Raw genomic sequence first — 72,089 nt, 5'->3', positions numbered from 1 at the left:
TAACAAATTAAGAAATTTCTAAGAAGTTACAAACTTTCCCTCATTTACCTGTCTTTTTTGAGCCCCCCAAACTATTCCAACCTCTGCCTGTTACCCAGTTCCAAAGCTGCTTCCACATTTTCAATATCTTTAGAACTATACCTCACTCCTCAGTACCAATTATTTGTATTACTCCATTCTCTCATTGATATAAATAAATGCCTTAGATCTGGTAATTTATGTATAAAAGGATTTAGTTGGCTCATGGTTCTGCAGGCTGTACAGGAATCATAGCAGCTTACAATCATGGTGAAGGCAAATGAGAGTCAAGACATTTCACATGGCCAGAGCAGGAGGAAGAAAGAGAGCAGGCAGTGCTACACACTTTTAAAAAATCAGATCTCATGATAATTTACTCACTCACTATCATGAGAATAGCGACAAGGGGATAGCTCTAATCCTTCCATGAGAACTCTGCCCCTTGATCCAATTACCTTCTACCCAGTCCTACCTCCAACATTGGAGATTACAACTGAACATGAGTGGGAACAGAGATCCAAACTATATTAGTGTCCATTGATGGATGAATGGATAAAGAAATTGTGAAATATACATATACATATACAATGGATCTACCACTCCAGAGTCTGAAGGACAGTAGCCCTTTTCTCACTATGCAGTGACCCAGCAGGGATTTGTGTGGGGGTTCCCACCCCACATTTCCCCTTCTCACTGCCTTAGTAGAAGTTCTCTGTGAGGGCTCCACCTCTGTAATAGGGTTCTGCCTGGAGATCCAGGCTTTTCCAGGATATATACACCAAAAACTAGTGTGTGTGTGTGTGGTGTGTGTGTGTGTGTGTGTGTGTGTGTACATATATATAAAAAAATCATATAATATATATATCTCTCTCTCACACAAACTCACACAGTGGGATGTTATTAAACCTTACTGAAGAATGAAATTCTGTCATTTGTGACAACATAGGTAAAGCTAGGAGATATTATACTAAGTGAAATATGCCAACCACTGAAAGACAAATACTGCATGACCTCACTTACATGTGGAATTTAGTAGTGTTGAACTTATAGAATAAGAGAATAGAAAGGTAATTTCCAAGTGTTGAAGTGGGGATATGAGCTGAACGACAGCTGGGAATGACTGATCAAAGAACACAGGGTTTCAGTGAGACAGGATGAATATAGTCTGAAGATCTATTTTAGAGTATGGTGACTATAGTTAATAATAGTATATCATATTTAAAAAGTGTTAATATATGAGACTTGAATTCTAGCATTCATGGCAATGTGTGTATGTGCCTACAGCAAATAGAAAACATAAACTCTATTATTTAAAAGCAATTACCTTTATTTTATTTTATTTCTCTCCTCCACTTCCTCTTCCTTCTCCTCCTCTTTCTCCTCCTAACTCTTATATATTTTAATTATGTCATTTTTCCATATGTTAAAAAATAAATGAAGCAATGTGTTATTTTTCTACACACAAAAATTAAAATTTTCATTCTAAAGCACTGAAATTACATCCAGATAATACCTTTTATCATTAAGGGTATACAAATGTGATATTATATTGATTATATTTTACCTGTATGTTTTTACATTGAATGAAAATGGTATTTCATTGGATCAATTTTAATTATTTCCAATAAAAAGTAAAGTTCCAAATCTCATGATTTTACTTATAGCACAAAGTAAAAATAAAAGGATTTTTGCATATCACCTTAACATTTGAATGTACTTTATTCTAATAAGGTTCTAATTCATTACTCAAGGTTTTGTTTTATAAAGTACCAAATGTATTATTGTACTCTTAATAAAATTAGTGATTGTTGTTTGTAATAGTTTATTCATGACACTAAATTTGGTAACTTTATTTAGGCAATTATATTAACCTGTTTTAAATTGTGTCTTTTTACCTTTTAACTCAAGTTCTGAATTTCTTAAGATATAGTAATAAAAGAGAACCAATGAGTATGGGTTTTTCAAGACTCTTTTATCTTTTAATCCAGAATGTGCCTCTTATTAGTGATCTTGTATCAGTTACTTTTATGTTCTGCAATCATATTCTCCCTTTCCCACACATGTTCAAAATTGCAAAATCATTGATAGCTACATAATTTTCAAGGGCTTGGTACATATATACAGTGGTCTCTCAGTATCCATCTGGGATGGGTTCTAGAAGTTTCTGCAGATACCCAAATCCAGGAATGCTAAAGTCCCTGATATAAAATGGTGTCATATTTACATATACCCTATGGACATCCTCTTGCACACTTTAAATCATTTTTAGATCACTTATAATATCTCATACACTCTAAGTGGTATGTAAATAGTTGTTACACTGTATTTTTTAGGGAATAATGACAAGGGGAAAACGTCTGCACATGTTCAATATAGATGTGTTTTGTAGAAACATTTTCTATCTGCTGTTCGTTGAATCAATGGATATAGAACCCATGGATATAGGAAATTGACTACTTGAGATTAGACAGCCTCTCCCCAGTATTCAAGAGACAAGATGGAGAAAGACAATTAATGTCAAGATCAGAACCTTGATTAGCTTGAGAAGTATTCTTAAAGTACACCAAAATTAAAGCCTGGTCTATTTTAACAAATCAGTCATTTAAAACCAAGGTTAGAGATCATGGTGGGGTCAGGTTGAAATTCTTGAAACAAGCACATTTTAAAAAAGGAGGAAAAGCTGTGAGATTCGCCACTGAAGTTAAAATGCTAGAAAAAGAGGGTGGAAATATAATTCCACATATATGTACATATTTATTAAAAACCTGTCATTCACAATGGTTTTACAGATTCCATGGGAACACATGGTTCTTCATTATAAGGAGCTTTAACCATATGGTGAATGAAAGGCTGAATCAAGTTCTTCAGCCTAGGGTATGAGAGATTAAGCAGCAGCCACTGAAACAGGCTATTTAAATGTCAAGCAAGATAAGACTTGGGTAAATGACTGGAATAATAGACAGGGGACAGCAGTGAACAAATGGAGCATCACATTTAGCCAACTGCTCTCCTGACCATGTCTGTGAGTTGTAAGTTAGTGATACTTCAGGGTAAGTAAAGTGTGAGTTGGTTAGATAAAAGACAGTATTTTTTGTCCAAGAAAGGAACTGCTCATAATATTTTCCTTTTAGTTTCTGGCACACATATTAACATTGATATACATATGTTATAACCAATGAATATGAATTTTTCAAGATGCTTTTGGCTTTTAATCCAGAACCTGTCTCTGGATTTTAGCTTATGTATGGCTAAAATCCTCAAATATATTGGATCATTTATTCTAACTTAGATGTCAAAAGAGGTACTTTTTATTTCTCCCCCATCCACCTTTGGGATTTTGTTAAAACAAGTTGGAGGACAAAAGTGTGTGCTTGGTTAACATTTTTTATGCTCTGTGTTTATATGCCTTTTTTCCAAAATTAGATTACCAAATTGAATTAAATGTATAACTATGCAATCAGCTTCTTCTAGTTATCCTTGCACATTCCCCCATGATCCAAATTTTCCTACATCTGCATTTCTCCATTGATGTAATTCCACTCTGAAAATGAAAGCTGTATACCCTAAATGAAAACATGGTTCAACTGAAATAAAATAAAAATAAAATTCAAGTTAATAAGTGTAATATTGTTTTCATTTCAAAAAAGTAAATACTTCTCTTTTATTTAATCTACCAATTTTTTAAGAAAAATAAAAATATTTAATATGTTGTATAAATTATATACTTTTAAATATTTTTTCTGCTTCATCATGGTAATAAGCATTGGTTAAACATGTATATATATGATGAGAAAATAATAAAATTTAAAAACTGTTGGAATCACAATAATCACTTTAAGCTTTGAGAAACATGTTACTGCAATCTGTGTCACATGTAGTTAAAATTTCTATTCTCAGATTATAGATTAAGTTGTTTTCTAATTTGTTTTGTTCTGTACAATGACTAGAGGGAATTAAAGGAAGTCAAGGACAAAAACCTCCCATCTTCTTAGTTGGTAACCCTTGTTATAGATTAGCTTTCCCTTTGTTATTTTACTTAGCTTAGACCAGATAACAGAAAACATATGACTATTACACCTTCTGTTAAATAGGTTAAATGTACCCTTCCCAAAAAGAAACACTGCCTGTAACTAATCAAATTGCTATACGTATGTTCCAACCTTGTATGAGTAATGTAGCCCTGCTGAAAACTCTTGTTTCTGACTAAATTTCAACTTTTCTACTTTGAAACACTGATTCTTGGAGTAGTGTTTCCAGCTGATCCATTCTCACACTTCACTTGAATAAACTCTCTTTGAATTAGATTCTGCTTCTTTTGATTATTTTAGGTTGACATTACACACACACACACACACACCACACACACACACACACACACATATTTTAACCTTGCTTCAGAATAGTGTCCTTTGACATCCACAGGGGATTGGTTCCAGGAATCCTCATGCATACCAAAATTCATGGATGCTCATGCCCTTACATACATAAAATAGTATGATATATGCATATAACTCATGCACATTCTCTCATACACTTTAAATCAACACTATTATTACTTATCATACCTAATACAATACAAATGCTATGTTAGTATTTATACTGTGCTGGTTTTTAAATTTGAGTTATTTTTAATTATTTTCTCTTATATATATACATATATATTATACTTTAAGTTCTGGGGTACATTTGCAGAATGTGCAGTTTTGATACATAGTTATACACATGCCATCATGGTTTTCTGCACTCTTCAACCTGACATCAACTATCCCTCCCGAGCCCCTCAAACTCAAATAGGCCCTAGTGTGAGATGTTCCTCTCCCTGTGTCCATGTGTTCTCATTGTTCAAGTCCCACTTAATGAGTGAGAGCATGAGGTGTTTGGTTTTCTGTTTCTGTGTTAGTTTGCTGAGAATGATGGCTTCCAGCATCATCCATGTCTCTGCAAAGGACACAAACTCATCCTTTTTTATGACTGCATAGGATTCCATGATGTATATGTGTCACATTTTCTTTATCCATTCTATCATTGATGGACATTTGGGTTGGTTCCAAGTCTTTGCTATTGTGAACAGTGCTGCAATAAACATAATATGTGCATGTGTCCTATAGTAGAATGATTTATAGTCCTTTGGGTATATACCCAGTAATGGGATTGCTGGGTCAAATGGTATTTCTAGTTCTAGATCCTTGAAGAATCTCCACACTGTGTTCCACAATGGTTGAACTAATTTACACTCCCAGTGTAAAAGCATTCCTATTTCTCCACATCTTCTCCAGCGTTTGTTGTTTCCTGACTTGTTAACAATTGCCATTCTAACTAATGGTATCTCATTGTGGTTTGGATTTGCATTTCTCTAATGACCAGTGATGATGAGCATTTTTTCATACATTTGTTGGCCACATAATTGTCCTCTTTTGAGAAATGTCTGCTCATATCTTTTGCCCACTTTTTGATTTTTTTTTCTCTTTTACATTTGTAAATTCTTTGTAGATTCTGGATATTAGCCCTTTGTCAGATACATAGATAGCAAAAATTTTCTCCCATTTTGTAGGTTGCCTGTTTACTCTGATGACAGTTTCTTTTGTTGTGCAGATGCTCTTTAGTTTAATTAGGTCCCATATATCAATTTTGGCTTTTGTTGCCATTGCTTTTGGTGTTTTAGACATGAAGCCGTTGCCCATGCATATATCCTGAATGGTATTGCTTAGGTTTTCTTTTGGGATTTTTTATGGTTTTATGTCTTACATTTAAGTCTTTAATCCATCTTGAATTAGTTTTTGTATAAGATGTAAGGAATGGATCCAGTTTCAGTTTTCTGCATATGGCTAGCCAGTTTTCCCACCCATTTATTAAACAGGGAATCCTTTACCCATTGCTTATTTGTGTCAGCTTTGTCAAAGATAAGATGGTTGTAGATGTGTGGTGTTATTCCTGAGGTCTCTGTTCTGTTCCATTTAGTCTATATATCTGTTTTGGTATGAATATCATGCTGTTCTGGTTACTGTAGCTTTGTAGTATAGTTTGAAGTAAGGTAGCGTGATGCCTCCAGCTTTGTTCTTTTTGCTTAGGATTCTCTTGGTTATGCAGACTATTTTCTGGTTCCATATGAAGTTTAAAGTAGATTTTCCTATTCTTTGAAGAAAGTCAATGGTAACTTGACGGGGATAGCATTTAATCTATAAACTGCTTTGGGAAGTATGGCCATTTTCAGAGCATTGATTCTTCCTATCCACGAACATGGAATGTTTTTCCATTTGTTTGTGTTCTCTCTTATTTCCTTGAGCAGTGGTTTGTAGTTCTCCTTGAAGAATTCTTCACATCCTGAGTAAGTTGTATTCCTAGGTATTTTATTCTCTTCGTAGCAATTCTGCATGGGAATTTACTCATGATTTGGCTCTCTGTTTGTCTGTTATTGGTTTATATTATTTTTGTACATTGATTTTGTATCCTGAGACTTTGTTGAAGTTGCTTATCAGCTTAAGGAGATTTGGGGCTAAGACTATGGGGTTTTCTAAATATACAATCATGTCATCTGCAAACAGGGACAATTTGACTTCCTCTTTTCCTATTTGAATACTCTTTATTTCTTTCCCTTGCCTGATTGCCCTGGCCAAAACTTCCAATACTATGTTGAATAAGAGTGGTGAGGGAGGGCATCCTTTTCTTGTGCTGGGGGAGTGCTTCCAGTTTTTGCCCATTCAGTAGGATATTGGCTGTGGGTTTGTCAGAAATATCTCTTATTATTTTGAGCTACGTTCCATCGATACCTAGATTATTGAGAGTTTTTACCATGAAGGGGTATTGAATTTTGTCAAAGGCCTTTTCTACATCTATTGAGATATTCATGTGGTTTTTGTCATTGGTTCTGTTTATTTGATGGATTATGTTTATTGATTTGCATGTGTTGATCCAGACTTGCATCCCTGGGATAAAGCCAACTTGTTCATGTTGGATAAGCTTTTTGGTATGCTGCTGGATTTGGTTTGCCAGAAATTTTTTGAGGATTTTCGCATAGATGTTCATCAGTGATGTTGGCCTGAAATTTTCTTTGTTCTCTCTCTGCAAGGTTTTGGTGTCAGGATGATGCTGGCCTCATAAACTGAGTTAGGGAGGATTCCCTCTTTTTCTATTGTTTGGAATCATTTCAGAAGGAATGGTACCAGCTCCTCTTTGTACCTCTCATAGAATTCAGCTGTGAACTTTTCTGGTCCTGGAGATTTTTTGGTTGGTAGGCTATTAATTACTGCCTCAATTTCAGATCTTGTTATTTGTCTATTTAAGGATTTGATTTCTTCCTGGTTTAGATTTGGGAGGGTGCATGTGTCCAGGAATTTATCCTTTTCTTCTAGATTTTCTAGTTTATTTGCATAGAGGTGTTTATAGCATTCTCTGATGGTAGCTTTTATTTCTGTGGGATCAGTGGTGATACCCTCCATATCATTTTTTATTACATCTATTTGATTCTTTTCTCTTTTCTTCTTTATTCTTCTGGTTATCAGTTTACCTATTTTGTTGATTTTTCCCCCCCAGAAAACCAGCTCCTGGATTCATTGATTTTTTTGAACTATTTTTCATGTCTCTATCTCCTTCAGTTCTGCTCTGATCTTAGTTATTTGTTGTCTTCTGCGAGCTTTTGAATTTGTTTGCTCTTGCTTCTCTAGTTCTTTTAATTTTGAGGTTAGGGTGTCGATTTTAGATCTTTCCTGCTTTCTTTTGTGGGGATTTAGTGCTATAAATTTCCCTCTAGAGACTGCTTTAAATGTGTCCCAGAGAATCTGGTATGTTGTATCTTTGTTCTCACTGGTTTCAAAGAACATCTTTATTTCGGCTTTCATTTCATTATTTACCAAGTAGTCATTCAGTTATCCGTAATTGTTTTACTCTACAGATATGGATCCTGTGGATGAAGAGAACCAAATGTACCTACTATTTGTTTCCCTGTCCCACACACAAGGTAGCTAGTTGCCTACTTTTTCCTAATTATCACATTCTGAATGTATTATCTTATGAGCCTTTCAATCAAACAAAGGCCTTTTATTTGTCTTACAATTTTCCAAAGGCAGAGTTTAAAAATAATTTAAAATCTCACTTAGAATTTCTTTCAGCTACAAATCTATGGCTTTTAAAATGAAACATACATAGAAAATCATACTAGGAAGTACTGATCAGCTCTGCTAACTTTAAGACTGTGGTGAACTTATGTCTAACTACGAAACCAAGCCTTCTGGTATAGTATCTGTCAGTGTGAAAGGAATTTATTTTAGATATTTTTCTACATTATACTTTATATTATAAATAAAACAAATAAATGCCTAATCCTAACTATCCAACTTTGGTATAAACTATTTTCTTTTTTTATAAATTATTTTCTACATTATGCTGATATATATGTTAAATACACAGACTCTAACTAGGCTTTAAAATAATAAATGATATATGATATAGATGACTCAGCCATGAATTAATTTTACTTTTTAAATCAATTTTGAGTTCACTTTAAGTTTCATTTACATAAGTAGACATATACCTAGTTTTCAAGGTAAATACAAATATGCCAATTTTATACATGAATAGTGTGGGCACATTTCTGCTACAGTAAATATTTTATATAATTAGTAATATGTATTCCATGGGTATATTTCAAGCATTTTATCCAAATTTATATTCCCTTGGTCATCACTAATTTTTATACCATATGCTTGTAACAAAAACGCTGATCAACTGGATCCTTTTTCACAGAAGAAAGCTTCACGAGAAATTAGCATATGTTAGAAGAAGAAAAACAGAGAAAATACAATGAGGAACATTTTGTTTGTGAGGAAGATTGTAATTTAATTCTTCAAAACTGTCAGAGCCTCTATTCCATGGTAGCTTTTGGAATACAATTCAATTTTTCATTTATTTTAACAATTTTTCTACTCTCCTGAGAAAGACAACTATTTATATTTTTATAATCGACTAATATATATTTCACAGACGTCATTTCTTTTTTTTTTTTTTTTTTCATTTTATTTTTTGAGAGGAGTCTCACTGTGTCACCCAGGCTGGAGTGCAATGGTGCGATCTCGGCTCACTACAAGCTCCGCCTTCTGGGTTCACGCCATTCTCCTGCCTCAGCCTCCCAAGTAGCTGGGATTACAGGCCCCCGCCACCACGCCTGGCTTTTTTGTATTTTTAGTAGAGATGGGGTTTCACCCTGTTAGCCAGGATGGTCTCGATCTCCTCATCTTGTGATCCGCCCGCCTCGGCCTCCCAAAGTGCTGGGATTACAGGCGTGAGCCACCACCCCTGGCCCACAGACGTAATTTCTTTGAGGCTCTTCACGATGTTGTGAGTCAGGAAGCTTAACATTTTTGGCTATGTTTAAGTGGTATACTGAAATTAACTTGTGTACTGACCTATGAACACAAGCTAAAGGTAAATAAAGCAGGACCTAGAATTATTATTATTTTATTTTTTGGCATAAGTGTTGAGTGATCTTTTCGTTTTTTAGCGTTGTAGTGGAGAGTCAAGAATATAAACCACTAGCATAATGCATCTCTTGCATGATTTCAGGTACAAATAAGTAAAGTACGTTGACTTTCTTTCTCCACTTCCCTTTTTAATCTTGCCTCCCAAATGGCTGTTAGGGCTACATATTTCATCCCCAATTCCACTTATCTTGTTCCATCATCATATTTACATTGCTGTAATATCTTGCTAACTGTACTGATAGTGTTTTCCTCTCTCCTTCTTTAGTCCATTCTTCACATTTCAGAAACAATAATTTTTTCTCACATTTCAATTCAGTAGATGTTCATATTTGGTATAATAAAATCCAACCATTCCTCCGAAATCTGAAAATACGTCTGTTGTGTCCTTTAAAACAGCTTGAATGTCAAGCAGAATATATCTATACAAACACACACACACAAGATATATAATATATATACTGCCTCCTCTAATATCAGTAGTGCTATGATTCTTTTCATGAAATGCTTCTTTTTTTCCAACACGTTTTAATGGACAAGCCATATACCTAAAGTTAATTCAAACTGTTTATTTTATGTGACTTAGAAAAAATAGTTTAGTAAAAACAGAAAACTAAAATTTTATATTAAATATTAGATAAATCAGCATTGAATAAAAACACCACATAGTTATTGGTGTAATTGTAATTACTTGTTACATTACATTATTCAGATTTAGATAAAATACATTTATACCTCCTGTGCTATGCCAAATATAAACAAGAATTTAAAAGAATTTAAAAGACAATAATGAATATCAGATTTATTGTGCAATGTCTTTTCTTGCACACACAGTTGCAATAGCAATGATACATTGGTAAATTTCTAAAGCAATTGAATTTACTATACACAAAATAATATTTGAATATTTTAGAAAACCTAGAACAGACTATAATGACCAGTAAAATAGTTCCAACCACTAAAGAAAGAAAATACATTTTTTGTTGAATTATACAGTGCAAGGCATTTTGCATTATTTTCCTTTAGAGACTCATGTCTAAGTTGTATAGATGAATAATAAACTTCTGTAGCATCTGTCTGTTAGGGGCAAATATTCTACTATAATTTTTAATTTCTGAAACAACACAGTAGGCCAAAAATGTAGACTAGGTAAAAATTAAGAATAAGATAATCTATTCATTCCTCTTACCCTTGATAGAATGAAATTGCAAATACATACATAAGCAAATGAATAGTTATAAATGTAAGATTGACTTTGTAAAAGATGAATATTTCTTCTGAAATCTATCCAAAATAAATATTGTTTTTAGTTTAGTCTCTGGAATAAAAATGTGTCAACAATTTTAAGATTTAGACAAAGCCATCTGGGCTCTTCTCCTACCCTTTTTTTTTTCTCCAGGATGCCCTGCTACATAAACTTCTGTAGTGGACAACATGAGGTAACACCCAGATTGAAATTCAGGAGTGGTACACCCAGGTTCTACAAGGACAGCTCTCAGCTGCTAGCCTCTCCTTCAAATATAGATGAAGAAAGACACCTTGCCCAAGGTGATGATTTCTTCATGAGATGGCTTTCTTCCAATGAGTGATTAATAGTGAGATATAAAAGCCCAACCTTCTTACTTCAACTTGAGACAGCTTTGAAGTATCATCCCAGCATCAGAGCTACCAATAAGCACAGCTGAGGCCCTTGTATGAGTGGGCTGCAGCCCATACTGAGTCCTGCTTTCTCCGATCCCTTCCACAAGTATTTATACCTAGAACACTCTCTAATAAACTGCCTGCATACTAACATCCATGTCCTAGGTTGTTTCCCAAGAAGTCAAACAAAAAACTCACCAGTTTTTGTACATTCCTTCACATAGTCTTAGTAAGCATAATTCGAAGAATATATATTTTAGAGTAAGCTAGTCCTTTAGAGTGCAAGCTCTGTAGGGCCTGCAGTAACATGCAGTTGCCCCAGAAATACTAAACGAATGAAGTAGTTTTTTCCAAAATGTATGGAAACTGACCAATAAAGCAATAGTTTTATTATTATAATAAGTATTATTCTCTAATATGGGACATCTGTTGCTAAGTACTTGAAAATCAATGTATTAGCTATTTAATACTCTGCTGAAATTAATTACTAGGATTCGTGAAGTACTGAGAAAACAACCAAAATCGGTTTTGTTTCTGTTTCTTTGAGACAGAGTCTCACTGTCGTCCAGTCTGGAGTGCAGTGGTAGTGATCCCAGCTCACTGCAACCTCCGCCTCTCTGGTGATAGTTATGCGTCAGCCACCAGAGTAGCTAGGATTACAAACTAGAGATGTGTATTTGTCATGTTGCCCAGTCTGGTCTTGAATTCCTGGCCTTAAGTGATCTGCCAGCCATGGCCTCCCAAAGTGCTGGGATTGACAGGTGTGAGCGACCGCTCCCGGCCCAAAAGAGGATTTTAATTGTGAGTTTGTTACTAACTAAATATGTCGCCTTGGGCAGCCACTTAATTTCTCTAGATTTCAGTCTTCTCTTTAATAAAATGAGTGTTTAAATCAAAATAGTATGTCTCCTTTCAAGAAAGGTCTGGCAAGAGAAGGATAATCCATAATAAGAGATGAATACAAAAAAAATACATCCACATGTTCAGACAAATGATAGTTTGTTGATTCTAAATATCATAAAAAGAAAGCTTTGATTATGGTTAGAAACAGTGAAAATTTCCATGTGAGCACTGTGGTTGATATTCTATAGTATAGAACTATCACTCAAAAGTAAAATACCCAGTTCCAGGATCAAATTCTCCAGTCTCCTGGTATCGAGGTTAGCTGTGAAAGTAAATTTCCTTTGAGGAAAAGTGAAATATTATATTTGTGGAACCAGATTTTAAGTATATGTTGCACTTTCTCCAAATTTTCTCTTCTCTTCTGGATAGATGAAGAGATTGACAAGGCCTTAAGGAAAGCTGGACTACACAATGAAAGGAGCTGGGATCCTGGATCATCGTGTGGATAAAGGCAGCCTGCCAACAAGACACTGATATTGTATTGTTAACTATGAAGTAGACTTTTCTTGTTACTAAACTACTGCCATTTTGTTTTGTGATAGTGATTATTCTAGCAACAGTCATTACCAGAATGAAGTTTAATATTATTTATTTCAAAATGTTTCCCCTTCAATCCCTACTTCCCTTTAGATTATACATGCCCTGAGATAGTTCATTACATAAAATAAAATTCAGCTGGCAATTATCTGTAAACTGCCAAAATATAACATTATTCTATTATTTTATATGCATGACAAGCACTGGCACCTTCTTGATGTAGTTATATCACTTATTAAACATTAGTGCCATATACCATTTTGTAGCATTTTAAAATTTAAATTATTACAATCTATCAATACACAAAAACTATACCATAATAAAATATGCACACTTTTCCATTCTGTAAATTTGTTAGTTTCCTTCTGAGATGTACATATTAAAAAGAATGTGATGAATTAGCAGAAATACAAGAAAATCTGCCAATAATATAACAGTTTTGAAATAAAACCAATCAGAAAATGCTTAAATAATTAAATTTTGTTCCAACTCATTGGGGAAAAATTGGCTTGAGAGAAAATTTAACATAATATTAAATTACATAACAGATTTGATGAACATGATTGTTTATAAAGTAGTTGATGATTTAAATGGAAATCATGAGAAATTTGATTTGCTGAGTATTCTGCATTTAAAAATAAAAACAGTTGAACTTAGTGTTAACTAGCCTTTAGGTTTTAGAAATCATTAATTTCTTCTTTCAGCAATTAGTATTTGCTATGTATCAAACACTATGCTTATCAGTTGGAGAACAAAAATTATTAGACTTGGCCCCTGTCATAAACAGCTCTCATTCTAAGAAGAAATAAAATAATGTCTATAAAATAGAAACAGGGGCTAAAGGTAGTTGAAAAGCATCAGGCAGTATCTCTTCTCTCTACCTTCCTGCCATTCCTGCATAACCCACGTTATTCTTCAGAATGTTATTTTTAAAAGTTAATCACTTTATTTCATGCCCTGAATTACATCCCCTAATAATTAGTACCTAATTGTTTCTCTTTGGGCTTAAACCAGTTTCAACACTGCTTTCTCTCTCCTGACAGCCTTATGAGATTGCTTCTGCCTAAGTTCCCTCCTGATCTAACACTATTCTCCCTCTTACCCTCTAGATACTTTAAGTTTCTTTCTGTTTTCACATACATCAAATATACCTTATGCTCTTAGGAATTGCTGTTTCCTCTGCCTGGGCTTTCCATGTCTCAAATCTTTGTATGGCCAATTGGTCCTTTAACTCTAAACATTAAGATGTCAGTTCTAATGATGCTGCACAGAACTATTGTATAGACCATCCTCTCCAAAGTTTATCAGTTTTCTAATGACCTTTATATTTTACTATTTTTAGATCTTTGTAGTTTTTGTTACTCTGTAAAATTATATTTATATACATTTATTTACTTCTTTGTGACTTGACCCTCTCTATTAAAATTTAATTTTTATGATTTTGGTATCTATGTCTTACTGCCTTATCTTCAACAATGAGAATAATTCTTGGTGTATATATTAACTGCTTTAAAAATTGTTGAATTTTAAATGAATGAGTGAGGAAAAAATTATAAACCAGATTGGGCATGGGTTGAGTCTCAAAGGGCGAGTAGAATCTAACCAAAAATAGATTCCTCCTTAGTAAATAATAATAATGGATCAATATTATTTTATTAAATGTTACAAATGCATTATACTGATGTATAATGTTAATGACAAGGTGAAACTGGGTATGGGACATACAGATACTCTGAGTTTATTGTATATGTACAACTGTTCTAAAAAGTAACACCTACTTACAGGACAGTGTCACATAAAAATGCAAAAATGATGTGTCACCGTCAGGATCCAGCCAAGCTGAGGACCGAGGGGAGTAGGTGGATGAGCAGGTGCAACTGAAAAACACTCAAGGAATCCTAGGGAGTTTTGACATGGCTTTACTCTTTTTTTCCCCCCCCCTACTCTTTTTTTAGCTCACTTTTTTCTCTGCATGTAAGTCCAGGAAAAGCGTGAAGACCCGTGTCAAAACTCCTTACGATTCCTCGAGTATTCTTTGAGCTGCCCACCACTCATCCACCCACTCCCCTCAGTCCTCAGCTTGAGCTGGAACCTGACACTTGGCGTGGCATTTGGCGTAGTTGGCAGGATCCCAAGCTGGGTGAGCCTTCAGTCCCCACTGATTCTGGATTAACCATGTGGCCACAACATGGGTTGTGGCACCCCAGTGGCAGCTGTGTTGCAAGGATGGGTTCTGGTGGAAACCTGGGTGGCAGTAGATGGATCCCGCATGAGCATGGAGAAGGCGCTGAAGCAGCTGGAAGCACAGAGCACTGAGTAGAAGCGAGTTTTTGCCAGTGGAGTATGGTGGGGATTTTTGACTGCCCTATGAGAAATACACACCCAGTCCCTAAGGGATGCAGCAGAGGTAAGGGTCTTCCAGGCACAGGAGGGGTTCCTGGAACCCCAGCTACACAGCTCAGAAAAATAGTTAGAAGCTGCCATGAATGGAGACCTCCAAGTGCAGATGGGGCACCTGGAGGCTAGGCTACAGATCTTGGAAAAAAAAAAAAATAGAGGTTGCTGTGAATGCAGGCCTGGGTCCATTGTCTCTGCTGGAGACCTCCACTCAGTCTGATACTAAGGAAGCCATTGGCGGGAACAAGAGATCCGTGCCATAAAAAGGGAGAAGATACCCCAGCCACAGGGGGGCCCCCATGGGAGAAAATGGTGCCCCAGTAAGTGGCATGCTCACAGACGTGAATAGATTTGATTTTGGCTGGGACTGACTAACAGAAAATCAATAACCAGGCCAATGAAGTTTTCTTAACTTTGTGAAAACTGTTGCCTCTGGAGCAACAATTCCAGAAAAAGCCCAAGGGAGAGAAGAACATTACTGCATGACCCAGTCCCGCCTGGGTACTCCAGCTCAAAGACTAAATGCTGCAGCCAGGCGAGGTTGTAAAGCCTTTTCTGTTTGATAAGGGAACTGGTCAAGGTGCCCAGCTTGGGGGAACACTGGACAACCAGAGGGCACATGTGGAGTTAGCAATCCACTGGTTCATCACCAATGTACAGTAAGTGCTGGCACTGATAGACACCAGCATAGATGCATTCTGGGAGTGGACATTTTACACGACTTGGCAGCTGTGCCGTCTATCACGGACTCGAGAGACGTCTTGATGACAGAATTGGGATGGTACCACTATGTGGTGGACTTGGCTAACACATTTTTTTTTTTTTTCCCACAGAGCTAGGAACAGTTTGTCTTCATGGGAGGGCGACAGTGGACTTTTACAGTGTTGTCACAAGGCTATGTGCATAGCCCCACCATTTTATGGTCTTGTTAATCATATTATCCTAACCTCTGATTCTCTTGCAGATTTAGAAGTGGCAATGTTCCCCTGGCCTAGACTTAAGATAATGTGGCTGAGACTGCCTTCCTGGAAGCCAGATGGTCTATTCAGCAGGCACAAGCCCTACAGGTAGTTGACCAGGGGCACTCATTTGAGGTGGATGTGCATGTGACCACAGACGGTTTCAGCTGGGGTGTGTGGCAGCACACAGAGGGCTTAAGAACACAAGTAGGCTTTTGGTCCCAGCTATGGAAGGGAGCTGAGCTCTGGTATTCATTAAAAGATAAGCAGTTGGTAACTGCATATGCTGCCTTTCAGGCTCATGAGAGCATGGCATGATGGGTTACAGTCACCAAGCGGATGACTTACCCGATACTGGGATGGGTGCATTCATGGAAAACGACCTCCTGGACTGGGAAAGAAGTTAGTAACTGCATATGCTGCCTTTCAGGCTCATGAGAGCATGGCATGATGGGCTACAGTCATCATGCGGATGATTTACCCGATACTGGATGGGTGCATTCATGGATAACGACCCCTTGGACTGGGAAAGCAGTTAGTAACTGCATATGCTGCCCTTCAGACTTATGAGAGCATGGCAGAATGGGCTACGTGGTCATTCATATGACTTACCCATTAGCAGGATGGGGGCGTTCATAGATAATGACCCTGTAGACTAGGGCACCATAGACATCCACTTGGGCAACATAGGTCACCTACTTAGAGCAGTGAAGTACTCTGAATGCAAATCCTTTAGCAACAGAGCTGCAAGAGGTCTTGGGACCTGTAGTCCTAATGCAATTTAAGGCCATGGGGCCTAAGGCCATGGGACCTGAGGCACCCCTAGACCCTGAGCCTTCACCATTTAAGGAAGGGTGTCCTCCCATTCTCCATGGGGCATGGTACACAGATGGGTCCAGCCATGGTGCTACTGCTGCCTGTACCACTGCTGCAGTCCCACTTAGTACTAATTACCAAATGGTTTGAAGCCGGGTGTGGATGAAGTAGCCAATGGGCTGAATTCAGAGCCATATGAATTGTGATCACGAAGGAGGTGACACGTATGTTAATCTGCACCAATAGCTGGGCAGTTTATCGAGGCTTAACCTTGTGCTTAACTACTTAGAAGTTACAAAAGTGGTTAGTCACTGGCCTATATGGGGCGAGGACATGTGGCAAGACCTATGGGAGGAAGGATGACCTCCTTCGACCAGGTATGGGGACAAACAGTAAGCTTTAGTTGCCTGCCCCAACACCCGTAAAGGTAGGGAAACAAGAAATCTGGCTTAATATATAAAGTAACATTGGGGTAAAGTCACCATGGGGTGGTTGCCGACATATGTCTGACCTGTGTGTCTGGGGACTGTGTGTGAAGTTTGTGTATCAGGCCTATGTTCCCAGAGCTTATGTGTCAGGCTTATGTCAAGCCTTGTGTTGGGCTTGTGTGCCCAAAACCTATGTATCAGGCCTCTATGTCAGACTTGCTTGTCCAAGGCCTGTGTCTCCCTTGGCCTAGCGGTTAGAGTGTAAGAAAAATGGAATTACTGTGGGCAGGAATAGGCCACGGCAGGCATGTGGTGCAGCATGACTCAGTGGGTTTGGAGTACAGGCACACAACTCTGCACATTACGTAAGCACAACATGTGGGCACATTATGTAACCACACCACATGAGGTAAATTAGGTGATCACCCATATGAGCTAATGCTTGGTTCAGAGCCACTATTGTTTGTAGAAGGTATAATTACCCTGCCTAAGCTGTACATATGGCTCTCGCTCACGTCCATAGAGAAAGTAAAGTCATGTCGAAACCATCTGTGATTCCTTGAGTGTTTTTCCAGCTACCTGAGACTTGCCCAACAACTCCTCTTGGACCTCAGTTAGAACCTGATAGGGTGGTGGAAACACAGTTTCACAGCAAAAGATAAAATGATGTGAGGATATCTCCAACCACTTTGATACAAAAATCTCATGTTATTGGCTTATGCAGGTAAGAATATAGGCTGTTTACAGTTGGACTCCTCAGGAGTGGATACTGAGATGAAGGTTCATGTGATAGGGAGAGAGTAGGAATTATTTCTAGGATAATTAATAGTAGAATAGAGAAGCAGGACTGGGAAGGAAAGGACATAGAAGGGTGGTGCATCAAGCAAAGTCTCCTGGAAGGTAAGTTTGACTTGATCATGCAGAGAAGATGTGGAAATAATGTGGGCCACCTTTTAGAAGATTCATAGGAAAGGCAGCAGCTGAAGTATTTACATGGCACAGCACTCAGTTACCGCTTTAGCCAGACCTAGGTAAGATCAGGTGCTCTAAATTCCCAAAAATCTTCAACTAGGGTGAGGCAGGCAAGTCCTTGCAGCCTGAGTGCTCCTTCAGAGAAAAACACAGGGGCTGGTTGTTGGAAGTAGAAGCATTCTGAAAGCTGGAGATAGTAAAGGAGTCTAAACAGACCTTTATGGAACACTGACACTGATTTGATTGCTAGAGTCAAATCTCTGTATTAATTACTTTAATCCTGGTTCAGTTCTGGACAATGTATGTTATTTTAGGACTAAGTTTCCTAGTAGTATCTACTTGTTTTGGTCCAGTTGGTTTTGTCCTCTGAATTACCTTAGTTGTACAACTGTAGTAATAAATATTTATTTTTCTGTGTTAACAGTTGTTATATTTTAGAGTGCATCAGCTTGCTGTACTCTATTTCTTGAGTTTCTAATTTAGTAGACTTAGGTTAAGGCCTAGAATTTGTATTTACAATAGTTTGTCAGGTCATGCTTATGCTGCTGATCTGAGACATCACCATTCCTCTTTATATTTGGGAATATATAAATATTCTCAACATATGTTTCATGAGTATTTTTCATATATGAATATAATCATCTTGTATATAGAAGATAATTGGTCTTTGTGAATTATGAAGTCTTAAAATGTTCCATCATATTCAATACTCATTTGATTTTAATCATTGGAATATATTTTATATTTTTAATATACTCAATAAATGATTGCTTATCTTTTTGTTTTATTTTTACAAATATCTTGCCATTATTTAAGAAACATAAGTAAATATAAGAGCTAAATAAATACATTTGTCCTATTGAAAAAATGACAGACACTTGGATTATATTTGTTTGCTCTAATATACACATAACAAAATATAAACCAATAAGAATATACACCACAAGAAAATGAAAGATTAAACAATTTAATTTTTAATTCCTCTGTGAAATTACAGCATCTTGATATATATGAATTTTTGTATTGCTCTATTAGGTAATACATTTTCGATAAATTCTTAGATTAGGAGAGTCAGTGAATTCATGTAGCATTTCATTTGCTCTTGAAATATTGAGTAAAGTTCTGTTTTAGGTCAAAAATAACACAGTAAACTATAATCTGTGTATAAAAAAATTCATAAATCAAAATTCCTAAATATAATTGCCCACTTTAAAATATCCTAGGCTTCAGAGGTGAGATACAGTATTTTGTACAAAAAATGACTTAAGCAATTCTACTTACTTTTAAATGAAAATGACTGTGGTGAGGCCGGGAGAGGAGCAATGGCTCACTCCTGTAATCCCAGCACTTTGGGAGGCCGAGGCGGACAGATCACGAGGTTAGGAGATTGAGACCACTCTGGGTAACATAGTGAAACTCCGTCTCTACTAAACATCCAAAAAAATTAGCCGGGCGTGGTGGCGGGCACCTGTAGTCCCAGCTACTGGGGAGGCTGAGGCAGGATAATGGCGTGAATCCAGGAGTCAGAGCTTATATTGAGCCTAGATCACACCACTGCACTCCAGCCTAGGCGATAAAGCGAGATTCTGTCTCAAAAAAAAAAAAAAAAAAATTGAATGTGGTGAACTCATCAATACATATTTGTATAACAAAGCTGCCGCAGAGCTATATCTTACAGGGAGCTTTCCATGAACTAGGTTGGTTATTTGAGTATTAAGTTATTTTAGGTTAACTATGGAAATTATGTATATTTCATAAAGTAATATTGTTCTTTTATTGGTCTGATTCATTGTAGCATTTTACTCTTCAGCAGTAGTTCTGATTATGTGGTCTACACTTACTTCAGTGGTAGGCTTTAATTCTTTTTTTATTCTCCAAAAGTAACTGAATACTGACATTTATTTAATTCTTTAAGAATTTTATTAATGCTTATAAAACATTAATAAAATATATTATTAGTTCTGGTATATATTATTAGAATATCTTAGAATTGCTATATGATTGCATTTTTCACCACAATTCCCAATATTTAACTGCAACTTTAAGTGGCTACTCTTAATTCTCCATATTATCAAACAGATAGTCATTTATTCTGAGGAGGCACTGATCATCCTTCAATGTTGTTCATAGGCAGAAAGAAACACAATTTTAGTGAAGCACCACATACCACAAAGAATATTAGAAAAATAGAATTAACATAAAAATCATAATCACTATCTAAAAGTCAGTTTAAAATTTCCATTATTTATATATCAATACTTGTGTACTCTTTAGCATTTTAAATGAAGCTAGTAAAACATAAAAACGTAAGGTTTTTGAAGATCCAGGTCTACTGCACTAGAGGTAATCCAAGGAATCTCAGTGACCTAAAACACATTCCCAGCTAAAAGCATCAGCTCACGTTCTTTAGGTATACTGTCAGACCCTGGACCGACATATGGATTGAGAGATTGCAATATGCATCAATCAGCAGGGTATCTTGAGGAAACTGCAGAGTGCATTTAGCTGTTACAGCTGGCAGAACTGACCTGTACAGCTTATTACCACAGGAGAGAAATTTTCTCTGGCCCCACTGCCCTCACTAAGTTTCTAATGACAGGATCCACTTTGTTTCACTGAGAAATGAGGATTTTACCTATAACATACAAATATACACAGTAAATTCCTTCATGAGGAATTACAGAGAAAACCACCTCCATTCCACTTTGGCAATCACACATTTGAACTTTGATTACACATGGAATATTGAATTGCAATGTTCCCTGATAGCCTTCTACCTTCAACACTTTGAAATTTAGACTTTTTTTTTTTTTTCAATAACATACTCTTTTTTTTTTTTTTTTTTTTTTTTTCTTCTGTAACCCATGTCCCCGTTTGGTCTGAATCTCTTCTTAACACTTACTGTCAAATCCTCCCAGTTTTTCCAAGTTACTAATTACTGCTCACCCTTCTGGCTTTTATTTTCAATATGTATGGCTAGCCAAAGTTGCTCCCTCCCACACCCTGGACTACTCTTCTCAGCCCATCCCATTACTCATTAACCAGTTACAAACTGCTTCTCCCTAGCATTATTGATATGATGTAAACTAGATCTAGATAGAAACATAAAAAGATTTTGATCAGGTTGGACAGAAGGATGTGAAGATAGGAGGCTTTCCACAGGCTACTTTGGAGACTGGGCCTGTGAATTTGAGCTAAAAAGAAAAATAAGTGCTTAGAAAGGAACAGAATATATAAAGAAGAAATCAGTGCTTAGTTGAAGGAGCCCACATTGTGTGTTTTAATAATACTTCTTATTTAAAGGGTTGATCAATGGGCAAAAAGCTACAGTTAGGTAGAAAGAATAAGTTCTGGTGTTCTACTGCATAGTAGGATGACTGAAGTTAACAATATTGTATATTTCAAAATGGCTAGAAGGTTTTGAATGTTCTCAACACAAAGAAATGCCAAATGTCTAAGATGCTGGACATGCTAATACTCTGATTTGATCATTGCACAATCTATACATGTATTAAAGCATCATGTTGTACCCTAGAATTATGTACAATTATTATGTAACGTATAAAATTTTAAAAATAATAAGTTTTGAATTATATTCAAGAAGATTTTTTAAAAAGTTAGCCTTGCATGGTAGTATGCCCCTGTGGCCCCAGCTACTTGGGAGGCAGATGTGTGAGGATTGCTTGAGCCCTGGAAATTAATGCTGCTATGAGCTATAATGACACTACTGCACTCCAGTCTGGGTGACAGACGCAGTCTCCAGAAAAAAAAAAAAAAAAAAGGTGAAAAGGTGAAAGGTAGGCCTCTGTTCTCCATAAATAATCATTATTCATAATTTTCCTTGCTGCTTTGAGAAATGTATGGATATAGAAGTCTTTATTCTTTCAACAGGAATGTTGATGAAATTATAACATATATAATGTCAAACTAATTTTTTTATACCCCAAGGGTATTTTTATATTACTATATATACACATATACTGTATTCTATTTAATGGGTAACATGTATTCCATTATAATGTGGTTCATAATTATTTAGCCAGTTACATATTAATAAGTTGTTTCTAGTTTTTTTCTCTTCAATAAAATAAATGCTGTATAGAAGATCCTTGCCCTGAGCATATCCACAGAATAAATTCCTAGAAGCTTATTTGCTGGGACCAAAAATTATGTCTATTGTAAAGGTCTTTATGATAGTTTACATCACTCAGATTTTCTCACAAATGGTCCTGGGCATTGAGTTCTCAGCTTAACATCACCCTCTCAGACCTTTATGGACAACATGGTAATTTTTGGTTCTCTGTTAATATGTTACTCATTGTCTTTTGTGTTTTCTACCACCAGAATGTGGGTCCCATGAGAACAGAGACATTTTCGGATTTCTTTCACCATCAGTAGGTACGCAGTAGGCAGTCCACAAATAGTTGCTACATAAGTAAACATTAATATTAGTATCATGAAAACATTTCATGACATTTTGTTTGCTAACAAAGAAACAGATCTGTGGAGTGTTTTTGAATATTGGTCCTTGGACCTGTTTATTTACTCTGTAAGTGACTTTATGTAGGTCTATTCCTTTAAGTAGCATTTATATGTATGTGACTCCTACAAACATATTTCTAACCCAAATAAAAATGATATCCCTTTAAGAATTCCTAAAGAATTAATTCTGGAATCTATATAACCACTTCTTGTCACTTTCATTACTAATATGCTTGTACAAACTATAATAATTTATCATCTGAGTTACTAAAGAGCCCTTAAATTAGTCTCTCTGATCTACTCTTATTCTTTTAAAATCTGCTCTCGAATCAGCAACCATCAGATTATTTTTAAGCATAGGTCAAATAATATCATTCCTCTTTGAAACATCAAAGTGAACATTATACCAGTAATAACTCATGTTGACATTTCTGTCCCTGGATATGATGCTATGAGAAGGGCACATCAGCTCTCTTATTTTTCCCCAAAATTCATAACCTTGATCTAATAATGAGAAAACACCAGTCAAACCAAAATTGAGTGACATTCTACAAATTATCTTACCAGTACTTACCAAATGTACCACAGTCATAAAAGAAAATTAAAACCAGACAAATTATTACAGCTTGGAGATGACTAAAGACACACAACAACTGAATGCAAGATGATATAATGGATTGCTTCCTGAAACAGAAAATACATATTCATTTAAAGATGGACAAATTGGAATAAAATCTGTATCTTAGTTAGTAGTATTATGCTAATAATAATTTCTTAATTTTGACAAATGTACTATGGCTATTTAACATTAAAAAAGGGTATGTGGAAACGTTCTATCTTTACAATTATTTTGTAAATCTAAATTTATTTCAAAATAATAATATTAAAAATAATTTTGTGTCTTTACTTTTCACTTATAAAAAGAAAATGGAGTCTCATTGCACCTGCAGTTGCTGCCTCACTCCACTTGCCTTTCCCCAGCATCTCTTACCAACCTTTTAATTCATTTCTCCTCACTCGTTTGATCACTGTGCTCAACCAACATCCTTGATTTTTTTTTAATTGAGAAATTCAGGCCTCAGGGCATTTGCACTTGTTTTGAAATCTATTTCCTGTTTTATCCACAAGGTTTTCTTTCTCAGATGCCTGAGCAGGTCTCTGCTGAAAAGTAACCTAAGAGTAAATCTTTCCCTGACTATCTCTCAAAAAGTACCTCTCCCACTCACTCCACTAGCAGTCACAGTTTTACTTACCCTCCTTTATTTTTCTTTATAGCACCAGTCGATATCTAAATAGAAATTGATTTATGTGTGTATTTATTGTTTTTTTCCCACTGTTCTGTGAGACCAATAACTTCGTTTAGTCACTACTATTTATTTTCACCTTTTAGAATTTTCTCTGGTATGTAATAAATAATAAATATTTGTCAAATATATAAGTAAAATAACAAATAAACTAGTTTGGCTGGTAAATTATTGAGAAGAAGACTACATTTAAGATTATAAATAGTTTTTTTTCACTTCAACATTAAGCATTCTAATTTATCTAGTAGATACATAGTTGGAAACATTCATTTTTCCCAAAGAGTTTAAAATATAAAGTTATATTTATGTCATATGCCTAAAGGAACAATTAATATAACTAAAGGATTCAAACTAGTGTCTATAGTATAATGTGCCTTTAATAATTATTTATAGAAAAAAATGAGTGAATTAACAAATAAACGTTCTTTAAAATATTGGTGCAATTTTTCTTTATGAACTCTCAAGAGTATAATTTCTGGTCCATTTATTTATCTTATGTAGAGTTCCAATGGATAGGCAAATTTCAAAATGTAGGAAATAAAGTCAATAGCAACAGTAATTCACGAAAATTATCTCTCATTAACAGCTGTTTTACTGCAGGTAAACATAAGATGTTTTTAAAATAATGTTTTTTAGGATGTCACTCTTAAGAATAATGTTTGCAGTTATAATAAACCAAACAATTTGTTACCAGCTTCTCTAGTTATTATTATATGATCCCAAAGGGAAGTTCTATGTCATCCTGAAAGCCAGTCACTGATCAGGATTTAAATAGTATGACATCACACTGAGGGGTAAAACATATTGTATCCGTAAGAAGTTTTAGTATACTCTAGAGTTACTCCGGGATCACAAAGTAATTAGCCAATAATGTTAAAAAGTTATGGCTAATTTAACTAATGGTTAATAGAGCCTAGTAAAACTGCCAGAGTTGATGAGCCCAGAGAGACTTTGTGCAGAAACACACATTAAAATGAGGGTCTTTTATCTCCTTCTAGAGTGTAATCGGTATCTGGAATGATGGGTTCTCATTGTAATAATATGTCAAAAATATGGTTTTTAAAATACTTTTAAAAGGTAAGTGTGAATAGTTACTAACAAAGAGACAGAGATTTGTCACTGAGTGTATCATATAGGTCAAAAAACCGTTCTCAGTTAATCCCTAAGAAAGCATCTTTTTCTGTGACTACTAGGGTAAATGGAATACTAATAAATATAAGTAAGATTCTTCTTTCCTCTATAGTTTTAATATAAAGCAATAACTATATTTATGATTCATGGAATAACAATAAAATGTAATTAAATGAACCAATGGTCGAAATGAAATGAAATGAAATGAAATGAAATGAAATGAAATGAAGTGAAAGGGGATATAGAGAAGACAGATTTACAGAAGTAAGTTTTCCAAAAAGGTTAGAAAAAATGGCAATGTCTTCTAAACAACAGTTTTGAAGACCCTATCTAAAAGACAATGCACCATTCTTTATGAGCTTCATGTTTTATTCATTTAATGGTTTGAGCTTATAGAAAAAAAATTTCACAAAGCTAATGTTATAGAATAGATCCTTTACTGCAGGAAAACTCAGCTTCCTACTGTGAGAAATTCACTTGTTTTCAAAATACCAAATGTAAGTAATGTATGAACAAATTGACTTACAGACCAAAGACAAAAGAAAAAACTCTACACAACAGAAAAAGCCTTTAATGCATCAGGCTATCTAAGCAAGTTTGGGATGATTCTAGTTCACCAGGAGAAATTTCTTATTATCCGTATGTGGAATACAACTTGACAAATTTATTATGATTAAAAATATTGAGAGCAATTCACGTAACCAGCACATTTGAAATAATAAAAGGATCTGTTTGGTTCTCTAGTTTCCACCATGAAAATAGGCAATGACAAAACTTCAACTTCATGTATAAAAGGAATGGTATTTTCAATGACATGGCAGGATTCAAATTACAAATGGTAAATAAATCAGAACTTTTTCCAAAGTCATAATACAGTCTTTTAAACTTTAATAGAGTTAGTCAAAAATAATTTTATAAAAAATGTAAAATACAAACAACACATAAATTATTTCCACATGGAAATCATATATTTATGTAGTCGAACTTTGTTGATTATGTACAATTTAAAAAGCTCTATGTCAAGCACTGCGGAGCAGTGGACAGTAATGTTTTTAATTTCCATTGTGAATAAGAAAAATATATATATATTATAAAATTATAATGTAGTCATGTAGATATATGTATGTTTTTACAAATTATACTATAGTAAGTTTAGTATAGGGTCAGCCTGTAAAAAGTACTAATATAGAGCCCAAATTTGCTCTCAGATTACAGTTAAGGAGAGGTTGATTCCAACAGGGAGAAACTGCAAAGCCACTTAAAGTAGGTGGACTTTAAAGTAGATGGGGTAGGATTTTAAAAGTATAATATCATGAGAAAGATATATTAAGTTATTTTAACAATGTCTCATCCACTCATTCATTTAACAAGATAAGTAGGAAATGCCTATTCCAAGGGAGTAGAGTGTACACTAGAGATGCAAAAACGAATTAGAAAAGATATTTACACTTAAGGTAATCATAGTTGAGAGAAAGTGGCAGACAAATCAAAACTAAGCAGTTTGACATTTTCATTTCAATCATAAAATTACATGCAAACTATTACTAGTGGATAGAGGTGAAGATCATAACCAAGCTTCAAGTTGTCTAATTAGATTTTCAGAGGATTAATAGGAGTTAGACAAGTTAAATAAATTAGTTCAAATATGAGGCAGAGGAAACTAAAGACACAGTCAGTTTAACATGATATAGTCAACAATGTAAGAAATCTGATGTTAGTGGAGCAGAGATTATATGTCATGTGGCTTTGAGAAACAAGATGGGAGGGATAGGTGTGAGAAAGACCATCCTGTAGCTTCCTGTAGGTTAGTAGATGTGAGGTGCACAAGGATGCAAGTGCTCATTTAACATGAGAAGGTGTACAGTTTAGTTAGTTAGGTGAAATGTTCCACTTGATGCCAAAGTCAGTGTGATTCTCCAACACCTTCTTTATTCATTAGATGACTATCCTGGCATTGGTTGTCTTTTGTACACTTTAGGGATAAAAATTACAGTATCCACTGTGGTCCTCAATAAATACTTGAGAATAAGTGAATATTAGTATAATAAACGCTGAGATATTAGTTGGAGTTTTTTTTTTTTTCTTTTCTGGCCAACTGCAGATGAATAAACAATTTTAAAATCTCAGTGACCTATAATAAAGCATTATTTCACAATCCTGGGGCTAAACACCAGCTGTGGTCAGTTGATCGTATCAGTCTTGGGTAGACACAGCAGGTTTAAGGTTGGGTTTAAGTTGTGCCCTGTCAATGCAGACAATATTGATCCCAAGAGGATAAAAATTGGTTCTTGGTTTGTGTGTGTAGTATTAGATATTATAATAATTTTTGGTCTTCCAAAAAAACATGATATAGAAACAAAGACATGGTATATCTATTAAAACAAAATTTTATGGTGTGGGGGCAGTGGGAAGGTAATTCAGAATTAAAAAAAAAAAAAAAAGATGTCCAAAATGTCTTCGTTGAGGGGAGTAAATACTGTAAAACAAGGTAGAGAAACACTGGCTTAGGTTTTTCCAAGTAGCCTCATTCTATGATCCAAAGTGAAGGTGCAATGTCTACCCACAGCATGCTTTTCCTTCAGGCAGAGACCAGAAGCACTGAAAAGCCAAGCCAAATTATTCACGCACACTGAAAGCAAGCTTCTGTGTGCTTTGCTTCTGCTCACTCTCCATTACAGAAAACAAATCACAGCCCAAAATTTAATGAAGTATGTTTACCCTACTTGTTCTAGTAGGAGACATTGCAAATTCACAAGGCAAACGCCGTGTGTGTATACTAGTGTTATAACCATGACTAGAGAGGGGATACAATAATCTAATGTAACACAGATGAATTCTGAAGTTGTACAATGAGTATAAACAACCTACAATGGTACCAGTCTTTAGCACAAGTATTTGGGATAACAATAGATCAAAAACTGGGGCTGAAATTTATAAAACAAAGAAGAGTTACTTTGAGCAACTTTCTCTCCTTGAACTTGCATTCTAACTCAGTGAACGAATTGCTTGCTAATTAGCATAGATAGCATTTTGACTTTATTGAGCTTTTATGTAAGATCTGAAACATTTGCAAAATCTCTGTTTTAAGCTGCACTAAATATTTCAGAGATAAATGACATAAACAGAATATAAGAGCTCATGGAGCTTAATTTTATTAGCAGTTTTATTATTTAAAAACATATTATCAGAAAATATCTATGGATAGCATGTTTCTATGGCTGAAATAATCACACCAGTATGGATAAATTACTATGAAATGATATCAGCAATAAAGTTACTGGATAGTTTGCTCTTGTATAATGGCAGTAACATCATCATTAAGTTCTTCATCAATAGGGTGGAAATAAATACCTCATAGTCTATAAACTATAAAAAGCCAGTCAAAATGTATATATTAAAGAAAAGCAGCTGAAAGAAAGATCATTAACTTCACTTATAAAAATGGTGAAGCATTTTCACTGTGGACTTGGAAAAAGTCACTGATTATTAAAGTGAACATTTAAGCTATTCTAAATAAATAATAATAATGATAATAATGGCTACATCTACAATACCAACGTATCTTAGGAATTAAAACAGGATGAAACTAAGAAACAAAAAAACAAACAAACAAAAGTAACTTTTGTTTCCTTCAAATAAACAGCTCTGATGGGGAAATTAACAAAATAAAAATTCTTTGAAATCAGTCAATAGCTGTGAGTTAGAATGTAGTTAATCATGTAGGCTCTAATGTCAGTTGCCTAGGTTTACATCTTAATTCTATTTATTTAGTCATGGAAAACTTCACTTACTTCATCTAACACTGAAGAGAAAGTATTCAACAAGTATTGTTTATTCTTATTTAATTGCTATCCTCAAATCTTCTGGAACAGATTTCAAAAACTGTCTCTGTGAAAAAAAATAAAAATAAAAAAAACATATTAAGTATTTTCAGCTTTGTAGGACACAGAGTCGGTCACAATTACTCGACTCCGTCATTGTAATGTGAAAGCAGTTCAGCCAGCTCCATCTGATGTTATATTTCAACTTCACTGTAAAACACTACCAGCAAATACTATCCTTTTACTCTCAAAATTATTGATTATTTGATTAGCAACTATTCACCCACCAAACTATCTTGTTTAGGTAAGCTTAGTATTGTGCTTCAATTTTCCAAAGGAATAATTATTAAAACTAATTCATTGTATATTCCAGCAAAAAGTTAGCTGTTCTATGAACTATGTGCTCCCTCTTATATAGTGGAGAAAGGTTCCTGGAAAGAAGATTTCTAGTCGGAGTTATTTTTCTTTGCCAAGTTCCATGTGGACATATGATTGCTTTTTAAATCAACAGATTGTGAATTCAATCTATGTGGGCAACTTACAAGGCTGACACATAAAAATTTCCTCATATATTTATTTTGAAAAGTCTAGGTAACACATTCCAAGGTAACCCAAGAAAATACACATGGAGACTGCAGCACCTCCAGAGTCCAAATGACCGGGCAGAGCCTCCCTGCCAAAGAGCAGGAATATTCATATTGGACTACTGGATCAGTCAACAATATACTTTTATATTTTAAAACACCTGAAATTTAAAAGTTTATTTGTTACTACAGCACATATTAAAATAATTATTTGACAATTTACTACTGGGCAGTGAGCCCATTCATAACAAAACATTAATGTATGTAGCATTGGCTTGGAAGTCAGGTGGTAGTACCTGAAAAAGATCAAAAAAAAAATAATGTAAAAGATGAAGTGTCTGCTATGTGAGTAGCTCTAGAAGAAATAACTGAACGCTATAATGTTAGTACACATTAATTACTTCCCATGAATTACAGAAAGACAAGCTAAGGCAAACTATTTGTTAACAGAAATGAAATTAAGTAGATGGACCAGAAATTCTGTTTTAAAAAATGCACTCTAAAAACTAACTGGCGGCCGGGCGCGGTGGCTCAAGCCTGTAATCCCAGCACTTTGGGAGGCCGAGACGGGCGGATCACGAGGTCAGGAGATCGAGACCATCCTGGCTAACACGGTGAAACCCCGTCTCTACTAAAATACAAAAACTAGCCGGGCGAGGTGGCGGGCGCCTGTAGTCCCAGCTACTCGGGAGGCTGAGCAGGAGAATGGCGTAAACCAGGAGGTGGAGCTTGCAGTGAGCTGAGATCCGGCCACTGCACTCCAGTCCGGGCGACAGAGCGAGACTCCGCCTCAAAAAAAAAAAAAAAAAAAAAAAAAAAAAAAAAAAAAACTAACTGGCAAATCATGAGGTGATAAAAGGTGTTGAATTAAAAAAAAATAAAAACACATCCTGTTAATTTTTTTCGGTTGGACGAAATGTTAAATAAATTCCACTTTTTTTTCCCCAAAGTTTATTGTTTCAGATGCTTACAAGGTATCTGCTACTAAGCTACAGGCCTAAAGTAGCAAATAAATAATCATGCTTCAGAATTGTGTCTAGGAAAAGAAAAAAAAAGACATGAAGGATATAGAAACTTAACCCACTTTATTGTTTTCAGTGACTAAGAATCAAGAGATGTTAATTACCACAATTCAGCAATTACTCTTTACATGCATCTTTATTTTAATTACTGGTAAAAAGGATGCCGACATATAGTTTATGATGTTCGGTTGTAATAAAGTGAAGAATTCCATTTTGTGATTATTTAGGAGATGAAGTTATCTGCTGGGTGAAGGAAAACAGAGTGGCTTAGTATATCTGAGAAGAGTAGAAAATACAGACATGACTACTATGTAGAAATGAGACAGTTAAATTGAAATAATAAAAATTTTAGTTCCTTATCATGGAGTGACTGGCTCTGATGTGAGGCTACGGATTTGTGGAGATATCTTTATATTAATGGTGTGTGCTGAGAATCATCAGCCTCTCTGTCAGCACAGAAAAGGAAATCACTGGCTTGTTTTGAATTGGTGCTTTCCCAGGCAAAGACAAGAGAGCAGGGGAGATTCCAATGCTGACATAAAAGTGGATCAAGTGAAATAACCCTGAAGTTGAAATTAGATACGGATGGAAGGGAAGATATGAGTAAATGTATAAGTAAGCAAGACTCAAAGCAGTCATAATTCTGTAAAAAGTAAATCATAATTCTGTAAAAAGTAAACAGTGTATTTGATACAATATAGAAGCTAAACGGAAGGATAAAAGATTATGATCAGAAAATAAGCTTGGCTGATTTCAGATGAGCAACATTTCTTTAATGTTACCGAAGGGTGTAAGTTTATGGATCTGAAAGTGGTTTGAGCAGAAAGAAAGCTGACCCCTTTCTTATATCTCTAGGACATCGAGGCAAGGAAGAATGAGCACCATGAGAGTGACCTGAGCACCCATGCTTTATTATTCTTCATCCCAAGAATCAACTGATTTGACAGCATGGAATTAAAAATGATGATAAACTTACTGTAACAGAAAAATGAGTAAGAGGCATAACGATAGATTAGTGATTCCCAAAATTTACGAAAGACACATATGAAGGATTTTTGCTTAATGGAAAAAGACATGAAAGGTGATTTCATTCACACGAAGGTGCTGTGATTGAGGTGGGAGCCAATCTGACTAAGAGCTCATGTAAACTCAGTAGTTACGTGTTTGTTCTCTTCTTTGCCCACTCCCCTCCTCAACACTTCAATGCAGAGTGAAAGGCAGCCTGGCATTTGCATTTAACCCAGTCAAAACCCCGAAGGTATTAATAATTTGAAAGCACTGCCAAAAGAGAACTGGTGTTTCTGATAAAAAGTAGGTACTCCAGCAAACGAAGACTATCTTCCCATCAAAACACTTGAAAAAGAGCTGAGATTAAATGATCTTACCAATATGCAAGACAGCCCTAGCTAGCCTTCTCTTCAGTAAGAGATGTATGGTGGGGAAAGACAAAAATACACAAAAGAAAAGGAAATCTGTAAGATTTAGCCACAATACTCAGCATAGTCTGTCATTATTTAATACATTAGCAAAGAAAATAACATCTAAGAGAAAATAAAGATCATTTATTAAAAATAACCTGTAGAAAACCAAATTAAATTTTACAAGATATTGCTTTCAAAAAATCGGGAGATTAACAAGAAAAAGAATAATTTAATCAGAGGGCAAGAAAAAGCTCTTAAAATTAAAAATGTTTACTGAAAACATCAATATATGAGTTAAATAATAGTCATTTCACAATGAAAATGTACCTAGCTAATGAAGTAGAAATAAAGAAGGCATGCTACATCTTAAAAATCCTGCTTTTTTATAGTGAGAAGCAATAGATATTTTTAAATTTTAAGTTACAGTGGAAATAGAAATAAGTAAAAATGGAATTTTTAAAAAATAGTATATCAAGTAAATCTAAAGAACAGAAGGGTGGGTTTGAAGACTATCCATATCTATTATAAATATTTTTGTATCATTTAATAGAAACAGAATGGCATAGAGGACCTCTGTTGTCACACGTTTTTTTTTCTGAGGCCCTAAAGCTGAAGACAATGAGTGGTAAGTACCCATTCATATTCAAATTTTCATGAGATTGTTTAGTGATGCATAGGATCTATTGGATAGTTATCTGATTCTTAGCCCATCACCCACTTTCTGGTTAGGAGAAAAAGAAGATGAAAATAAAAAGCAATTCAAAAGTAAGGAGACTATTAACGTTCTTGTTGGACAGATGCATACTTTGCAAATATTTTCTCCCATTCTGTAAGCTGTCTTTTCACTGTGTTTATTATTTCCTTTCCTGTGCAGAAGCTTTTTAGTTGGATGTAATTTAATTTTTTCTGTATTTTGCTTTTGTTGCTCATGCTTTTGAGGTCTAATTCAAAACATCCTTCTCCATGTTACGTATTATTTCCCCTATGTTTTCTTCTAGTAGTTTTTTTTTTTTTTTTTTTTTCTCATTCAGGTCTTACATTTAAATATTGAATTTATTTTGAGTTGATTTTTGTATATGGTGAGAAATAGGAGTCTAACTTCATTCTTCCACATGTGGATATTACATTTTCCCAATACCATTTATTGAAGAGATCATCTTTTCTCTATAGTACATTGTTGGCACCTCTGTTGAAAGTCAGTTAGTTGTGGATATGATTCAGGGCAAGCAAGCCCCCAAACTGGGACTTAGTTCAGATTTCTTGCCTTCTCCCAGGAAAGAATTCAAGGGCGAGCTGGTGGCGGTGTTAAACAGCAACTTTCACTGAAGCGTCACTGTAAGCAGAGTTACTGCTCCTTGTGGAGCACGGCTACCCCGTAGGCTGTGTGCCCACAGTAGCACTTCAGAGGCAGTTCTGCGGTGATGTTTATACCCACTTTTAATTACATAAAAATTAAAGGGTGGTTTGTGCAGAAATGTCTAGGAAAAAAGGTAGTAATTTTCAGGTTGTTGGGTCATTGCCATGGAAAGGGATGGGGACTTCTGGATATTGGCATGACAATGGCAAATTGATATGGCACACTGTTGGGCATGCCTTATGGGGAGGTGGTTCTGCTCTGGACCTGTTACAGCTAGTCCTCAGTTTGATCCAATGTCAGAACCCTACCTTTGAGTGGAGTCCTGCCTCCTACCTCAGATGTATTTCTGTGTTCTCTATCCTATTGCATTGGTCTATGTGTCTATTTTTATGCCAGTACCATCCTATTTTGATTACTGTAGCTTTGTAGTATTCTTTGAAGTCAGGTAGTGTGATGCCTCCAGCTTTGTTTATTTTGCTCAAGATTGCTTTTGCTATTCACAATCTTTTGGGTTGTCACCCAAGGAAAGAGAATCAGTATGTCAAAGAGATCTCTGCACTCCCATTTCTATTGCAGCACTATTTACAATAAGCAAGATATGGAATCAACCTAAGTGTCCATCAATATATGAATGTTATAGAAAAGGTGGTTATATATACCACATTTCCACATATAACAAAATACTTTTATCCATAAAAAAGGAGAAAATGTTGTCATTTGCAGCAACATGGATGAAACCTGAGATCATTATATTAAGTGAAATAAGCCAGGCACAGAAAAATACTGCATGATCTCATTCATATGTGGAATCTGAAGATGTGTATCTCATAGAAGTGGACAATCATATAATAATTACTAGAGTCTTGGGAGGGTAATAGGAAGGATAGGGAGATTGGTCAATGTATACAAAGTAATTGTTAGATAGTAATTCTGGTGTTTTATTTTATAGTTAGGTTGACTATGGTTAGCAATGTTGTATATTTTTAAATAGCTAGAAAATATATTTTTTAATGTTCTCATTACAAAAATATGGTAATTATATGATGTAATGGATATGCTAAATAATTTGATCTGATTTTTATACAATGTATACATGTATCAAAACATCACACTCTACCCCATAAATATATACAATTATCATGTGTCAATTAAAAACTTTTTTTAAGTATGGGAATATTTTAAAGAATCACCAGCAGGTCAATTCTTTTTTACAGAGTTCTAGCATAAAATGTCTTCTCTCCATGGTAGAAATATAGTGATGGTTCGCTTCAAGAGTTTAACTCAAAAAGAAGATGAGTCCAAGAGTTTGCTTAACTAAAAAAGACTGGATTTGTCTAGCAAATGGGACTGGATTCTTGTCTCTGCATGGATGTTGAGCTGTAGAAACCTGTATACCATAATAATTTACTACCCTTGTTGAGTAGCTGAGAGTGTTTTAAGACTGTTATTCATGCACCCTAGGCTTTGGAAGCTACTATGAGTGACTCTCAGTAAGAAAAGTCCTAAAGATGAGAAGCTGTCTAGAGCTGCTGAGGATACTAGGTTAAAAGAGAAATCAGGAAAGAGCCTTACCTCTCTTTCAGAATTTCATCAATTTTGCAATGGACTTAGCGGACACCAGAGAAGGAAGCCAGGCTAAGGCATCTTGGCAGGAACCAACAAATGGGCTGCCTAATGCGGTGAAGAAACCATGAAGAAAATGCTTCTGTGATTTGTGCTATTAGAGGCAGAACTGAAGAAGTATCACAAGAGGATATCCAGAAAATATTTTTCCCACTTTGGGAAATGGTGCGATTATTCACTTACTATCCCTTGCCAAGAGTCTGAGGAACCAACAAACAACCTATGAGAGAAAGTGACAGCATTTTGGATGGGAGTGTCATGTGGAGAACACCATTCAAGAGTACAGAACCACATGTCAAGTGGGACCTCATTTTTTCCTTTTCCCTATCTGTTCTATCCTGTTCTTGGAGGACCCAGAAGAAACTAGAACAGTAGGGGGAAAGGAATGAATGAACAGGACAAAAGGACAGGTCATTTGATATTTATTCTCACCACAAATTCAGGAGCCTGGGCCAGTCTAGAGCAGAGGAAGAAATGTGAAGATTTAAATGAGATATGAGATAAAAGTATGATTTACACTGCACTGAGTTTCTTCACGCCTGAAGGAGATCTAGAATTCTTTGATGGGACACAAGTTTCTTCCTTTGCTTTGCTGATGTTGGCAAAGAGGGAAACCAAACAGTGATTAAAAGAGGGTGTCAAACCCCATTTCACATCAAGTAACATTCTTAGGATTTTTGTTTCCTTTGACGATGAAGCAGCTTCTACATTTATAAACATTGAAACTCTGAAATCTTACATTTGACTCTGTGTTCAACCGTTTTGTTTTCTTTAAATGTTACTTTTGAGTCTTTTGATCTTAAAGATATTATTCATTCTCTAGATGTTTTGGGCCAGGCTTTGTATTTACATTATTCATAGCTTCCCAATTTATCCTTTTTTATCTTCCATATTCTTTCAATTAGCTGATTCCCTAGATTTATCATTCATCAAAATAGGAATAAAAGTGCTACATTGACAATTTTGTATGTGCGTGTGTATTGTATGTATGTGTTCCTAACTTTGAAAGTCATTCATGTGTTAGAAAAGACTTAAAGGACACTAAATTTAGCCAGCAATCCTATTCTAATTATTATTTTGATATCAATCCTTAGTTCTAACAGTTGTATCTCTCATCATTAGAACTTACTATTGCATGTTTTCAGATCAGTTTTATTTGTCTATCCATTGATTCAACATATATTTGGTAAACTTCTTGTCAGCCACATGTGATACCAGGTAAACCAAGAGAAACATTACTGCTATTATATAAAGGAAGTCAATAAACAAACGGTAGTAATTACAAACATGTTTTAAAAGAGTTTGTCATTTTAAACAAGAAAATAAAAAAAATTAACAAAACATTTTGAAGGCAGAACACACATATATCAGAAACTTGGTGGTTAGGGTCATTTTTGCTCCCCATAAGACAGACAATGTATATATTCAGCAAACACATACTAAGGGTTGTCTTACTTTGTTTTGTGCTGCTGTAACACAATACCTAAAACTGGGTCATTTATAGAACATAGATTTATTTCTTGTAGCTCTGAGTCTAAGAAGTCCAAGATCTAGGGGCTACGTGTGGTGAGGGCTTTCTGCTGTGTCATCACATGATGGAAGGCATCACATGCTGAGAGAGCACGTGAGAGAAGGAGAATACAGAATTGCTTTTAGGCAAACCCACTCTCACAATAATGAACTCCCTCCTGAGATACATTAATCCATTCATGAAAGCAGATCCCTTATGACACAGTCATCTCTCATAGGCCTCACTTCTCAATATTATTGCTTTGGGGATTACATTTCCAACACATGCACTTGGGGGCACACATTCAACCTATGGCAGTGACTCAGAATAATTCAGATAGAAGGAGCCAAAACACAATGTGTCTTTCATCTTAGTCTATTTAGTCCCTATTTGGTTTAATTTTCTGACGAAAGAGAAATTGGAAATATACATTATTTATAACACAATGATAATCCTGACTTTAGGGGCATTACTACAAGTCAGATCAAAGCCAATACATAGGAATTTCAAAAATAAAACATATTCATGAATTTTAAATAAAATACTTGAAATAAGTACAGTAGAATATGTTTATATTTGAGAATATTTGAGATCATGAACATTAAATTTCATCATATTTTTGGAAGGCAATATTGATCCAATTATCTATTGGAATAGAAGCCTCCTCCACTATTTGCTGATGTTCACATTTATAAAACTTGATCAAGCAGGTAGTAGTAAACACTTCCTGTATTCTATGTTGCACATGAAGTTTGTCTGAGCACATTTATCTAACCTTAATATACCTCTTATCAAGTTTATATTTTTAAAATCCAGATAAGCATTATTGAAGGAATCAGGTCTTTATTTCCATTATTGAAGGAAATGGATCTTTATTTTTCTCAATCCCTTGGAAAGTTTAGGAAAATAATTTGCTCGTATTTCCCAGATATTGACTAGTACCTTTCATTTTGCCTTTGTTTTTTAGAATAGTTCAGCCTTCTGTTTTTTACTCTCTTGCCTGGATGAAATTTTAGTAGTTTTTAATTTATCTGTTTTAATAATAATCATGGAGAAAACATTATTAAACATAACAAATATTAGGCTTATCTCCACAACAATTTAGGCATTTAAGCCATGCATATTTTGTATATTTTCATCTGCATCTCAGAAAACAAATCACTATCATAAAATCATATATAGAAAAAAACACAAGCATCTTAAATAGTAGTCATTTCCCTCACAGTTTTTGAAAACCAAGAAAACTGAACTGCAAATAATATCTTTTGAATTAGATAAACATATACTGCAGAAGTTTCCAAAATCTTTACCCTAATTTGAATTGATTTAAAATTTACAGTGGGAAAAACTCTTCTAATAATATACAGACTCCATGTAAAGGATGTAAAAAATGACGTGAGTCCTATGAGTTCATGTCACAATGCTTTGCTCTTTTAGTCTGCTTTTGAGCGTTCTCTGACAAATGGTATTAATTATGTTTATGGATGCACGTATATACTAATGAATATTATCTGTGGTCTTAAACATACCTCTTCCTACTCCTTACACAGAGGATTTGGTTTTACAAACTCGTGTTCTACACTGATGTGAGTAGAGAGGGCAGAATCAGTATTTCCTTTCATAATGGAAAGACACACATGCACGTGTGCACACACGTGCACATACACACAAACACACACATGCAAATACATATGCACACTCCATGATCAATGTGATTGTCATTGAAAACATAGGCTGGACTAAGAAATTCAAATTTTCAAACCCAAATTTGTCCTCCTTGTAATGTTTTACCTACTGACTCTCCGTATTTAATTTGTACCTTAACCTCAGTCTACGTTCTCTCTTTTAAAGGTGGAAGATTAAACATGTAGACTAAAGGAAAAGGAAGTGGAGGAAAAGGAGAAGGAAAATCTGAGAAACAGAGGTGTTATATCAGTGAGGTAAAATCTAATATTACTTATTGCTATTTGAGTAAAAAATAATTGTGCAGAGTAACAAACAAATACAAAACAATTCAAAGCAAAATAAACACATTTGAATCCTCTTTCAGTCTCCTGGTATCAAAAATTTCTGCCTACCTTTAAGCACAGTTACCTCTAATTTTAATAAAAGCTAAAAATCACTTTGAGAAGTAGAAATATTCAAGTTCTATATCTTTACATGCATATTTTTCTGTATGTATATTACATTTCACTATAAAATTTAAAGAAAACTATGTGAGACATATTCTACAGTGATATTATATTTAGTAACATCATTTCCCAATGTGTTTACAAATCCTCTCAGTAATGCTAAATATACATCGAATGTGTAAATTTTTAAAAAATTATCAATAAATCTTATCCATGTATCTTATTATGTAGAATTTTTATCTATTTGCCTGTTACGTGTTAGTTTATTTCTACCTGTTTTGTGGCTTCAAAGTGTAAGTTCTCAAATTGGCTTCATGTAATCAGGAGCCAGAATACTCAGCTGACTACATTCTGTACTTTATAAGGTTTGCCAATGTTAAAATTATTATATGTGTACTTTTACCTCAATACATTTTAAATCTTCATTTATTTTCTAGTTTACATCATTAGGATTTAGCAAGCTCCATGACTTGAAATAAGTCACTGAGTTTCAAGTGTCCAAATAAAACTAGAAGGAAAGATAAATTGCTTTCTTGTGATGTTAAGATGTTTCAGAAAACAGAGCTACCAATTATTATTATTATTATTATTATTATTAATTATTTTGACTCCTGTCCTACTGTGATAGATACTACCACCTCAGCTTCAGGTGTGAGCCACTATGCCTAACAAATACTGTCTTTTGAATATTTGTCTTTCTTCCTATAAATGACATAATGAGAAAGTTCTCTGAGAAATTTAATTGGTAAGCAAAATACAACAGAACTCATTCTCGCAGAAAAAAATGTAACATATATAAATAAATCACAATTTTTCATGTCTCAATATAAACAATAGCGTTTCAATATTTGGCATAATAAGATTAGACTTTCAAATAGCAAGGCAAAAATTCTGTTATTTAAACAATTACAAAATAAGGATTTATGCATTTTTAGTGAACATGGAAGAAAAGATTAAATTGACTAGTTATCAAAAAATAAAAAGTAGGCCGGGCGCGGTGGCTCAAGCCTGTAATCCCAGCACTTTGGGAGGCCCAGACGGGCGGATCACGAGGTCATGAGATCGAGACCATCCTGGCTAATACGGTGAAACCCCATCTCTACTAAAAAATACAAAAAAACTAGCCGGACGAGGTGGCGGGCGCCTGTAGTCCCAGCTACTCGGGAAGCTGAGGCAGGAGAATGGCGTGAACCAGGGAGGCAGAGCTTGCAGTGAGCTGAGATCAGGCCACTGTACTCCAGCCTGAGCGACAGAGCGAGACTCCGTCTCAAAAAATAAATAAATAAATAAATAAATAAATAAAAAATAAAAAGTAAAACTGTATCAATAGTAGGATATTAAATTTAAAGCATTGCATACTTTTATAATATTGTGGTTAAAAAATACGTATTTTATTAGTGAAACTGCTAAGCCAACACAATAATTTTGAAAAGCAATTTTAAATTTGTCTTTAATTTCACACTAATTATAGACTTACAATAAGTTTTTTATAACAACTTGTGCAATATATTTTAAGAGCTATCAAGTATCTCTATGCCTTGATCCACTAATTTCACTGTATTAACATTTACCATTGGGAAATATAATAAGCAGAGAAACAAAATCAGTGAATACATTCATGCCAATATAATTGATAGTAGCTAAAATTTGGAACACAAAGATAAGTGCAAAAATATACTTTTAAATAAATTCAATATATATGTCATTAAAAAAGCAATTCTGAAGGCTGCAGAATGAGGAAAATTCTTATGATATATTAAGTATAATTTTTAAACTAAAATGACACTGCTATTATCATAACAGCTATGGAAATATGCATAACCTAGGATAAGAATAGGACAGGAAGGTAAAACTCTACATTTATTTGTTAGGTTCTTGCTTTCTTTTTTTTCCCTGTAATATACATTGCAAATATCATCAGAGACAAAATCTACTGAGTGGCTGTATTTTAACAAGTGCTATATTTATATTATAACATTTTATTGATGCTCAGCTCAGGATGCAAATTAAAAGTATAACTGACAACAGCTTGTTTTTTTCTTCCTTAATGGGATATACAATTCTGGTTAATTTTCAATTGATGGGAATTTGGATTAAGAGAAATATTGCCTGTGGTTTATTCATTATTTTTGGTAAAATAAGTGAGCCTCAGAATGATTTACTATTTTATGCAAGATTTCATAGTCAGTTATGTGGCTGAAATGATATGTGAATCCAGTCATTTCTAATTTCAAAGCCCTCTATTTATCCGCCAAGAAGAAATGTGAAATAAATAAATCTGTGTAATAGATTCCATAGACTATTTTATCAAGAAGACATACAGGACCTGCCAATATGAGTGATATTTGTATCTGTAACCTTTTATCTGTAGGTCCAAGGCACTTGCCTCTCAGCACACACATGTGCACACACAAACACATGCAGACACTCACACATTAAATATACTTTTGTGCATAATTTAATAATTATTTTGAAGGCAAGTTGAGAAAAGTATGCCAGAGGCTGCTGATCACACATGTTTTTTAAAAATATTGTGTGATTCTTATTTTATTCATTGCAAATTGCACATGCTCATACTTCTACTTATAAGTATCTTAGTATTGCAATAATGCTATTTTTAAAAGCAAAACTTACTTTATTTTTTTTATTTTTATTTATTTATTTATTTTTTTGAGAAGGAGTCTTGCTCTGCAGCAGAGGCTGGAGTACAGTGGCCGGATCTCAGCTCACTGCAAGCTCCGCCTCCCGGGTTCACGCCATTCTCCTGTCTCAGCCTCCTGAGTAGCTGGGACTACAGGCGCCCGCCTCGTCGCCCGGCTAGTTTTTTGTATTTTTTAGTAGAGACGGGGTTTCACCGTATTAGCCAGGATGGTCTCGATCTCCTGACCTCGTGATCCGCCCGTCTGGGCCTCCCAAAGTGCTGGGATTACAGGCTTGAGCCACCGCGCCAACCCAAAACCTACTTTAAAGTATTGTCGGCCGGGCGCGGTGGCTCAAGCCTGTAATCCCAGCACTTTGGGAGGCCGAGACGGGCGGATCACGAGGTCAGGAGATCGAGACCATCCTGGCTAACACGGTGAAACCCCGTCTCTACTAAAAAATACAAAAAACTAGCTGGGCGAGGTGGCGGGCGCCTGTAGTCCCAGCTACTCAGGAGGCTGAGACAGGAGAACGGCGTGAACCCGGGAGGCGGAGCTTGCAGTGAGCTGAGATCCGGCCACTGCACTCAAAAAAAAAAAAAAAAAAAAGAATTGTCACTTAACTAATAGAGTATGTTCTTAAACATTGACTTTTTTGATTGTGTTTGCTACCACAGCAACTTTGGTATATCTTTATTAAGATATTTGTAGATTTGAATTGTAATAATTATTTTGTCTACTTGTTTGTTTTTTTTTTTTTTTTTGAAGCGGGGGAAGAGGGCGAAATACCCACAAGCGATGACAGCAAAAAGATGCTCAATACATACATATGAAGTAAAATAATAATATTAGATGTTAATGTGCCTAACATTGGACTGCTTCATGCCTAATTTCAATATGATATAACCTCAACCAAATATAAAACTAAATACAACAAGTTTTGAAATTTATGTCTTTGGTGAAGTCTCTTAAAGACAAGGATGAAGCAGAAATTCCATACAACATACAGCAAAGCTTTCCAAAAATAGTATTTTCTATCTTGCTCCAAATTCCCACAAAGCATACGTGTTGATACTGATCATTTCTCTCTGGGTTAAACTCTAACTTATGCTATATTTTTCTCTATATAACTTAGTCTCTTCCTTATTCATTATCCATTTTGTGTGCTCTACAAGAATCCTGTGTTTTCTAAAATGTAAATCGATCTAGTATTTCTTTCTAATTTTGTTCTACCAATTAAAATAAAATAAATGTACTTAAAAAGTTTTGATAACCGGTAGGCAAATAAAAATAAAAAAATTCTCAGAAAGCTCTCAGTGTGTAAAACTATATATGTGCTAAGTTTTTATTTACTTTTTCTAAGTCACAGAATGCATGCTGAATAAATAGATTGCGCTATACACCTTTTATTTCCTTCGATTTTTAGGCCTAATTTGAAGGGATCTTATAAATTTATGAAAAACCCTGCAATATATTTCTTTTCTCTAACAAGGTGCCCAGTAAGGAGAAGTTGTTTTGTTCTATTTTGTTTTATATATTATTGTTGTCAATGTGGATTTTTATGGGGGAAAGGAGCTTTACTGGCTTTGGAAGTGACTTTGTTTCAGTAAAATTACACTTTAGAAGCCAAAAGCACAGTGTTTTATTATTTGAAAAACAGTGCAAAGACGATCTGGAACCTGAAAACTGAACTAATCGTTTTTAATATAGTAAATTGTATTTATATGTGATTTCTGATATTAAACATTAGAAGTATATTTCTCTCCAAAATAGATTTGGACTAGACTACTGCTTTCATTCACATAAATTTACCTTAATTTTGAAAAACTCAAACATCTAACAATTTATTCTAAAATTTTAGGGTTTCTGTATTTTGGGGCATGGAGTTTAACCACATCCTATAGCTGAATATAAGAATGCTCTCTGATAGATTTATAATATATTTCTCCTGGCATCATAACTGTTAGCACTGTCATTTTTTACTCCTACTCCTGCTGGCTCTCAGATTGAAGAAAGAAAGGACATTTTACCTCTGGAGAGTGAGTGTTGCACATAAGGCAAAATATGTCCAAGGGGCATGAGGGCTAGCCCCTGGACATTTCTAATTAGGGGGCATGAGCTAGCCCTCACATATAAAAACTTGTTCAAACTAATAAAGATATAAGCCTAAGATATTAGGGCCATTTGATGGCTTGTACTCTGTCATCTTAGCAAAACTACATTCCCCAAAATTCCCTTGACTGAATAGTTCTGGTTTAGAATTGGCAACAACAACAACAAAAAAATACGTGCAGGTCTTGGAAAGTAGAAGGAATTAGAAACCATTATGCCATCAGGGTTGGTGTGGGCATACAATGCCACTGAAGCTCACAGACATCTCTGATATACCATTTTCAAAGTGACATGTATGCTCAGCTATGTGATAGAAGTCAGGAACAGTTCACTCATTCCATCGACACTAGAGGCAGCTAGAAAACAATGTGGGTTTCAGGTTGTTTTTGCTCTCTCCACTTCATGTCGAGCTTTTCTTTCCAGCTGTCAGCCACGAAGGCTTATTGCAACTTCAGCAGCAACAATCTGCCATGCTTTTCTTTGCCTATCTTTTCTTTCATACAAAGCTTAATCTCTATAAGACATGCTTTCTTCATATCATCAATGGTAGTTCTGCTTTCCTAATGAAATCCTGACTGGCATATGTTTGTGGGATAGTAAGACAGGCAGCTATGCTCAGCTTTCTATTTGTTATTGTTTCAGAAATTTATACAATGTTTTAAATATACAATATGACCTTAACAAAACTTCTAGGAAGTTAAGGGAAGCAGCTTGATTCATATGTGAAGTGAAAAGTACAGACAGTTCCAATTGCTTGGAGTTAAAGGTTAAGAAGTTCTGCTAAGTGGTTGGACATCTTCAGTTAGCAACATGGAGAGTTTATGAAAGGAGAGGCAATAAGAAAATATGAACATAGATTTGTAATACCTATAGGTGCTTTTATTAGTTTTCTATTGATGCTATAAGAAATCACTACATATTTAATGGCATAAGAAACAAAAATTTATTATATTACAGATACAGATGTCCTACACAGGTTTCACCGTATAGCGACACATCAAGGTATCAGCCAGGCCATGCTCCTTCGGAAGGCTGTAGGAGGAAATCAGTTTCCTTCCTTTTCAATTTCTATAAGCATCCACGTCTTAGTATATTAGACTGTTCTTGCATTACTGTAAGGAAATACCTGAGGCCGGGTAATTTATAAAGAAAAAAGGTTTATTTGGTCTCACAGTTCTGCAGGCTGTGCATGAAGCATAGTGCCAGCATCTGCTTCGGGTGAGGACTTCAGGAAGCTTACAATCATGAACGAAGGTAAAGGGGAATGCACATGTTATGTGGTGAGAGAGGGAGCAAGAGAGAGAAGAGAGAGTTCCAAAACTCCTTCAAACAACCAGACCTTGCATGAACTAACTGAGCAAAAACACATTTATTATCAAAGAGATGATGCTAAACTATTCATTAGGGCTCCCTCCTATGATCCAATCGCCCTCCCACTAGGCTCTGCCTCCAATATTGTGATCACAGTTCGACATGAAATTTGTAGGAGACAATATCCAAACCATATCACTTTCCATATGCCCCTCTTCAGTCACCTTCAAAGCCAGATATGTTGGATCTTCCTCTGACTTAAACCAGAAAAAGTTTTTCCCTTTGGAGGATCCATGTGATTAGATTGGCCAACCTGGATAAACTCAGATAATCTTCCCATCTCGAGATCTTTAACCTTGTTCACACCTACAGAGACCCTTTGCCATGTAAAGTAGCATTTCTTCAGGTTTTGAAGAGTAGGATGTAGACACCTTTGCGGTAGGGAGGAATTATTCTGCCTATCACAGTGTTCAAAGGATTCATATAAACCATTTATGATGAAAAAAATCTTAGAGAAATGCTAGAATTCTTATCTGTTATAGAAGACTTGTGCTTTGGATATACTCTGCTTTGAAATCTAATATAAGTAGGACCTTAGACTTGAAAATTAAGTTAAAAATTAGCAATAGTTGTTTTGTTTTGTTTTCAGGTTTTTTTTTTCCCTAAATGGGGAGATATTTATTATTTTATGTTGTTTTCATTATTGCTTTAAGTGTATAGTGTAAATGTGCTTCAAGTCTTGAATGAGATTATAAAATCAGGAAAGTGAAGGAATTAAATGTTTAAAAATATTGCACATATTTCCATATAAAACCCTGTTTTATGTAAGTCAAGGAAAAGTAGTATTAACTTAATATTTTTGTATATTTCAATTATTTATACTTGTAGGAACCTAGTTAATGAAAAGCTTTTTATTTGTTCTTAATTCAAGAGAATTAATATTGTGCATATATTTGTAAATTCTGGGGCATTAGTTATAATAAGAACATTACATTCGTAATGAGCAGTTATTTTTATAATCTGCTCTAACCTACGTTTGCCACTTTAAGGGGATAAACACATTCATCTACCAAGTAAATTGTTAAGTCTTATATAATTTTGAACTCAACAGTTCTTGGATGATAACTTTTAAAACAAATGTATATATATCCCTCTTTAGTCAACAGAAAGAGTCTTAATTGAATTTCATAGTGAAGAAATGTAAAATAAATGTGATTTTAATTTAAAATTTTAGGTAAATGACATGCAAACAGCTTCCAATTTTCTTTAATAGCTTTCCAGAGTTTTGCAGTCTCAAAAAATATTGGATCAATCAATTATTCATGGAAAATTTCACTTTAAGTGCTTTAAGACATATGATTTAAACTAACAATTCACAAAAATCTGAAACAATGCATTTGAGGCCTGTTATGTTTTTCCAAATATAAATTATCTCTTTTATTTTTTCCAATAATGCCCTGAGATAGGTATTAAATGCAACATTGTACAAATGATTACTATGAGACTCTAGAGTTTAATAAACCTGTTCAGACCCAGAATTCTAATGACTTTAAACCTGGTGACTTTCTTACCACACCAACCATTTTAATTTTTCTAAGGAGAATCTGTTATAAGTTGTCAGTCTGTAGCTCCTGCAGAGGCTCTGCTTCCTTTCTGGCATTCTTCTCTCATCCACTAGATGAAAGGAAGATGTATTTGCTTTCTGTTTATAGTATGTTACTCCTCTTATGCTATGTCTGTCTTTATCTCCAAATTACTCATTGGATACCTCTGGGTCCTGAGTCATCTAACAAAATACACTTTGTGTAGATAATTTTTTTTTATCTTCTTAAAACTATTTTAATGCACATATTTAACTAAAAATTCCCTTCCCAGTGGATTTATAATATGCTACTGAGAGTTCAATAAATGAGAAGCTTGCTATTCATCAAGGTAACTTAATTTTTTCAAATTTTCTTTAAGTTCTGAGATGCATGTGCTGAATATAAAAGTTTGTTACATAGGTATACATGAGCCATGATGGTTTGCTGCACCCATCAACCCATCATCCAGGTTTTATGCCCTGCATGCTTTAGGTATTTGTCCTAATGCTCTCTTTCCCCTTGCTCCCAACCCCTGAAACGCCCCCATATGTGATGTTCCCCTCCCTGTGTCCATCTGTTCTCATTGTTCTACTCCCACTTATAAATGAGAACAAAGGGTATTTGGTTTTCTGTTCCTGTGTTAGTTTGCTGAGGATGATGGTTTCCAGTTTCAACAATGTTTCTGCAAAAGACATGAACTCATTCTTTTTATGGCTGCATAGCATTCCGTGGTGTATATGTACCATCTTTTCTTTATCCAACCTGTCCTTGATGTACATTTGGGTTGGTTCCAAGTCTTTGCTATTGTAAATAGTGCAGCAATAAACATATGTGTGCATGTGTCCTTATAGTAGAATGATTTAATATCTTTTGGGTATATACCCAGTAATGGGATTGCTGGGTCAAATGGTACTTCTGGTTCTAGATCCTTGAGGAATTACCACTCTGTCTTCCACAATTGCTGAACTAATTTACACTTCCACCAATACCTGTAAAAGTGTTCTTATTCTCCACAGCCTCACCAACATCTGTTGTCTCCTGCTTTTTTAATGATCGCCATTCCAACTGGCATGCGATGGTATCTCATTGTGGTTTTGATTTACATTTCTCTAATGACCAGTGATGATGAGCTTTTTCTCATATGTTTGCCACATAAATGTCTTCTTTTGAGAAGTGTCTGTTCATATCCTTCGCCTACTTTTTGATGGGGTTTTGCTTTTTCTTGTAAACTTGTTTAAATTTCTTGTAGAGTCTGGATATTAGACCTTTGTCAGATGGATAGGTTGCAAAATTTTCCCCGTATTCATAGGTTGCCTCTTCACTCAGACTATAGTTTATTTTGCCATGCAGAAGCAGTTTAGCTTAATTAGAACCCATTTGTCAATTTTGGCTTTCGTTGCAATTTTTTTTGGTGTTTTAGTCCTGAAGTCTTTGTCCAAGCCTGTGTCCAGAATGGTATTGCGTATGTTTTCTTCTAGGGTTTGTATGGCTTTAGGGTTTACATTTAAGTCTTTAATGCATCTTGAGTTATTTGTGTATAAGTTGTGAGTAAGGAGTACAGTTTCAGTTTTCTGCATATGGCTAGCCAGTTTTCCCAGCACCATTTATTAAATAGGGAATCCTTTCCCCATTGCTTGTTTTTGTCAGGTTTGTCGAAGATCAGATGGTTGTAAATGTGTGGTGTTATTCTGAGTCCTCTGTTCTATTCCATTGGTCTATACGTCTGTTTTGATACCAGTACCATGCTGTTTTGGTTACTGTAGCCTCATAGTATAGTCTGAAGTCAGGTAGTATTATGCCTCCAGCTTTGTTCTTTTTGCTTAGGATTGTCTTGGCTATATGGGTTCTTTTTTGGTTCCATATGCAGTGTACATTTTTTTTTTCTAATTCTGTGAAGTCAGTGGTACCTTGATGTGAATAGCATTGAATCTACAAATTACTTTGGACAGTATAGGAATGCTTGTGATTTTTGCACATTAATTTTATATCCTGAGACTTTGCTGAAGTTGCTTATCAGCTTAAGGAGTTTTGGGGCTGAGACAATGGGGTTTTCTAAATATACAATCATGTCATCTGCAAACAGAGACAATTTGATTTCTTCTCTTTCTATTTGAATACCTTTTATTTCTTTTTCTTGCCTGATTGCCCTGGCCGGATCTTCCCATACTGTGTTGAATAGGAGTGGTGAGAGAGGGAATCCTTTGCTTGTGCCAGTTTTCAAAGGGAATGCTTCCAGGTTTTCCCCATTCAGTATGATATTGGATATGGGTTTGTCATAAAAAGCTCTTGTTATTTTGAGATAGGTTTTATCGATACCTAGTGTATTGAGAGTTTTTAGTATGAAGGAATGTTGCGGCCTTTTATAAAAGGCCTTTTCTGTGTCTATTGAGGTAACCATGTATTTTTTTGTCATTGATTCTGTTTATGTGACAGATTACATTTATTGATTTGCATATGTTGAAGCAGCCTTGCCTCCCAGGGATGAAGTCGACTTGATCATGTTGGATAAGCTTTTTAATGTGCTGTTGGATTTGGTGTGCCAGTATTTTATTGAGGATTTTTGCATCGATGTTCATCAAGGATACTGGCCTGAAATTTTCGTTGTTTGTTGTTGTTGTTATTGTTGTGTCTCTGCTAGGTTTTGGTATCAGGATGAGGCTGGCCTCATAAAATGAGTTAGGGAGGAGTCACTTTTTCTATCGTTTGGAGTAGTTTCAGGAAGGAATGGCACCAGCTCCTCTTCGTACCTCAGGTGGAATTTGACTGTGAATCTGTCTTGTCCTGGGTTTTTTTTTTTTTTTGGTTGGTAGGCTATTAATTACTGCCTCAATTTCGGATCTTGTTATTGGTCTAGTCAGGGCTTTGAATTCTTCCTGGTTTATCCTTGGGAGGTTGTATGTGTCCAGGAATTTATCCATATCTTCTAGATTTTCTAGTTTATTTGCAGAGAGGTATTTATAGTATTCTTTGATGGTAGTTTCTATGTCTGTGGGATCAGTGGTGATATCCCCTTTATCATTTTTTACTGTGTCTATTTGATTATTTTCTTTTCTTCTGTCTTAGTCTAGCTAGTGGTCTATTATTTTTTTCATTTTTTTTTTTTTTTTTTTTTTTTGAGACGGAGTCTTGCTCTGCCGCCCAGGCTGGAGTGCAGTGGCCGGCTCTCAGCTCACTGCAAGCTTCGCCTCCCGGGTTCACGCCATTCTCCTGTCTCAGCCTCCCGAGTAGCTGGGACTACAGGCGCCCGCTCGTCGCCCGGCTAGTTTTTGTATTTTTTAGTAGAGACGGGGTTTCGCCGTATTAGCCAGGATGGTCTCGATCTCCTGACTCGTGATCCGCCCGTCTCGGCCTCCCAAAGTGCTGGGATTACAGGCTTGAGCCACCGCGCCCGGCCTTTTTTCATTTTTTGAACAACAACAAAAAAACAGTTCCTGGATTCATTGATTTTTTCAAGGTTTTTTTTTTTTTTTTTCATTTCTCTATCTCCTTCAGTTCTGCTCTGATCTTAGTTATTTATTGTCTTCTGCTAGCTTTTGAATTTGTTTGCACTTGCTTCTCTAGTTCTTTTAATTGTGATGTTTGTGTGGTGATTTCAGATCATTCCAGCTTTCTGACATGGGTATTTAGTGCTATAAATTTCCCTCTTAACACTGCTTTAGCTGTGTACCAGAGATTCTTGTATGTGTTATCTTTGTTCTCATTGGTTTCAAATAACTTCTTTAGTTCTGTGTTAATTTTGTTATTTACCCAGCAGTCATTCAGGAGCAGGATATTCAATTTCCATCTAGTTGTGTGGTTTTGAGTGAATTTTTTTATTCTGAGTTCTAATTTGTTAGACTGTGGTCTGAGAAACTGTTTTTTATTATTTCCATTCTTTTGTATTTGCTGAGGAGTGTTTTACTTCCAATTGCGTGGTCAATTTTAGAATAACTGTTGTATTCTGTTGATTTGGGGTGGAGACTTCTATAGATGCCTATTAGGTCTATATGTCCATAGCTGAGTTTTAGTTCTGAATATCCTTGTTACTTTTCTACCTCACTGATCTGTCTAATATTGACAGTGGGGAATTAAAATCTCCCACTATTATTGTGTGGGAGTCTAAGTCTCTTCGTAGGTCTCTAAGAATCTGGATGCTCCTGTATTGAGTGCATGCATATTTAGGATAGTTAGCTCTTCTTGTTGCATTGATCCCTTTACCGTTATGTAATGACCTATTCTGTCTTTTTTGATCTTTGTTAGTTTAAAGTCTGTTTTGCCAGAGACTAAAATTACACACCCTGCTTTTTTTTTTTTTTTTTTTTTTCTTCCCATTGCTTGGTAAATATTCCTCCACAATTTATTTTGGGCCTATCTGTGTGTTTGCATGTGAGATTGGTCTCCTGAATACAGCACACCAATGGGTCTTGACTCTTTATCCAATTTGTCAGTCTATATATTTTAATTGGGACATTTATCTCATTACATTTAAGGTTAATATTGTTATGTGTGAACATGATCCTGTCATCATGATGCTAGCTGCTTATTTTTCTCAATAGTTGATGTAGTGTCTTCATAGTGTCATTCATCTTTATATTTTGGTGTGTTTTTGCAGTGGCTGGTACCAGTTTTTCCTTTTCCTATTCAGTGCTTCCTTCAGGAGTAGTACTTGTTACAAGTGACAAAATACCTCACCATTCACTTGTTTGGATAAAATCATTTTTTCTTTTTTTCTAGGATACTCACAATGACTTTGTATCACATTGTTAAAAAAATATATGGACGCATTTTACATTACTCAAAATGTATTAGATTTAAATATTATATGAAATAATTTTAAATAAATTGGCAGATACATATAATGGAATATTATTTAAATTTTAAATAAACTGGCAAATACATACATATATATATATATATATATATATATATATATATATAAATATTATTTAACCAAAAAATGAAATAAATCCTGACATTTGTGACAGCATGAGTCAACCTGGAGGGCATTATACTAAGAGAAATTTGTCAGAGTACAGGAAGACAAATGCTATATGATCACATTAATATGTGGAATCTAAAGAAGTCTAATTCATGAAAACAGAGAGGAGAATGGTGGTTTCCAAGGGCTGGGAGGTGGGGGAAAAGGGAAGTCTTGGTGAAAAGGCACACACTTTATTTAGAAGATGAATAAATTCTGGTGATATAATATACAACATGGTGACTGTAGCTAATAATTTTGCATAAAAGAAAATATATCTTTTCTGAACCTATACAGAAAGTTTGCTGACCCTTATATAGTACTTCTAAGAATCAGTTAAAAGATAAAAGAGCAAAGAATATGAGGCTTCAGTGGCATACAAAACTCCACATGTCTTTTGGAATAACAAAACATAACCTATTCACTCATCTTGTCTACTGGACTGCAGTCTACAAGCTAACATTTAACTTCATACCACATGAGCTTTAATCAAATAGTAAATTGCATTTCAAATACCCCTATCTACTCCTGAATTATTATCTGGTCCTTGGGTATTCTTATTAACCATTGCCTCAGTAGATCATTGAAAGAACGTAATGTACTCTTTTTTGATTTCCAAGTTTGGGATAATTTTTCTTAATGCCACTGAACTAAAAAATTCAATCAATCTTGAATCTCAATCAAGATTCAATCAAATTCAATCTTCTGGTTTCTGGTTTCTACTCTGTTATCTAATCATATCTCTGTCCTAATTTCATTATAATTGGTTTTGAAGGCAGTTGCTAAGGCACATACAAAATGCATAAAACATAGTATCATAAAAATTTTCATAGACATGATTCTTTCTTAACATTTTACTTTTCCATTCCTTGGGATATGACATTATCTTTATACTGCTGGCACTTATTTTATTCTTCATAATGTAGAGTTATTTGCTACAGGTAAGGCTTTCTTATTAGGCTATAATACTTTGCGTCATAGCAGAGTCCACTATTGTTACTGATTACTGCTTATTAAATTAGGTAGATCTTTAATGCACCCTGAGTTAATTTTTGTAGATTTTTTGGTAAATAATCCTGCATCATATGAAACAGTGTGACATTTTGCAGACAAGTAGCAGGACTTCTCAAGTCTCTACTTCAATTTCTTTAAGACAAGGTTACATGTATTTGAAAATCTTTAACATCTTCCAAAGATATTTTTCTCTTATGTTACATGTAAAAATATTTTATCATCTTTGTGCCACCCACTGAAGTGGAAACATTCTAAAGGTGTCTTTTTAAATATCATACCTCCTAAAGCAACAGAAATCATATTTGAACCCCTTTGCATTGCTGAAGCAAATACTACTATATTAGTTGGTTTCCATACTGCTATAAAGAACTTCCCAAGGCTGGGTAATTTATAAAGATGTTTAATTGACTCACAGTTTAACATGGTTGGGAAGGCCTCAGGAAAAATGCAATCATAGTGGAAGGTAAAGAGGAAGCAAGGCAGCTTCTTCACTAGGTAGGAAGAAAGAATGCCAGTAGGAAGGAAGAATGCCAAGTAAAGGGGGAAGAGCCCCTTATCAATGACAAAAAAAAAATCCGATCTCCTGAGAACTCACTCACTATCACAAGAACAGCATGGGGGAAATCACCTCCATGATTCAATTACCTCTACCTGATCTCCTCCTTGACATGTGGGGATTATGGGGATTACAATTCAAAATGAGATTTAGGTGGGGAAACAAAGCCTAACCGTATCAACTAGGGTGGCTATTTGTTATTTTCAATTCATTATTTAGTTTTTTCTATGACATATATGTATGGATTCAAGCACCTATTATTGACAGCAATATTCTGCTGATATATCTGGTCATTGTTACCACCAACACACTAACTTTAATAACATGTTTAGGTAAGAAGATACGTGTTTTTGTCAAAATAATTTGTATGCATCATTTTTCATAATGTATGATAATTCTAAACCATCAACAGATAATCCCAAGCACCATAAAAATTTATGTTTTGAATAATATTCAATATTTTTAAGATTCTTAATGACTATATAATGTTGAGTTTCAAATTTTCATGTGCCTGGTAATTATGTAAGAAAGTTGTTATCATGAATATGGTAACAATCTATCTGTAGCTATTTAAGATTAGAAGTCAGCAAAGTATCCAGGGATCTACATCACAACAGGCCTTGAGGAGAATGTATTGGAGGTTGTCTGACCTCAAACTGATAGAAATGCTGTAAAGTATGCATTTTTATAAGATTTTGAATGAGACTTTGAAAGTGTTCCAACGTCTTAGAACTGTGAGTTAAGCTATATTTTCTTTTTATATTTGAGAGTGGTAAATATTTCCAGTCTCACTAGATTTAAAATATTTAATGTCATACATCTATTGAACTGATAATTCTTTCAACTGAATCTTCATAGGAATTTATTGGCCCATCCTATTTTCAAGAATAGAACCCCAGAAGTAAAATTATTTGCTTAGTTCTGTGGGTCAAAACGGAGAGCCAGAAGAACTCCTCTGTCATTTACCTGTGGTTCTATTTAGTATCGATGGAGGGTTAATATCAAAATCAGACTCTTTCTGAGGTGGAATATTAGGTCAGATTGAAAGAGAAAGACTAAATGAGTGTATCACGTAAGAGGATATGTGAAATAAGAATCAGAAGCAAAATCTAGGCAGTAAGACATGAGGGCTTGAAAAAACAGAGGAGAGTAGATTAGAATAAGTAAATGCATGGGATAAACTCCATTGATATGGAAAGGAGTGTGGTACAGAAAGTTTAAGTTTGCTATTTAGTCTGTATAGGAGGTGTGTGTGTGTGTGTGTGTGTGTATGTAGTTGAAATGGAAAACATTGTAATATTATAGAAGTTTCCATAAAAATATATCTTGAAGCAGTGGTAGGGGCCAGGAAAAATGGGGGGGGATATTACATATAGTGTATTTAAAAAGAAAATAATCACATCAAACTTACTAACAGAAAGTGAACAAGCTAGAAGCAGAGAAGAGGCATCAATAATATACTGAAGGAAAAATAAAGAACTAACCTAAAATTCTGTATTCAAAAGGTATCTTAAAAATAATGTCTATTTGATTTTCCAGACAAGCAGATGCTACAAATATTTGTTGCCAGAAGACCTGAACTATAAGAAATATCCAAGTAAGTTCTACAAGCAAACATGGCATTGCACCCAACGAAACTCGAATCTACTCAAATAATTGAAGAACGCTAAAAGCTGTAAAAAGTGAAGGCAAACATTATGCTTATTTTAATTGCTCTAACAGATAACTGATAATCTAAAGAGAAAAGCAGCAATCTGTTTGGGGATTCACAGCATGGAAACGTAAACTACATGACTACTCTGGGTGTAAGTTTGTCCCTTCACTTTCTAACTGAGTAAATCTTGGACAATTTATGGAACCTTCCCCATTTCAGTTTCCTTGTCCTTCACATGGAAATGAGAATGGTATCTACCTCACAGGACTATTGCCAGAATAAAATGAGTTAACAGATATAAATATCGTGAAAGCACCACTTTATGCTCAGTAAACTCAAGAAATTATAGTTGATATTAATACTTTAGTATTATTTTATTACAGAGAATAAAACGTGAGATTAAACCGAAGTATGTTGAAGACCATGTTATAAGCCATAAATCCTTAAATTTATACAGATTTTTCACTAAAACCATGGTTCTACTATTACCATGACTACTTGGCAATATTTTTTTATAAACAGTTTTCAAGGCCCCACTTTCAGTGCCACTGAGTTAATAGGTCTAGGATAGAGCCCATTAATTTTTAAAACAAAACATACATAGTTGATTATAATGTAGTCTGCTACCATCCTTGATAAAACACTGTACTTCTAATAGTTAAGGGCCATGTTGTTTGTTTTTTATCATGTTTTCTCCAACTCCTACTATAATTCTTGGCACAGAACAAACACTCAAAATTTTTCTTTAAATATTTTAATGAAAAGAGAGGTGGAAGGAGAAAGAAAAAGAGAGAAAAAATACTAAGACACATGTACAAATAAGATTGTCTACATATGGAAAACTCAATATAATAATATCAACACACTTTTGTCTATACGCTACCATCACCAAAACTGAACAACAATTACTGATATGAAAAATGAAGTTGCCAATTTACAATATCATACACTGGGGAGAATAGAATCAGGACTCAAGTGACCCTAAATAGGGAGAATAGAACCAAGACCCAAGTGACACTAAATTAACTGGATTACTTATAAAAAGAATGTGCTGTATCTGTCAGTTAATAGCTAATGTAAAATTCATTGAAATGCTGTAGTATACATACTTCCTCTGTAATTTAATCAGAAGTTATTGTTTCATATTTTAACAATAACAATGCAGGACACATATAGAGAATAAGGAACAGGTATATATTAAAGCAGTCATATTTCTTAGAGAAGCTGAGATTTAACCAATAAATGCAATCTTTATGTTACTATCATTTGGATAAACTGCATTGCCATTACCTGTAGAAGAAAATCTCTTGCCGTGATAGATCTTCCTCTTTTAAGATTCACTGGCACTTTGCCCTTCTTTTGAAATCACTCATTTTACTTTAACAATTCTTTAAAAGATGTGTCATTTAATGAACTGCTAGTGAAATATTTATAGAAAACATAAACATCTTATTTGTAGCAATGTCCCTAGCTCTAACAGAGTGCTGGTACATAGGAAACCCTAAATAAATATTTGTTAATTAAATAATTAACTAAATTAATTAACAGTCTTTGTGATTGGAATCTTTAGTTTTAAAAGTAGGGTCATACAATGTGTATGTGCAGTAGATTGACTTCATTGCAGTGACTTTTAGAATGATTCTAAAACTGTTCAGCTACATTGTGCTTCCGACCTAACTTTTTAAAAATGCAATTTCAAATTTTATTTTGTATTCAGGGAACACATGTGCAGGTTAGTTACAGGGATATAGTGTGGCGCTAAGGTTTGGGGTACAAACCTCAGCAGAGTAGTAAGCAGAGTAGCCAATAGGTAGCTTTTCAACCCTTGACCCATCCCTTTCTACTATCTCTAGTAGTCTCCAAGTCTAGTAGTTTTGTTCCTATCTTTATGTTCATGTGTACCCAATGTTAAGTTCTCAATTATAAGTGAGAATATGTGGTATTTGGTTTTCCGTTTTGCATTAATTCACTTAGGATAATGGCCTCCATTTCCATCCATGTTGCTGCCAAGAACATAACTTTAAAGAGGAACTTTATTATTGTTCATAAACTTAATTTGGAATTAGAAATAAGTTGAAGCCATTGACATCTTTTAGAAGGCTTTGATGTGTTTATAAATGTATGAGGAAAATTATATTGGAAGTAGTATTAGATGAGGATGAGAGGTTGATTTCAGTTTCCTGTGAATAAATCCAGTTCCTCAGGTATGAGATAGAATGAATGTCAAGCCACAGGAATACTTTAGAGAGACCTGAATGTTTAGGCAATTTGATAAAAATTGAGGGAAACTGGCTCAATCCTCTGTGGAAAATGTAGTGAATCTACTGCAAAACTGTTGATGAATGACCAAAGGAGATGTATGTAAAGAAAGAGAAAAACCTTTGTTTATATGTAGAAATGAAGCAGTAACAAACACTAATTGCAGGAATAGTAGAAGCTTAAGAATAATGGACTTTGATGTTTATTAAGTTACTAGTATTCAAATTCCTTTATTCATTTGGAAAACAAAATAAAAAATGATTGAGCTCTTATTGTGATTAAGGAACCGAAATTTATAGAATTCAATGCCATTAATATAGAATTAAATGCTATATGTATATTTACATTTTTTTAGAAGCACAATTCAAAGTAAATATATGTACCATCAGAAAATTGTACTACGGTCTGTATAGATAAGCAGTAATGGAATTATTGGTGCATGTCATTGCATATACTCCTCTGCAAACCACTCAGATGCACCTTTCTGTCTGCTTTTCTCTTGTTACAGGGAACTTCGGAAGTATCATTCAAGAACCAATTTATAGATTTATAAACTTTTGTGGCAGGAATGGACCTTCGAGGTTACCCACTTCACCCCTTGGTTATAGATTTCTCTGACTTTGAATAGGCATCAATAAAAGTATCTGCTGGCTTTGCCTCTCTCACACTCAAACAGCACTCATGCAGTGGGGACCTGATCATTAAGAAACACATATATGTTGTCACCTCTTTCATGTGAAAGAATTTCAGCAATGCAACGTAAATGACCTTGAACAAAATGAAAATTTGGGAGAAGAAAATAATTTTGCTTAGCGATCTTAAATTATCCTTCCTATGCACACTCAAAACAAAGAAAAATAGAAAACCTCTACATCAAAATCCCTGTCTCCATATTGTATATGCCCTCTAAATTGAATTAGCTACTTTGCCATCATAGACAAAAATCTGCTGAAACTTTATCCTAAATTCCTTTTGGCACCAAATACTGATTAAAATTAGATACTGAGAAACACAGCATTTTTTTTTAATATCATATGGATGTTCTGAATTTAAGAATTAGTGATTATTTTAACTCTCCCTCCACCATCTCACCAGGAAGCAAATGTTCCTTTTATTGACAGAACAAATTTGTGTTTCTGATCACTGTCATATTTTCAGGGAAAACTCTCTGTGTTCTTGTATACCGAGATCCAGCATGTGAAAGTTCATGTCTGTAATACATTCCTCCTAATATACCAGAACAAAACCTGAGAAGGATGAAAACAAGTAAGTTCTTAAAATTATTTCCTGGAATTCATTCATATTCTGCTAAATTTGGGTATGCACCCAAAAGATGGAAAAATAGCAATTATTTATTTGTTAATTATATGACTCAACATCATCCAGGAGTATGGGGAATTAATAACTTTAAATGTGCCCTTTTCTTTTAGAAGCACGCTAGTATCTATTTTATCTCTCACAATAATATGTAAAGCAGTATACATGTGAAATACAGTAATATGTAGAGCAGGCATCTCTGTTGCTTGTATTCATCTCTTCCTTGGATTCCCACAAAAATAACCACAGTTAAAATATTTTTCAACTTCTGCCTAAATATCCTATAAATATTCTTTAAACTTCATTCATTGTACATTTCTTTTATTTTTGTACATCCCTTGGAAAACCACATATTCTTTGTTATTAGGATTTGTGAGTCATCATATTTATATTCCTATGTGTCTAGCATAGTGCCTGACATGTAGCTGAAATGAGTTTGTGCTGGTGAAAAACAAAATACATGAATTTATACTATAATGTTGTGAAAAGATTAATCTATCAATACCACCTGATTAGTTTATCATTGATCCCTAAAAAAACAATATTTCTTCCTGTCCAACATTACCTCCTCCCTACGTGCTTTGAATCCCATTCATCACTGCTCCTCGAGAAATTTTTCCATGAAGAACATACTTTCACACAAAGAAATGATAAATGTCTGAGAGTATGGATATGCTAATTACCCTGATCTGATCCATATATATTATATGTACTGAAACATCACTTTGTACCCATGAATAAGTACAAAAAAACAAAATTATAAAAGAGCTCCCTCTCTCTAGTAGCTCTTAAATTTCTCTCTTTTCAGTTTAATCTTTATAATATTTTAAATGTTAATATCTTTTTTCATATGAAAGGCTAAGATAAATCGCAGAAACGAAAGAAGAAAGAAACAGAAAGGAATGATGAAAAACTTCTGGAAATGTATACTGTTGATGATTGCACAATGATGTCTATACACTTAATGTCACTGAACTGAGCACTTTGGCATTGCTACAATGGGAAATTTTATGTTATGCATATTTTAACACAATAAAAATAAGCCTACATATTTATTGCTATTTTTAATTGAAATAAAGCCAATTTATTTAAAGTATGTATGCTACTGAAGAAATTCCAGTCACTGTGCATGTCACTGAAAATCTATACATATTACTAACTGATTTCCAAAGAAGAAATCAAGTACATGGTTTTTAATACAGGGGTTTGAATGTGGTAAGAGTTTGATCTGGTTATATTGTTGGTGTCCACTTAATAATTTAAGAAATAAAGTAAGTACCTGAAGTCTGTCCAAAAGAGAGACACTATAATAATGAGAAAATTGCAAACCATGGCAGGGAGAAACAACTGCAGTACCCCCATTTGATTACCCGCCTTAGTGTGGATACGATGAATTGTCTTTAAGTAGAAAAGTGCTGTCATGTGGAGGAATAATTAAACTTGACAAAGGAAACTGTGCAGGACAAAACTAAAATCAATAGGTCAAAGTTATGAGAGGATAATTTTAAATCTCAGAAAATGAGGTGAGCTTCCTTAAGAAACAATGATTTCCTCATCACCAAAGAAAATGCAAGAAATATATTAAGCAAAAATGTGTTAAAGACACAATACATGCATAACATAAAAAGTAGGCCTGAAGATTCTTAAATAGACTTTCATATCTGGAGATTCAATAGATCTGTGAACTTTCAACAGCTGATGATTTAAGCTTCTTTCCTCTGGAAAAAAAGGCAAATGCATTTTATTGTTTAAAATTATTAGTTTCAAAATTTCATGTATAATAAAAGAAAAATAATTTATGCAAAATCCCTTTTAATGGATTTGAAAAATGTATTTATGCTGAATGCAATAATATCTGCTGAATATAGCATTTCATTTTGCCCTGCTCCACTCTTAAACATGCATACATGTATACACACACATGCATATATACGCACATACATATGTGCATATATAAAGGTAAACAGGGTAGTTAGAAGTTAATAATGTGGCCAGTTATACCTATTGGTGTAGAAGTTTCATTTAAAACTGTCCCCTGCTATCCATAAAAGATATGTTCCAAGACTGCTAGTGATTGTCTGAAATCAAAGATGGTAGTAAATTCAATGGCCTTTGTGTTTCTGTTTCTGTTTTCCATTCATACATTTAATGTACTTTTCCTCTTAACTAAGTACTTACCATGCACTGTGGCTATAACCTTTTCAGTTTAGGGTAGCAACAACAAAACTAGCATGAATTTCTTTTTCCTTTTTCACAATTTCATGGGTAGAAGATTTGTTCCTACCACAGGTCTTAGGAACCTCAGAATATGATTTTTTTTTTTTCTTTCCTCATTAAGTCAAGAACCTTCACCTTTTCACTTAAAGAAAGCATTTTCTGGCTTCTCTTTTGCATACCCAAATTGCCAGCATCACTATTACTGCACTTTGGGGCCATTACTAAATAAAACAAGGGTTCCTTGAACACAAGCAGTGCAATACTGAAAAAGCCGATTTGATAATGAAGTCAGATACCAAGTGACTAATGAGTGAGTGGCATATACAGTATGGGTGCTCAGAACCAAGGGATGATTCACCTCCTGTGCAAGATGGAGCTGGTCACTGTGAGATTTCATCATGCTACTCAGAATAGACTGAAATTTCAAAGTACTGTGTTAATTTCTGGAATTTTTCCTATAATATTTTTGGACCACAGTTGACCACAGGTCATTGAAATCAGGGAAAGCAAAAAGTACACATAAGAGGAAACTACTATATATACATAATATCAATAACTATGAGAAAAGAATTAAGCCTTTTTATTACCAAAGAAAAGAAAAATGTATATTTTCTCCTAGAAAACATAGAATTTGGAGTTTCAATTTCATTCAGAGAAGACTTGGTAAAACAAAATGGCAATCGAAGCAATATTCAGCCTTCACCAAGAGAATAGCAGTAACATGGACTAAACCTGTTTTCCTTAAGCAACCTGTCTCAGTTGTTAGATTAAGTACAATTTTAAATGATGGCACTAATGTAGTTGTTCAGAATATCCAGTATGGATTCCTGGAATTGTCTAATATGTCCAGTATGGACTATTGAAATTGTCCAGTATGTAATGAAAAACTAAAAACATTACACTGAAAGAGAAACATGCTGAAAAGTAATTAAAACTATAATCAATACTAATCTCCCTATTAATTGTCTGCTTAAGACAGGCAAATTACAAACAACTCATTTTTTTAAATCTCATTGAAAGTTGTATCTTTATGATTATGTCCCTGTAATATCTCACATTTACTTACACTTATAATTAGTGTTGTTCTAATTTACTAAAATGACTTATTTCAGTGCTAGAATTAATTTCTTAAACTTTACTGCAGCAATACCTAATACCATTCTCATAAATCTGAAGATACGTTTGAACATTGTGTGTGTAAGGCTATTGTGAAAACATCAACTTAAATTTGCCAGTTTTAGCAGCTCAAAGATAGTCTGAAGAAGGTAAAATAGGAAAAAGTTCCCCAATACATCTACATTGACTTCACATCAAAGGTCAGAATAAAAACCTGCATCATGAAAATTAACATGGCTATTACAAAATCAAGGTGGGAATTGCAATCTTTTCAGCTAGCAATCAATTTCGCTATAAACATGAAAAGAATGCAGAACAGTAGAGCAGGGAGAAAAAATATTCTGGTCATCACACAATCTAGTTCAACATTAAAAAACAATAGCAATTCCTAACACTTTTCCAAACCATAACAATGAAGGAGAAGTCAGGAAATGTTGCTTGTTTCATGTTTGCAGCTACAGCAAAGCATTAGCCAGTGAAGCTAAGATGTGACAATAAAAACTTAAAAGAAGAAATGACAAATATGATTTTGAAGAAATCGTATATTTGTCTGGAAGATGAAGAAGGATCACAATGTAATTTAAACCCCCATACTTTGAGCCAATTTATTATCATGTTTATTTTCCAAAACAAAGCATATGAAAGAAGTTCTCAAATCCAAGTGTTCAGTTGAGTGAAATAGTAGATACCACAAAATTAGGCACAATTTGACGTTAAAATATTGGACAAATGAAATTTCAAGAGCATGTTAAACTGTATGCAGGAATCAGCAATCTATTGCCCATAGTCAAGCTGCCTTTGTTAATAAAGTTGCATTGGGATACAGCCATGTCCGTGTGTTTACATCTTGTGAACGGCTGTTTCTGATTATAGCAGTAGAGTAGAAGATTTGTGACAGAGACCCGATGGCCTGCAAAGCTGAAAATATTTACTATTTGCCTCTTTAAGGAAATATTGCCTTCTGCTTCAAATAATATCATTTTTTAAATGGACGTTGATTGACAGGTATACAGATATATACAAGCTCACTTGTCTACTTATAAGAAAAGCATAACTTTTTTTGTTTTACACAGAACCAGTGTATATTGGTTTACAGAGAACCAGACTACAGGAACATAGTAAGGACAATTATCCTTTTCCAATTGACTATTCAGAATTTTATAAATGTCCACAGTGAAATTCCATATATCATGCACATGCCTTTAAACTACATTAGTAATGTTTGTTTTCTTCTTATTCTCCCTTATATTTGTATCACATCTATGCACTCCTTATTTGTGTCTGAGTATTAGAATTAGAAGTTGAGATACCTCAATGAATAGGAAGGTCAAATCAGACTCACAAGAATTAGAGTCTTACTGAGTATCAATCTATGCTAATAATTTCAAGAATACATTTAATCACAAGGCACAGGAAGCGGCTTGGGATGTCAAAGTAGCTCCCTGTGCTCTTTTTTCCACATTAGAATATACTTTAGCCCAAATTAGCATATGCAATCTGTAAGTGATGTATATAGACATTACACAGAAGGAAGCTATTTTGGTCAGAAAGCATCTGCGTTTTATACTTCAAAGTTTAGCTTTTGTGATATTTTCCAGGTAGTTGAGCAATAAATCCTGCTAAAAGCATACCCTATAGAGCGGACCCTCTACTGAAAAATTGCATAAGGCTTTTGCATTTTTGTGTTTACCAGAAAGTTTGCCAATGGCTTATTTAAAAAGATTTGACATTATTTGCTTTCCTTCTTGATGATCCCCCCACAAAGAAGATAATGATCTGTAGTCATGCTGATAACACTTTGTTTATAACAATGTAAGCTATATTTTTAGAACTAAGAGTATCATTATTTGACTATACATATCAAAATTGGGAACTGAGACTGATCCTAGTAACAAACCTAAAAGTGAAACACACAGCACTGACTTCTTGAATTCTGATTCAAACACAAATACATGTAAATACACATATCTATAACTTTTTCTAGCAAACTTTGAACAGCATTTGTTTATTTAAAACAAGAATCCTTCCAGCACTCTGGAGAAAAGTTCAATACAAATTGGACCTAAAATCCCTAATAAGCAATGGAATAAAAACCAAAGGATTTCAAACAATCCTAAACCAAATGTGAGAAGCACTGATCATTTGTGCCTGCCTAGTGTCCAATTTAAAATGAGGAATTGTTTTGAATCTTGTAGATATAGACTCAACCATGAAAATAGCAGTTTTGCTCAATTGCCCTGAGAAAATGAAGAAATCCCTTGAAAAAATAAAAGATTAAGCCAGAGTGCTATGAATAAATTGTTAATAATTGTTATGGGAATTGATTGGCTCATAAATGCTTCACTCTATCATATTAACCACTTACTTCTGAGGAAGGCTTAAGTCCCATAAAATAGTTTTCATTTAGTTGCTAGAGCTAGTAGAGAAATAGGCTGGGAAGGCAGAACATATCTGGGAAGAAAAATGAAGCTTACTTTATGCACATTAACTAGGAAGAAGAAGCAGAAAGAGGAGGAAAAGAATGAAAGTGAGAAGGAAGGGGAGAGACACATTTAGCACTACACTGGCTCTTGGATGGTGGGAGAGATAATAAATAATAAAAAAAAAATAAAAGCTTAAGGTTTTCAAAATTTTTACTATAAAATTTTGGAGCAACATTATAATATTTTATGATAAGATTATTCTATGAGATTATGAAGATATCACCTTCTGTTTTCTTCTGTTGAAATTATGTAACTTTAAAAAGATGTTTCTGAATATATGGTGTCTCTAGGTTTCAGCTGGTTTTTGAATATAAAGTGTCACTGCTAGAGTTGTAGTTAAGCGTGAATCATCATTCTAGAGAAAGAGTTCAGACTCTGTAGTCAATGTATCTTGAAACATCACCTGATCTATCACTTATCTACTGGATATCCTTGATTTAATTTCTCAACTACTCCCACCCTCAGTTTCTTCAACTGCATAGAGAGATAATAATAGTTCTTATGCCTAAGAGTTGTTCTTATTAAACAAAATACTTTTAAAGGTATATGACATACAAAAAAAAGCACACACAAAAATGGTACTTACATTTAATATTATTCTTAATTAATTTTATCAACTAAGGCACCATTAATTATGAAATACATTCAAATTTTGGAAATGCCAAATTGTAAACAAAAATATATGTTTCTCGATGAATACAAAAAGAACCACAAGAAAATTCAGAAATAAAAATATAGCTGTAGGTCAAGCAACTTGGCCTAGAATTTTATGAAACTTGTAGGCACTAGTAAGCAGAAAATAAAGATATAATTTTGAGCATGCATAGTTAAAATATTTCAGTATGCTTTTTAAAATTTTTATTTTTATTTTCCCAAGTTGTTGGATCAATATTTATAAGTATCTCCCATAGTCTAAAACAACTTTAGTGTAGAAAATAGTATTTATGCCACCTAGACTAAAGAAAGGACTTAAATTTGCTTGAAATGAGTAACAGTATGCATGTTAAGAAAACAAGAGTAATAGAAACAAGATAAAAATAATAGCTCTTATTGAAGGTCCTAGATAGTTATATCACTTATTAAAGAGGGTCACTAGATAACGTTAGGAAAAGAAATATAGTGTTATCTATTTGTTAGAATTTATACTTGTGTTTTCAAAATTATAAACACCTTTTAACAACATGAAACATAATGCTGTTTAGAAATCATTCAAATAATGATTTAAATAAAAATAATTATTTAAATATGACAGTGCCATTATAAGTATAACTGACTTGTCTCACTTTGTCATTTGGAATACACATATCAATCAAAATGGATCTAAATTTTCCTCTGCCTAGATTGGCAAAGGGCAGAGATCTTTATTAATTACAAAAGCTAGCCCTTATTATTTTTGTCTACAGAAGAAGTCAACAGAAGACACTAGTTTTGTGACCAAACAGCTCATTTTCTGAAAAACCAGTCAAAATTAGCTCACTCAGCAGTTTGATGGAAGGTTCTGTTGCACCACAATAATCACTGTGTCATGGTGAGCTAAACAAAAAAGGAAACGAACAAAATGGGAATTGCTTTGGTCAAGGTTTACTACCATCACTATTTCTAAACTTTCTTTAAAATTTTTAATCTGGAAGATGTCATTTTTCCCAGAGTTATATTCAACTGAGCTATTTCAGAATTAAACTGAATATGCGGCACCATGTGTCATTTTTATGACAATTTCTTCAACGTCGTTATTCTGAATCCATATTCCGCAAGTCATCCAAAGTGCCAAGATGTTTAGTTCAGAAGTATTTCACATCACTTGCATGCTTAACACATACCAGCTAGTCCTAGAACAATTCAAAACCTAATGGTAGCTCAGTTTATTACTCGATGATTTATATTCTTTAATTATGCTCAGCCCCTTTGCCTTTTTTTATTGATTTCAGAGAGGCCAACTCGGGTTATAAGAATTCTGCTGATCATTGGTGATTTGATTCTACATAAGGCTTCAATCATAGGTCTGAATAATGTATTTCTGAAAGTGTTATCTTCAGAATTTAGAATACTTTGGCAAGAAGACTCTAAGCAGAGAATACCATGGATGTGATTGTTTTCCTTAGGCAAAGCTGTTTTGTAGTACCACTGCCATCATGGCATTTCCTCTGCTTTGGGATCTTTAATTCTGTGTCATCTGAAATAGTCTAGATTATACACTAAATTCTGGAACCCAAAATGCTTCAATAAACTCAAGAAATACTCTTGAAACTTTCTTTCTTGTGTGTTCCCTCAATTTTTAAACTGTGCAGATAGACTATCATGTCAATACCATCTGTATCAGAAAAACTTTCCTTGTGTTATTTTAAAACTAATGATACAAACTGACACATTGTGTTAGTCCTTTTGGGTTGCAGTAACAAAAGTACCATAGACTGGTTAGTTTATAATCCACCGGAATTTATTTCTCACTTTTCTGAAGGCTGAGAGGTATTAGATCAAAGTGCAGACAGATTCAGTGCCTGGTGAGGGCCTGCTTCCTTGTTCATGAAAAACTGTTTTCTGTTTTCTGTGCCCTCACATGGCAGAAGGGGCAAGGAAGCTCCCTTGTGGCTCTTTTATAAGGGACACTAATTCCATTCATGAGGGCTCCTTCTTCATGACCTAATTATTTCCCAAAGGCTCTATCTCCTAATACAGTAACATCAGGGGTCAGAATTTCAATATACAAATATTCAGGGGAAACATTCTATCTACATCATATGTTTTCTGTCCTGCTATTAATAGTGATACTTTAAGTCTAATGTCCAAAACAGACCACAATAGATAAGATAAACTGGAGTTATACCTAAAGACATCATTTCATGTAGCCTCTAAATATGAGTGTATACCTGAAGGGAACGATTAAGTGGTTCCTGAATAAACAAATTTTTTTTTAAAAGTCTGTTATGGTTCAAATGGAGCTTTTTACATAAACCAAAAGGCATATACTTGGTTTTGTTCTTATGATCCTGTCGGTTTTCAGCTTCACTCATTTTCTTTCACCAAATTGGTATTCAGTGGTCTTTATAATAATCCCATTCTTGTCATATTGTTTTCAGTTGTAAATGACTGGCATTATAAAGCTCTTGTCTTATAATCTAAGCTAAACTTTTCTTTAATAAATCACATGACTCTATTTAAGGTTTTAATGAAAAGGCTAAAGTACAAGTGACTATTGCCTTTTTCCTTTTCGAGATGAACAGAGGAAACATTACGTATTTCCTCATCAAGATTTTGTTTTTTTTAATCCTCCTTCCGTCCTCCCACACTCAAGCATGTTAGCCATGTTCCATGATTTCAAACGTGATGACTTACATCTCCAGACTGCATGGATAGAAAATTTTCTCTCTTGTTTTTCAGCAATAATTCTCTCTCTCTCTCTCTTTTTTTTTTTTTTTTTTTTTTTTCTGTTTTGTTATATGCCTGAATCGCCAGTATTGCCATGGTTAGTAGTGACTAGCTTTGCTGGTATAATTTTGTTGCTAATTTTTTTCCCTTTATTCAATTGACTTCATTCCAATATATTTTTTAATTAGCTCTTTTCCATCTCCAGCTGCTTCTCCTGCATATTTTACTTTCCACCAAAAAGGGCTAACTTTCATACATATTAAATCCCAATATTTATTTTTACCTATGAAAAATGTCATACTTCATCTCTTATATGTGATATTTGGGCTTTTAGCTTATTGGTTCTTTTTGTTTAATTCATTGCTCACAAATTGCATTTTTAATTACAAAAGATCTTTGTGCTTTTAGTTTTTTTGTTTGTTTGTTGTTTGTTTGTTTGTTTGAGACAGAGTCTCTGTCGCCAGACTGGAGTGCAGAGGCTCAATCTCGGCTCACTGCAACCTCAGACTCCCGGGTTCAAGCAATTTTGCTGTCTCAGTCTCCAGAGTAGCTGGCACTACAGGCATACACCACCACACGCAGTGAATTTTTGTATTTTTTTTTTAGTAGAGACGGGGTTTCACCATGTTGGCCAGGATGGTCTCGATCTCTTGACCTCATGATCCACCCTCTTCAGCCTGCCAAAGTGCTGGGATTACAAGCGTGAGCCACAGTGACTGGACTAGTTTGATTGTTCATTTTAAATTTTGAGGCTGATACCATATTGGAAAACTAAGTTTCCCAAAAGCCTTGTCTCTGAATTAGACATGCTTCACAAAGAGCCTCCACTATAACAAAAATAGATGCATTTTCAGCATAATACAATCCATATTCATTTTCTGACTTGAGCATTCTTTTTGATTAAATTGAGACAGGTGGTAAATTTAATCACTAGTCATTATCATATATTCATCACATAGTATTTCACTAACATTTTTGTAACAGGTCATGATTAGAAGTATTTCATTTTTTTTTCATTCACAATTCAATAAATGTTACTCATCATTGCTCAGGGAAATATTTAATCTAAGGACAGTGTTACTCAATGAATAGATGAATGAGCTCTAATTTTGTTCATCATAATTTATTTGTGCATACTTAGAAGCAGAAAAGTAGACATACACAGGGCAAAAAAATTACTTTAACATTGGACAATATTACTTAAATGTGAAAATTCAAATTATGAAGGAATACCTAAAAAACTTATTGTGTAAAGTATTTTTTGTCTAGAATTTGAGTAGTTATATAACATATGATAATAAGAAAAAAAGACTTATAAATAAAATGAATAATCTAAGGTAACCAGTAGCAAGCTTCCTAAATGTATTTCCAAATATGGTTTCATAAAAATAAAACAGAGTAAATATTAGCTTTCCAGAATTAGTAATAAAGAGTGAATTAATAAAATTATCATTTAAATATACATAATTCAATACATGCAAGGAAGAGTGTGGATTATCATAACTATTTGTAAGGTGAAAATAAAACAACAGAGCATCTTTATCATGTGATAACTTAGCAGCTTCCCTTTGATGCTAAAGTAGAGTTAACTTCTCTTCTCCATTTGTGTTTGAAGAACAAGTGAAGATAATACTGACCTTCTGATTTAGACGAGAAAGACTGAGGAGACACCCAGAGAGGAGTCAATGTGGTCTCTCAAGTTTCTAGGAATCCATCAATTCCAAATCTAGGTCCCACTCTCAGAGGAAAGTTGAGGGATAAAATCAAAGAAAAAAATATATTAATAGCAATCTTGTTGTTAAATATATTTTTTCTATTCAAAATATTGGAAGTTTTCATCTTCCTTAAAGTGAAAAAAATTAGGAGAAACAATATAGTTTTCACATTTTCTGAAGAAATGACATCTTCCTGAGTCACTCTGGGTATAAATGTATTTTGTTAACTAGTATTTTAATCACGACTTAATAAGTCAAATGAATTAAAAACATATCTGATGTATGAAGTCACAATTAGGTTTAACAAACAAAACATGAAAAAGGGAAGACTTTTCCAAAAAGGCATCTTACATTGTTTAAATTTTTTAAAAAATCACAGATAAAAATATGTAATTTCTTTAAGCTAGCCACTTTAGTAATAAATGGCAAATCAATTTAGTCTAGAAACTAGAAATCGACCCAAACAGAAAACAAATAAGGCAACAAATGAATAATTTTACAGCAGCGTGGGACATCTCTGGAGTAGTAGCTACAGGACATGTTATATAAAATGTATATTTTCATATAGCTAGTGGAATGACAAGGTGATTAGTTAAATTAGAATCGCATAAGTAATAATCTCAAAACACCAAGGGGTTATTTTGTTGCAATTAGTGATGCAAGTTCAATAATTGAGCAAGCATAAAAGTGTTAAGAAAATAGATGGTGAACGTGCTAGTTTACCCTAAAGGTCAAGTATGTCTAGCATTCACGGTGCTCTATCACAATATAGGTGTTGCTAAGGACTTAAAGATATGATAATTCATGGAGGATCTTATGTTTGATTGTACCATCACTGTGGATATTTTAATATTTAATGTAAGTTGATAGTCTAACATCACAATGTAAATGCCCACGTGGCAAGCATAGCAGATAATGTGGTTGCTTTAAGCTGCAATAGCAGTATGTATTATGCATTCTTTAATAGAAAAAGAAACAGTCGAATTCTCTGCCTCTAAGGGAAAACTAAATGCCAGATAACATTTATCTTGCAAAACCTCTTGTTGAAGTGTGGCACAGAATTTAAGTTGCTCATTAGTCTTTTATTAGGGTAATCCAGGTTTCTTGCTATGGGGCAGACAACAGGATGTAGAAGTTTAAAAGATATTATTTTTCTAGCACTAATAGACAAACACTTAATACATAATGCACTTAACACACAATGATTTACACAAATTACCCCCGGTTTCATTCCCAGCAGACATATCTTGGCATCTCATGAAAACAGAGATTGGAACATCTGTGTTATTACTGAACAAATCTCTTCCTAGAAGTTGCTCTGTAGCAATACCATATGGAGAAAATGTTTTCACATTTCTTTCATTCATTAGACATTACATTAAAAAATTTGTACAATTACTAAGAAGGAATATAGGATGAAACAAATCTGCTTGTAACATGTTTACAGGCATCATTCAGAGATATTGTAGGGTCAGTTCCAGACCACTGCAATTAAGCATTTACTTCAATAAAATGAGTCACAAAGATGTATTGTCTTCCCAGTGAATATGAAAGTTATTTTTACATTATATTATAGTCTGTTAAGTTTGCATTGACATTATATCTAAAAAGTAAAGTATATTCCTTAATTTGAAAATACTTTTATTGTTAGGAAATGCTAACAATCATCTAAGCCTTTAAAGAGTTTTAATCTTTTTGCCAGCAGAGGGTCTTGCCTCAATGTTTGTGGCTACTGAGTGATCATAGTGGTGGTTACTGAAAGGTGGAGTGGCTGTGGCAATTTCCTAAAATAAGACAAAAATGGAGTTTTCCACATCTGTTTACTTTTCCTTTTACAGAAAATTTCTATGTAGCTGGCAATGTTTGATAGCATTTTACCCACACCGGAACTTCTTCCAAAATTGGAGTTGATTATTTTCAATTCTGTCACTGCCTTATCAACTAAGTTTATGGAATATTCTAAACCCTTTGCTGATATTTTAAAATCATTCACAGCATCTTCCTCAGGAGTAGATTTCATCTCAGGAAACCACTTTTGTTTCTCATCTATACAAAGCAATTTCTTTCCATTCAAGTTTTATCATGGGATTCAGCAATTCAGTCACATCTTCAGGCTCCATTTCTAATTCTGGTTTTCTTGCTATTTCCACCACATCCGCAGTGACTTCCTCCATGGAAATCTTGAATGCCTCAAAGTCATCTATGAGGGTTGAAATCAACTTCTTCTAAACACCTGTTAATATGGACATTTTGACATCTTCTCTTGAGTTACAGATGTTCTTAGTGACCTCTAGAATGGTGTATCCTTTCCAGAATGTTTTCAATTTACTTTTCTCGAATACATCAGATAAATCACTATCTATGGCAGCCATAGCCTTGAAAAACCTATTTCTTAAATAATAAAACTTCAAAGTCAAAATTACTTCTTGATGCATGGACTGCAGAATAGATGTTGTATTAGCAGGCATGAAAACATTAATCTTCTTGTATATATAGACAACGTTATCTATCTCTCTATCAATCATCTATTTAGCTACAGAGCTCTTGGGTAGCCAAATACATTGTCAATGAGCAGTAATATTTTCAAAGAAATCTTATGAGCAGTAGGTCTCAACAGTGGATTTAAAATAATCAGTAAACAATGCTATAAACAGATGTGGTATCATTCAGGGTTTGTTGTTCCATTTATAAAGGGCAGGCAGAGTCGATTTAGAGTAATTCTTACGGGCCCTAGGATTCTCAAACCAATAAATGAGTATTGGCTTCAACTTAACGTCACCACATGCATTAGCCCCTAACAAGAGAGGTCAGGCATTGACTTCTTTCTAGCTATGAAAGTCTTAGATGGAATATTCTTCCACTATAAGGCTGTTTTTCTATATTGTGAATCTTTTGTATAGTGCAGCCACATTCATTAGCTATCTTAATTAGATGGAATATTCTTCCACTATAAGGCTGTTTTTTCTATATTGTGAATCTTTTGTATAGTGCAGCCACATTCATTAGCTCCTTTGGGTAACTTGAAGTTTTAATTGCACTTTTATGTTATGAAAATACCTTCCTTCTTTTTTTTTTAAATTATACTTTAAGTTCTAGGGTACATGTGCACAACATGCAGGTTTGTTACACATGTATACATGTGCCATGTTGGTGTGCTGCACTCATTAACTCATCATTTACATTAGGTATATTTCCTAATGCTATCTCTCCTCCCTCCGCCTATCCCACAACAGGCCCTGTGTGTGATGTTCCCCACCCTGTG

General features: G+C 34.4%; 1 long non-coding RNA gene across 2 annotated transcripts; it reads left to right on the top strand.

The window, feature by feature from the left end:
* Positions 1-17,789: 17,789 nt before the first annotated feature.
* Positions 17,790-58,975, top strand: LOC117087418. 2 transcript variants are annotated; one of them, XR_004438806.1, is made up of 5 exons: positions 17,790-17,893; positions 32,457-32,531; positions 38,248-38,336; positions 54,240-54,505; positions 57,122-58,975. It is a non-coding gene; the product is annotated as an uncharacterized LOC117087418 (long non-coding RNA). The 2 variants fall into 2 exon arrangements; XR_004438805.1 differs by lacking the exon at positions 17,790-17,893 and adding an exon at positions 17,906-18,069.
* Positions 58,976-72,089: the final 13,114 nt, after the last annotated feature.

Source organism: Trachypithecus francoisi, unplaced genomic scaffold (assembly GCF_009764315.1).
Source record: "Trachypithecus francoisi isolate TF-2019V2 unplaced genomic scaffold, Tfra_2.0 Lachesis_group10, whole genome shotgun sequence".
Classification (NCBI taxonomy): Eukaryota; Metazoa; Chordata; class Mammalia; order Primates; family Cercopithecidae; genus Trachypithecus; species Trachypithecus francoisi.
Note: the sequence above shows the minus strand (reverse complement) of the source record. Positions and strands in the feature narration are given on the sequence as shown.